The sequence below is a fragment of the Pseudophryne corroboree genome, chromosome 3 (genome assembly GCF_028390025.1).
Source record: "Pseudophryne corroboree isolate aPseCor3 chromosome 3, aPseCor3.hap2, whole genome shotgun sequence".
NCBI lineage: Eukaryota > Metazoa > Chordata > Amphibia > Anura > Myobatrachidae > Pseudophryne > Pseudophryne corroboree.
The window spans coordinates 67,967,909-68,039,997 of NC_086446.1; the positions used below are offsets into that span (position 1 = coordinate 67,967,909).

The 72,089-nt window shown below is 48.7% G+C and overlaps 1 protein-coding gene across 1 annotated transcript; it reads left to right on the forward strand.

The window, feature by feature from the left end:
• The first annotated feature begins 31,975 nt into the window (after positions 1-31,975).
• Positions 31,976-52,649, forward strand: LOC135054758 (zinc finger protein 17-like). The gene is made up of 5 exons (XM_063958064.1): positions 31,976-32,159; positions 33,805-33,960; positions 34,450-34,638; positions 34,718-34,844; positions 50,578-52,649. Exons 2-5 carry the CDS (start codon positions 33,889-33,891, stop codon positions 51,588-51,590), a joined length of 1,401 nt encoding a protein of 466 aa, XP_063814134.1. The 5' UTR covers positions 31,976-32,159; positions 33,805-33,888; the 3' UTR covers positions 51,591-52,649.
• The last annotated feature ends 19,440 nt before the right edge of the window (positions 52,650-72,089 follow it).

Here is a 72,089-nt window from a genome sequence, read left to right on the forward strand (position 1 = left end):
TGATGGACTAGTGGCTCCCCCTTGGGGTAATTGTGTCCAACCATATTGTTTACCTTCGTGAGTGAATATTAGAAACTTCTGGCTTTCCCATTCATCAGTAGATAATCTGATTTTCCCTCCTTTTGAATCTTGAGATTCAACACCTTTATTGATTAATGTTGGAAAAGGGTTGCTGCGTTGAGGGTAATACATCTTCTGATGGTTACTTGTCGCATTTTGGCAATGCTACTTCATACATGGTCAGCCTTGCCACTGACAGGTGTTTGGTTCTTGCTTGTTGAAGCTTCTCTGTACCTGCATGTGGACCCTGGATGATAAGTTCATGATTCAGCACTATGCCTGTGCTCTTGTCCTCTTCTAGGACTTCTGATTCATCACTGTGTCTGTGCTCTTATACTCTTCTAGGGCTGTTGCTGCTATCACTGCTCTGATGCCGGTAGGTGCTCTTTGATTACCGCTGTCAAGCTTGCTTAAGTTGTAGGCCACTGGTCTTCACCTCAGTCCATGATTTTGCATAAGGACTTCTATGTATGGCCTCCTTCTTTAATAGTCAGGTAGTTCTAGGGCTTGAGATGAGGCAACTGCTGTTTCCAACTGTTCAATAGCCTAATTCATCTGTTGCTGTATGTAGGATGCGGACCCTCCTCCCTTTCAGTGTTGTCATACAATGCTTGCATGTAGACTGGTGCTAGAGGTATCCGTGTTCTGTAGTATCCTACTAGGCCCAGGAATGATCATCTGACTTGCTTGACACTAGTTGGCATCTTAGCTTGCAGTCTGAATCTTTTCCTTTTCACTTTTGTTAGATGTCTGGTACCTTGAGTGTCCTAGGAAGATTAACTCTTGCTTGACTAGCTGCAATTTCTCCTTCTGAGGCTCTGCAGTCTTGGTCTTCCAGAAACTTCACTAAGGACACTGCCCCTTCTTGGTACTTCTTTTAGTGGTGGTGGCAATCAGCAGTTCATTCACATCCTGTATTTAGCTGTGTGTTTTGTGGATATATCACTTGGTGATATAGCCCCTCCACAGGGCTATTCCGGTCCAGTAGTATTGCTTCCTTTCTTCTACAACTGGTACTGCTGGAATGAGTCAATACTGAACTTCTGTTTTAACTTGCTTCTAAATGGCTTTTTGTTCTTTCCTTTGATAAGTTGCTGGAAAGTTAAACTTCTGCTGGTGTGTACTGTATTCTCCTTGGATAAGCTTTAGTACATTGTGCTTCAGCAAAGTCACTGGACATGTACTCCGAGGTCAAGAATTGGGCTGGTATTGGTGACTGCATTTCTCTCATCTCCTGTCCCTTTAAGAATTTCTGATATCATCAGTTCTTGTGGTATCTCCCTCTGCTGTCTTCTGCGTGTGCTGGCTCCAGTATTCATTAGGCACAGACGTATTTCTCCAGTGGGCAAGGTGACTGTAATCATACCTTCTGCTGTTTCTTCTGGAGACATTATGTTCACTGGGGAGTACCTGAAGAAGCTTGTACTTCATATTGGCAGAAGAAGCATCATTCATTTGCTTTCTGGAACTTTTTCTGTCTTGTTCCTTATTATTTGCTTTAAACCCCGGAGCTTCTGTTGCTTTAAATCATGGCATTATCTCTGTAATCTTGCCAGGTAGTACTGACCACTTGTCAGATGTCTTTCTTTGTCCTTCTTAAAGCAGACTTCCTTTAGTCTCCAAACTTTCATGCAACCTTCATATTGTTTCTCAACTTTTCTTTTTTCCAATCACCTCTCTTTATGATTCATTCATTATTCTTCATACTTTGTCCTTTCTTTACTTGCATATTCTTTCTCACTGCTGCTGGCATGTCATTTTCTTAGTCCAAGTCCACCCAGGCTGGTGTTTAACATAATGATGTTTATGCTGGGAGTTGTTGTTCCTCTTTGTCTTACTTTTCCTGTGAGAGATAGTCTTGTATAGCAGCTTGTATTTCAGGTTACATCTTTGCTTTCTTGCAAGGGTAGGGCTTAACCTCTCAATCCAATCGTTGCAATGGCTTGATCTGTAAGTAAACGTAGAGGAATCTGGTTGTGCATAAAAACAGCTCTTGAAACCCTTGGGTCTCCTGTGGGTAAAGTCACTTTTATCGAACTGCCAGTGGTGACTGAGTACACTGTTGCCGACACAGGAGTTGCACACCTTCATATTCTATCATCTTGTGTGTCGTATAGTGACTTTATCATAGTAAGTTCTGATGGACTCAGTCTTTTCCTGTTTCAAGTCTGGGGCTGCTGGTGCCCTGAGTGTCTGTGCATGACACCATCTCTTAAGTCTTGTCATGTACATCTTTCCACTTTCAAACGTTTTTTTATTTTTCTCTGTCGGAACGTCCGTTATGGCTGGGCAATCATCTACTGCATCTGCTTTTAACATGGTGCTTACTGTTTGGGCAGTTGCTGGTCCTAGTATAGCCTCACACAACTGGTGGTAGTCGACCCATGCCGGTGTCCATATGGTTTGAATTCTTTCCATATAGGCATAAACTGCTGTTGGGAAAATATGTCAGTTTATTCTGTACATTATGCACCTGGGCATGAAAAGCTGTAGAGGCTGTGTCTTGACCCCTTGCTTCTCCTCTTCACCTGATTTGCACCCTTTCGCCTATAGTTCCTGATTGTGGACAATTGTTTACTGGACTCAGCTTGATTGCAGGTGTCTACCACTCGTTTAAACATGAGGGAAGCATTAGGTGGCTAGTTTCTTTGGTTGGTCTTGTTGGGGTTTCTTGTGATAAAGTATCAGGACACTGGGGCATACTCTGTACACATAGCTCAGGTAAATCATTCGGATTTTCAACCACAGATCCTTCTAAGATAGGGCTGATTATTCGTCACTCTTTTCCTTTCTCGTATCTTTTTAATTTCACTGTTAGTGAGCTTGTAGGTAATTGCATTCTGTTCATACTAGGGGTACCTTGGTGTGCATACATGTCTGGGTATAGGGGTGGGGTATAGTGTGCAGGCACTGTTGCTGCAATTACAGGCAGTGAGTTTAACGCTGGTTGTGGTGCTATTGAGTACTCTGGTACAATGGGGAAATCATTTTCCTCATCTCTTCTTCTATTCTCTGCTCCTAATTCTTTTGCTACAGTGATCCAGATGGATGCTTGATCTCTACTATTATGCTTAATTATCCAAGGTCAAGTGTCCCCTCTGACGGGAAGCCTGCTCTTTTGAAATTCCTTTCAGAGATTTATTACCCTCCCTGTTATTAACAATATCCACGGGTTTGTCGGGCCCTGACATCTTTTCAGACCGCGCTCCCATGCCTGGGTGAACGTGCGCGGAACCCCTCCTGATGTGGTATTTTAATAACTCCTTTTGAGGGACTTAAAATCTCCTTTTAAAGAATCTCTATCTAGGTCAAGTGTCCCCTCTGACGGGAAGCCTGCTCTTTTGAAATTCCTTTCAGAGATTCATTACCCTCCCTGTTATTAACAATATCCACGGGTTTGAACCCATCCTGATGTGGTATTTTAATAACTCCTTATGAGGGAATTAAAATCTCCTGTTAAAGAATCTCTAAAAGAGCTTCTTCAATCCGTCTGTGGAAAAATGACTGGGGTTGTCCCATTTCTCTACTTTTGTTACAGGAGGCAAATTTTTCTAGGTCAAGTGTCCCCTCTGACGGGAAGCCTGCTCTTTTGAAATTCCTTTCAGAGATTCATTACCCTCCCTGTTATTAACAATATCCACGGGTTTGAACCCATCCTGATGTGGTATTTTAATAACTCCTTATGAGGGACTTAAAATCTCCTTTTAAAGAATCTCTATCTAGGTCAAGTGTCCCCTCTGACGGGAAGCCTGCTCTTTTGAAATTCCTTTCAGAGATTCATTACCCTCCCTGTTATTAACAATATCCACGGGTTTGAACCCATCCTGATGTGGTATTTTAATAACTCCTTATGAGGGAATTAAAATCTCCTGTTAAAGAATCTCTAAAAGAGCTTCTTCAATCCGTCTGTGGAAAAATGACTGGGGTTGTCCCATTTCTCTACTTTTGTTACAGGAGGCAAATTTTTCTAGGTCAAGTGTCCCCTCTGACGGGAAGCCTGCTCTTTTGAAATTCCTTTCAGAGATTCATTACCCTCCCTGTTATTAACAATATCCACGGGTTTGAACCCATCCTGATGTGGTATTTTAATAACTCCTTATGAGGGAATTAAAATCTCCTGTTAAAGAATCTCTAAAAGAGCTTCTTCAATCCGTCTGTGGACAAATGACTGGGGTTGTAGTGTTGCCCCTTCCTCCCTGTGTTGGTGGAGAATTTGTTAGTACTGCTCCCCAAGTGAGACCTGCATAATAGATTATTTCTTCTGGATCACTGAGATGCGTCCCTAATATTATTGTTAAGTTACTCCAAGGGTCTATCCCCCTGCCTATATGGACTCCTGCTTGTATCAGTATCCCTGTTGTAGTTTAATGCTTGTTTCTCTTCAGAAAGTAACAGCTAACACCGGGAATGCTTGGATGTGAGAAATACCTATCAGTGTGTGTAGGAGAATCTAGTTTCATTATTCAGCAGACAACCCGACTCCCCCCCACCTTTTCAAAAGCATATTGACAGAGTACATATAACAGTGCAAGGATACAAAAACAAAGATGACAGTAAATCCTATATCTGTTATCTGCGTGCATGGCAGCTGTTTGAGACTGCACGGCACATGGGTCTTAGACCTGGAATTATGTGGTTCCTAGGCCAATAGGTTATGATGTTAAATCAATCATTCTTAATGTAATGTTCCAACAATTCTCTTTTTAAAATGACACCCTTTTGTACAATAAAATTCATCATCATTTTCCACATAACCAAATGAGACTGCAGTGCTTGTAATTGCCAGCAATCTTGGTGCTACAGACCCTTTGTATTTTCTTAACACAACAATACAGGTACAAGATTTGCATATACCTCTTTGGTTATTTATCAATTCAAACTGGTTATCAGCATTAGAACATATCTTGGCCATGCGCCACCTTTATAAAACGGCTCTATTTTCTTAATAAACATGCATTAGTACATGCACAATTTAAAGTTTTCTGCATACTTGATTAATTCCCCCTGTGCACTTGTGACAAATTATTTGAAATTATTTACCCACAATTCAACAATATAACATAATTCAACAATATAACATAATTCAACAATATAACATACTTCAACAATATAACATACATCATGGTACCTTAAAAAAAATTTCTTCTGACTGACGCTGGGCTCTTTAAGATATTCTCTGACCTTCTCGACTGAACTTCCCCTTGATTTACACAAGAAGCGCTGAGTTCAAGTGAGCAGGTAGAAATCTACACAATAAATCTCACTTACCGGTTTTTTTTTTGTTATCAGCGGTTCCTGAAAGATCAGAGGATTTATTGCCAGTGGAGGAGATGCTGGAATATCCCGGACGATGCTCCCAAATGATAGGGTATGTTAACCTATTCAGGTCTGATTATAAACTCTCTTCAGTCATCAGTCAGAATGCTGTTCCCCTTAGCAACCGGTTGGAGATCAGTGAATGAATAGATGACACAGGATCATTGTGTAACCTAAGCAGTTCATAGTTGATCTGTCTTAGGGGCCATCATGGCTTTATTTTATAGCAAAAGAACAAATGATTCATGTGTGCCAATACATTTAGCCAATCAAAATACACCATGTATGTCTTGAAAACTGAAACACGTCATTTGTCAAATAAGATTACAATTTGCAATTAAAATATATTTATTGCTTTGCGATTATCAGCTTTCCCGGAACATCCTTTCTGGAGGTCAGGACAGGTCAAAATCCTCCCCGATGTTCAGAACTTTTGGCGATATGCTTGACTGGCCTTGGATACATCTGGCGTTATAACAATGAACAATTCATGCTTTGAAATACAATGTTGCTTATAATATATCTGTGAAGCTTTTAAGGAAACACGAACCTAAAGAAGTGAGGAGCAGTAAATATCTTAGTTAATGTGAAAAAGCTTGAATCAATATATATTTGCCATTCAAAAGGAAGCTCCTACACCATCAGGTTTGACGTCACAAACCCACCCAGCGTTCGCCCAGCCACGCCTGCGTTTTCCCTGGCACGCCTGCATTTTTCCAAACACTCCCAGAAAACGGTCAGTTGCCACCCAGAAATGCCCACTTCATGTCAATCACTCTGCGGCAACCAGTGCGACTGAAATGCATACCTCCCAACATGACCCTCTCCAGGAGGGACACAATGCTCTGCTTCTGGCCTTTTCTCTTATTGTATGATTGCCATCACCTGTGTTGAACAGGTAAATGGATAAGAAAGGTGTTTCAGCACAGGTGAGGGCAATTATACATTAAGAGAAAAGTCCAGGAACAGAGTATTCTGTCCCTCCTGGAGAGGGTCATGTTGGGAGGTATGGAAATGCATCGCTAGACCCTGTGCAAAACTGCATCGTTCGTTGTGCCCGTACGTCACGCGTGTGCATTGCGCCACATACGCATGCGCAGAACTGCCATTTTTTAGCCTGATCACTGTGCTGCGAACAAATGCAGCTAGCGATCAACTCGGAATGACCACCTTAAGCCTGAAACCCTGGTTTTGTACGTGAATGCGCAGCGACTTGCTGGCGCCATTCCCTTTCCTCTGAGCCCACTCCTCCTTTCCAAACCCTCCCCCAACAGCTTGATCCCGCACATCCATCGCAAATCTTCCCGACCACTTCCACGTCACAGTTCCGACCAGAACCACTTGCTCCCATACTAAAACCGGCAGCTTGTCTTCCTCTCATAAGGGTGTCCCACATTTGGGGTTCGCACATTAGGAAGATGGGACAGCCTTACACAATTGTTATATATACATATTTTTGGAATTGTGACTGAGCGGAGCGCACCCTACCCATCTTCTAAATGAAAAAATGCACCATACCATTTTAGGGAGTGACACACTGATTCCTATAAAAAGTCAGCTCTTTGCTAATTGCAGCCTGTACTGGCAGTCCCAGAGGGAGAAAACACCTCCCAATGGGAAAACACCTTCCAGTGGGAAGTCACTGCCAGTCACAGTGTAACCAGTGTAGAGATGGCCATCGGTGTGTTCGCCATCAATGGCGAAACTGTGAGTGAACATCAATGGTCGCTAACTATGCTATGGGAGACCATTTATGGTTTCACTCATCGATGGCCATCCCTGTTAGGTCTGTGAATGACCCAGGGGCCAATCACAGACCAGGGGTGGGGCTTCACGGGTGCTGGGGACGGACCTATGCTCCGTATCCCTGCATATTTAAAAAATAAAAAACTATTAGTTTAGGCAAAGCCATCGATGGAGAGAAACCATCTGGTTCTCTCCCATCGATGGCAAAACTATTTGACATCGCCTGTAAACAATTGATGATTAGGAATCATCGATGGTCGATGGTCATCCCTAAGCCAGTGCAGTCTCACAGAATGCACATACCTCCCAACATGACCCTCTCCAGGAGGGACAGAATGCTCTGCTTCTGGACTTCCTTCTTACTGAATGATTGCCATCGCCTGTAGTGAAACACCTTTCTTATCCATTACCTGTTCAATACAGGTGCCAGCAATTATAAATTAAGAGAAAAATCCAGAAGCAGAGCATTGTGTCCCTCCTGGAGAGGGTCATGTTGGGAGGTATGAATGCATCTGACTCGCATGAGCTGAGGTGGCGGATTTTACTTGGGGGGGCTGCAGTCCATAGGTAAAACCCTCCACTGGTTCTCACTATGGTGCATATTTATTAAACAATTCTGCCCTTAAAATATAGTGTAACTCATACTTGCCTACCTGACCCTCTCCATGAGGGAGAAAATTCTCTGTTCCTGGTAATGTATGATTGCCATCACCTGTGGTGAAACACCTTTCTTATCAATTACCTAGCTCACCACAGGTGATGGCAATCATACATTACCAGGAAAGTCCAGGTACAGAGAACCTGTGCCCCTATTCCAGGTGCTACAAGGGCAGCGTTTCCACAGCAGCTGTTAATACGTAGAGGTTAGTTACGCCTGAAACAAAATACATAATGAAACAGCGCTCAACAGAATAATCTAATAATATAAGAGATGGCATGGTTAATATATTAAAACACTTTCATATGGCAAATATCCCATGTATATCACAGAAATAGTAAAGTGACAATAAGCTTGCAATTAGCATTAAAATCACATGTTTAAAAAGTAAATGAAGTAATATGTAACAGTTTATGCCCCTGTTCCAATAATACAGAATACATTTCAATATACCTGTTCCTAGTATAGTCCCTGAGGGGTGATAGGCAGTCTATTGATAAGCACAAAATCAACAGCAGTGAATAGTTACCGCAGCTGATGGTAGGGTCACAATGGACAAGGTTGCATTCTGGCGGCCGGGATCCCGACGTCGGTATGCTGACTGCCAGGAGCCCGGCTGCCAGTCAACCATACCCAATGCATTTGAATGATTACTTCTACCTGGTGTAGGATTGTGACCCTACCATCAGCTGCGGTAACTATTCAATGCTGCTGATTTTGTGCTCATCAATAGACTGCCTATCACCCCTCAGGGACTATACTAGGAACAGGTATACTGACATGTATTCTGTATTACTGGAACAGGGGCATAAACTGTTACATATTACTTCATGTACTTTTTAAACATGTGATTTTAGCTCAGATTGCAAGCTGATTGTCGCTTTACTATTTCTGTAATATACATGGGATATTTGCAATATTAAAGTGTTTTAATATATTAACCATACCAACTTTTATATTATTATATGTTATTCCAGTGCCGGATTAAGAGGGGACCCAGGGGGTAAGTACCCCGGGCCCACCAGGTCTAAGCTGCTGTCCACTGACAATTCTACTGTCTACAGGCTCCACCGCCAGCAGCAGCACTCCCAGCAGCAGCGGCAGCTTCTGGGAGAGCTGTTCCCGTGTCGGAGCCTGGAGAGAAAATAAGAATTTACTTACCGATAATTCTATTTCTCGTAGTCCGTAGTGGATGCTGGGGACTCCGTAAGGACCATGGGGAATAGCGGCTCCGCAGGAGACTGGGCACATCTAAAGAAAGCTTTAGGGGGGCGTGGCCTGGATGTCCTGGAGAGTGGATGTGAATTCCACAGCTCCTGCTTTCCCGACCCTCATATTGGTCCCCATCCTCTACCGACCACCGCCAGACTGCCCCAGCTCCCTCACGGGGACCCTCTGTACCCACCTGCACCTGCTGTGGGGGACCCGCGGAGTCGGGGAGGGCTTTTAAGCACTCCTGCGGATTGCGGCCTTCCCCCCGGCCTAAAGCCTGGGGCTCGAGTTTGGAGCTGGGCCGGATCGACGAGCCGGGACGGACGTCTCGCAGAAGCTCGTCGCCTCTCTCCCTTCTCCCCCGTGCCCTCCATCAACCCTGAAGTGGATCCGGAGGGCGATCTGACCAGCTGAGGCCTCCTGCGTCCCTGCACGGAAGACGGCGCTAGCTCCGGCGGAGGCGCCCGGAGCTCGGACTGCGGACCCGCTGGCCGGAGGGAGCTGGGATCGAGGTCGGGCGACGGGGTAAGTCGAGAGTATAACTCCCCCTGCGCCCCTTGCCCTGCGACCCGATCCCTGGTGCTGCGGCGAGCTGCGGCCTACTCTGTGAGCCGGAGCCGGGGCCTCAAGTTTGACGCCGGGCCGCCCGCGAGCCTCAGACCCGACCTACCCACGTTGGGATCCCCCACAGGCACCGGAAAGGCCCTTCCCTCCTGCTCTCCACACAACATGCCACCCCCAAGCTAGCTCTGCCATTGCTGGTTGCTGGGGACTCTCCAGAGAAGCACTGCAGCTACCCTCCGTCCCCTCTCAGCTACCATCCCCATAGGGGTCAGACGTGCTGCTGGCCTCCGGCCCTGCAAAAGACCCGGCCTACCTCTGCATTGGGGCTCATCACAGCTATTCCGGATCTGGCCGGTGGACTCCCCTTCCGCTACTGGCTGCAGACCTCCCTCCCCGCTGAGTGGTGCTGCCCCGGTCACTGGCTGGTCCGTGCCCGGAGCGCGCCTCCGCGATTCCTGCTCGGTGGAGACCCTACGTGAGTCCCCCTCTCAACCCCGGATATCTACCCTCCGGGCCCTCCACGGGTCACCCCCATGGACCGGACACGGATAACTACAATATAATGCACCCGTAATGCTCTCGGCCTGCCTTCCCCGGTCCTGAGTCTCACCGCTGGAGCGCCGCCCCCAGCATCTCCCCTGCTGTCTATCCCCCCCTCCCTACTCCCACGATGACCAGAGGTAATAAAAAATCCCAGGGGTCCGATCTTACACCATTCCTAACCAAAAAAAACACCCCGGCCATGAACAAGTCTGATACTCCCGGGCCCTCCCAGGCCCCTCCCGAATCGGAAGCCGAGGAAGACGATCTTACGCCCCTTACCCGCAGAGACTTCCTCTCCCTCCTTAGGGAGATGCGGGATATCAAATCCTCAGTCCAAGCTCTACACTCCCTCAAATCAGATATCGCTGACATCGGCTCCAGAACTGACCAACTCGAAAGAAGGGTCGAGGAGGTGGTAACGTTCCAGCAAACGGTTGAAACCGATCTTCACCAAATCCGCCAAGATGTCGCCCACCTTAAGGAGGAGCATGAAGATCAAGACAACAGAGCAAGGAGAAATAATTTGCGGATCCGGGGTATCCCCGAGGAGGTCGAGCCTACTCACCTTGAGCTCTACCTCAAACGCCTCTTTGCACACCTATCGCCTGACACCCCTGAGGAACATCTCCTCCTGGACCGGGCCCACAGGGCCCTGCGGCCCCGCTCCCAGGACTCCTCCCAGCCCAGAGATGTCATCCTCCGACTACATTACTTCACGGCAAAGGAAGCCGTCATGAGGGAGGCCCGACGATTAGGATCTGTGACTTTCCAAAACACCCCGCTTCAAATTTTTCAGGACTTATCCCCGCTCACTCTAGCTAAACGTAGGGACTTTAAACCCATTACCTCCCTACTCTCCCGCCACAACGTGAAGTACCGCTGGGGTTTCCCTTTCCGGATCCTCGTATGGCACCAAGGGAAACTTCTCACAGCCAAAGATCAATCAGAGGCCCAAATGCTCCTCTCCAGGCTGGGCATCTCCACCCCTGACCAAGATGCTCACCCGCCGCGCTTCCCGCCACGGTCACAACGGGACACACCCCAATCTCCTCGCTCAGAATGGATCACGGTCCCATCTTCCGCGACCTCCCAAGCTCCACCTCCAGTTACCTGAGAACTTTTATCCCTCTACACAACCGCTTTTCACACAAAAATGGGGCGACCACCCCTGGTCGCACTCTCCCAATAGAAATGTTACGTTATTTCAGGTTCTCCGTAACCTGATCTCTTGTTTCCTCAGTTGTTGTTTTACAAATGCTTTATTGTTGCCCCCTGTTGAAACGTTTCAATGTTGCGAATCTTAATGCCTAACTGCCTAAAATTACAAATGTCTCTGTCCTGAAGTGATTCCATCCTATCCTCTGAGTTAAGTCCTTCCATCCTCCCCCCCCCCCCCCCCCCTCTCCTCTTCTTAGCCCCTTGGGGCTGGCGCTCCAGCTGTCTTCTCTTCCTGTCCTCTCTCTAGCTTTCTCCCTCAGGCTCCCCCCGGGGGAGGCTTGCCTACGATTATTTCCCGAGCGGCTCGTGATCCACGAACTGGGCCCCATGCCGCGCCCCCAAAGGGCCACGCGCCCTACCGCTGACCTAGGTGCTCACCCGACGCCTAGTACTCCCTCCCATTGTCAGCTCTACCGGTCCTGGCCCCCAATGCCAGATGACCAACTACCTTCCCACCCCTTCCGGTCTCCTCTCCCCCCCCTCCCTCCGTGGACCACACTCTTTCCCACCTCATATACCTCCAATCTATCTCCCCCTCCCCTTCCTACATCTCTAAACATTTCCGCTCTTTTTAATCTGCCTACTTCGCTGTTGTTTCCCCATGGGTCTCCGGGTACTTTCTCATAATGTGAAGGGTCTGAATAGCCCTCAAAAGAGAGGTAAACTGTTTGCCTCCCTTAAACACCACAGAGGCGACCTGATCTTCCTACAGGAAACTCACTTTCTACACGACTCCCATCCTACCCTCCATTGCAAACCATTCCCTGTCTCCTTTCACGCCTGCGATCACTCAGCCAAAAAACGTGGAGTAGCGATCCTATTTGCCCGTCACCTCACCTTTGAACTCCTAGACTCCCATACCGACAAAGACGGTCGATTCCTTGTCCTGGTGGGGAAACTTAATAATAAACTATGCACCCTGGTCAACGTCTACGCCCCCAACCAACGACAGGAACGATTCTTCACAAGACTGGATACTCTCCTCACGCGAGTCCGACGGGGCGACCTCATACTTGCAGGGGACTTTAACTCCGTCCTCAACCCACAGCTAGATCGTTCTACCGCCTCCGCTGCCCCGTCCCCGTCGGACTCTCTCCGCTCTAGATCCCTCCTCCGTCTCATGCGCTCTCAACTCCTCTATGACTCTTGGAGGATAAAAGATCCCTCTGCCCGCGATTACACCTTCTACTCCGCCCCACATAACTCCTACTCCCGAATTGATATGATCCTGCTCAGCCATGATCTGGCCTTGAATCTCCGGGATGCCCATATTCACCCACTAATTTGGTCCGACCACGCCCCCATATCCTGCGACCTGACAGGCTTGGTTTCTCGTCCTCGCTCTATGACATGGCGTCTCAACGATTCCCTCCTACACAACCCTGAGATAAACTCTCACCTCCAAAACATGATCTCTGATTACTTCGCCTTAAATGACCATCCCGATACCTCTAGGTCCACCCTCTGGCTGGCACACAAGGCTGTCCTTCGGGGGCACCTCATTAGCCTTGCCTCAAAAGCCAAAAAGCAAACCCTCTCCCAATACAATAGACTCTCCATTAAACTCCACGCACTCGAGACCCTACACAAGGCGTCTTCCGACCCGACGGTCTTGTCCGAACTTCGCACCATTAAGGCGGAACTTGATCTCCTTCTCACTACACGGGTGGCCAAGCGTCTTAAGTGGCTTCGCCAGACCTTTTATGAGAAGGGCGACAAGGCGGACAAGATTCTGGCGGCACGACTCCGCTCTACGAGAGCCACAACCAACATTGTCACTATCAGGAACTCTCTCAACCAACTTGTTCAAGACCCCATAGCCATTAGAGCCGCTTTTCAATCCTACTATACTGATTTATACAACCTCCCGCCCCCCCCACCGGGTGCTCCCTCCCAACCCCACGCTGACCTCATTTCCCACTTTCTCTCTGCTTCCAAACTACCCAGACTGCCCCAGGACGCATTGGACTCCCTCAACAGGGAGATCACGGTGGAGGAGATCGCCCAGACTATCCTCATGCAAAAAACTGTCAAATCCCCGGGCCCGGACGGATTTACGGCTCTATACTACAAAAAATTCTCTGCCCTTCTCTCCCCACACCTGCACTCTCTCTTCAATGGGGTTGTCCGGGGCGACCTCTTTCCCCCTGAGATGCTAGAGGCCAGAATCGTGGTGATTCCCAAAGAAGGCAAAGATCCCCTTAACTGCGCCAGCTACCGCCCCATATCCCTCCTGAACCTAGACCTTAAAATTTTTGCCAAGATCCTGGCCACCCGTCTTAACCCATACCTCCCTTCCCTAGTTCACTACGATCAAGTAGGATTTATCCCGGGCCGCCAGGCAAGGGATAACACCAGGCGTGCTATTGACCTCATACATATCTCGAATTCCAGGAGAGCCCCCACTATCATACTCTCCTTAGACGCCGAAAAAGCATTCGACCGAATCTCCTGGGATTTCTTGAGACCCGCCCTAGAGGCCTATGGCCTATCTGGCGGCTTTCTCACAAGCATCCTAGCATTATACTCCACCCCCACTGCCACCGTCCTTATCAATGGTATCCCATCCGCCCCACTTAGTATTGCCAACGGCACACGTCAGGGCTGCCCTCTCTCCCCTCTAATATTTGCCCTCATTATAGAGCCACTTGCTTCTCAAATTAGAGCACATCCGGACATACACGGTATACAGGTGGGCCCCACAAATCCCAAAATTTCTCTCTTTGCAGACGACATCCTACTCTCCCTGTCCCAGCCCCTCATCTCACTCCCAAATCTATTTTCGCTTCTACAAGCCTACAGTCTTATATCAGGATATAAAATCAACTATTCCAAATCTGAGGCCATGATGCTTCATACCCCCCAGCGTGAGGCCGAGTCCCTCCGTACCAACTTCAATTTTAAATGGCAACCCACGAAGATCAAATACTTAGGGATATACCTAACCCCTCGATACGACTGCCTCTTCCGAGTAAACTTCCCACCCCTTCTTACCAAAACACTAGCTGACTTGACCTCTTGGAACAGTCTTTTCATCTCGTGGCTGGGCAGGATCATAGCGGTTAAAATGACCATTCTCCCCAAATGGCTCTACCTTTTCCAGACCCTTCCCGTGGCAGTCCCGACCACCTTCCTCCGCACTATCCAACGAGCCCTCACACGCTTTATTTGGAACCACAGACCTCCCCGCATAGCCGCCAATACTCTGAAAAGACCAACCTCCGCGGGTGGCAGAGGCCTGCCCGACGTCAAACTATACTACCTTGCTTCCCACCTATCCCACATTGTCACCTCATACGCTCCTCCAGGATCGGTGTCCTGGCTGGACATCGAAGCAGCCTTCATGGGCATGCCAGACCTGTCCCCCCTATGGGGCCTCTCCCCCACCTCTCGATCTTCAGCCTCTAAGCATCTCCCTACCATCAAATTCAATCTCAAAACATGGGATGCTCTCTCTCTGAATTGGGGTCTCACTACCACACCCTCACCCTTGACCCCCATCTGGCAAAACCCCAAGTTTCCCTCCGGACTCTCAGTTACGAGATCCCGAATGTGGATAACACTGGGCCTTAAATTTCCAACGGACTTTGCCGATCGAGGCCAATGGTTGTCCCTGCCCGACCTCCAGCGGAAAACTCCCTCACAACCACTTAACCCCTTCCAATACCTACAAATACGCCACTTTCTGGCCTCCTTCCCCTCTACCGCCTTACTCCGCGCCCTTACTCCCTTTGAATCCCTATGCGTCAACTCCCATTCCTCCAAAGGTATAATCTCCCAACTCTACTCTCTCCTACTAGACTCCTCCCTCCCTTCTTCCCGGCCCCATGAACTCGCATGGGAACAAGACCTCGGGCCTCCTCCAGAAACAGAGGACTGGGAGGACATGAGGCTGGGGATCGCTAAAAGCTCCATTGCCACTGCCTTTAAGGAAACGGCCTACAAAATCTACTACCGCTGGTACTACACCCCCGACCGACTTAACAAAATTTTCCCGTCCTCCTCCCCGTCCTGTTGGAGAAACTGCGGAGCTAGAGGCACTATGCTCCACATATGGTGGACCTGCCCAGTAATTGTGCCCTTCTGGGACTTGGTCTACTCCCTCCTTAACTCACTTATAGACCCTCCTGTCCGGAAAGACCCCTGGACCTCCCTGCTATGTTATCCCCCCCCCACTCCTCAATAAATTCTCCCAAAAGCTAACCTCACATATTTTAGCAGCAGCAAAATCATTGATTGCCCTCAACTGGAAGAACCCCTCCCCACCTTCCCTACTCTCCCTTAAAGCTAAAATTTGGCACATCGCCTCAATGGAAAAGATCACATACTATCTCCACGACCGGGGCCACGTCTTCGAGCAGGTTTGGGCTCCTTGGCTCGCCGCCGAACGCAGAAACTAGTCTCCCCTCCTTTAGAACATCCCCCTCCCCCCCAGGGACCCATGGGCCCCTACCGCTCCCTCCCTCCGACAATTCTCTCTAACCCACCCCCCACCCCCCGCTCTAACTTCCCTTCCTCCCTGCTGCTCTCTCCGTCCACACCCCCTTTCTGAATTCCCTCCCCCCTCTTAATCTGACTTTACTTGTTCTCATGGTATACATCATGTATAGATACAAATGTGGTCCTCCCCCCTCCCCTCCCAAACCCCATGTTTGAACTTGATTGTCTCTCCCTCACTGATTAATCTTGTTATATGCTTGAAAAATGTGGTCTACCCCGGACACTGGCTATGTTGGCCGCCTGTCCCATGTATTTTCAGTATGCTTTCTGTATCTACCTGACCACGCATAAATAAAGTATTTCAAAAGAAAAAAAGAAAGCTTTAGGACTATGTGGTGTGCACTGGCTCCTCCCCCTATGACCCTCCTCCAAGCCTCAGTTAGGATACTGTGCCCGGACGAGCGTACACAATAAGGAAGGATTTTGAATCCCGGGTAAGACTCATACCAGCCACACCAATCACACCGTACAACTTGTGATCTGAACCCAGTTAACAGCATGATAACAGAGGAGCCTCTAGAAAAGATGGCTCACTACAGCAATAACCCGATTTTTTGGTAACAATAACTATGTACCAGTATTGCAGACAATCCGCACTTGGGATGGGCGCCCAGCATCCACTACGGACTACGAGAAATAGAATTATCGGTATGTAAATTCTTATTTTCTCTAACGTCCTAAGTGGATGCTGGGGACTCCGTAAGGACCATGGGGATTATACCAAAGCTCCCAAACGGGCGGGAGAGTGCGGATGACTCTGCAGCACCAAATGAGAGAACTCCAGGTCCTCCTCAGCCAGGGTATCAATTTTGTAGAATTTTACAAACGTATTTGCTCCTGACCAAGTAGCTGCTCGGCAAAGTTGTAAAGCCGAGACCCCTCGGGCAGCCGCCCAAGATGAGCCCACCTTCCTTGTGGAGTGGGCATTTACAGATTTTTGGCTGTGGCAGGCCTGCCACCGAAAGTGCAAGCTGAATTGTACTACAAATCCAACGAGCAATAGTCTGCTTAGAAGCAGGAGCACCCAGCTTGTTGGGTGCATACAGGATAAACAGCGAGTCAGTTTTCCTGACTCCAGCCGTCTTGGAAACATATATTTTCAGGGCCCTGACAACGTCTAGCAACTTGGAGTCCTCCAAGTCCCTAGTAGCCGCAGGCATCACAATAGGTTGGTTCAGGTGAAACGCTGAAACCACCTTAGGGAGAAACTGAGGACGAGTCCTCAATTCCGCCCTGTCCGAATGGAAAATCAGATAAGGGCTTTTTTAGGATAAAGCCGCCAATTCTGAAACGCGCCTGGCCCAGGCCAGGGCCAACAGCATGACCACATTCCATGTGAGATATTTTAACTCCACAGATTTAAGTGGTTCAAACCCATGTGACTTTTGGAACCCAAAAACTACATTGAGATCCCAAAGTGCCACTGGAGGCACAAAAGGAGGCTGTATATGCAGTACCCCTTTTACAAACGTCTGAACTTCAGGAACTGAAGCTAGTTCTTTTTGGAAGAAAATTGACAGGGCCGAAATTTGAACCTTAATGGATCCCAATTTCAGGCCCATAGACACTCCTGTTTGCAGGAAATGTAGGAAACGACCCAGTTGAATTTCCTCCGTCGGGCCTTACTGGCCTCGCACCACGCAACATATTTTCGCCAAATGCGGTGATAATGTTTTGCGGTTACATCCTTCCTGGCTTTGATCAGGATAGGGATGACTTCATCCGGAATGCCTTTTCAGGATCCGGCGTTCAACCGCCATGCCGTCAAACGCAGCCGCGGTAAGTCTTGGAACAGACAGGGTCCTTGCTGGAGCAGGTCCCTTCTTAGAGGTAGAGGCCACGGATCCTCCGTGAGCATCTCTTGAAGTTCCGGTTACCAAATCCTTCTTGGCCAATCCGGAGCCACGAATATAGTGCTTACTCCTCTCCACGGTGTTACCAGAACGTCTACAGCTATTGCCTGAGGGTCCCTTGACCTGGCGCAATACCTGTCGAGTTTTTTCCAACGGTTTATAATCATGTGGAAGACTTCTGGGTGAAGTCCCCACTCTCCCGGGTGGAGGTCGTGCTGAGGAAGTCTGCTTCCCAGTTGTCCACTCCCGGAATGAATACTGCTGACAGTGCTATCACATGATTTTCCGCCCAGCGAAGAATCCTTGCAGCTTCTGCCATTGCCCTCCTGCTTCTTGTGCCACCCTGTCTGTTTACGTGGGTGACTGCCGTGATGTTGTCCGACTGGATCAACACCGGCTGACCTTGAAGCAGAGGTCTTGCTAAGCTTAGAGCATTGTAAATGGCCCTTAGCTTCAGGATATTTATGTGAAGTGATGTCTCCAGACTTGACCATAAGCCCTGGATATTCCTTCCCTGTGTGACTGCTCCCCAGCCTCGCAGGCTGGCATCCCTGGTCACCAGGACCCAGTCCTGAATGCCGAATCTGCGGCCCTCTAGAAGATGAGCACTCTGCAACCACCACAGGAGGGACACCCTTGTCCTTGGTGACAGGGTTATCCGCTGATGCATCTGAAGATGCGACCCGGACCATTTGTCCAGCAGGTCCCACTGGAAAGTTCTTGCGTGGAATCTGCCGAATGGGATTGCTTCGTAGGAAGCCACCATTTTACCCAGAACCCTTGTGCATTGATGCACTGAGACTTGTCTCGGTTTTAGGAGGTTCCTGACTAGCTCGGATAACTCCCTGGCTTTCTCCTCCGGGAGAAAAACCTTTTTCTGGACTGTGTCCAGGATCATCCCTAGGAACAGAAGACAAGTCGTCGGAACCAGCTGCGATTTTGGAATATTGAGAATCCAATCGTGCTGCCGCAACACTACCTGAAATAGTGCTACACCGACCTCCAACTGTTCCCTGGATCTTACCCTTATCAGGGAATCGTCCAAGTAAAGGATAACTAAAATTCCCTTCCTTCGAAGGAATATCATCATTTCGGCCATTACCTTGGTAAAGACCCGGGGTGCCGTGGACCATCCATACGGCAGCGTCTGAACTGATAGTGACAGTTCTGTACCATAAACCTGAGGTACCCTTGATGAGAAGGGAAAATTTTGACATGAAGGTAAGCATCCTTGATGTCCCGAGACATCATGTAGTCCCCTTCTTCCAGGTTCGCAATCACTGCTCTGAGTGACTCAATCTTGAATTTGAACCTCTGTATGTAAGTGTTCAAAGATTTTAGATTTAGAATCGGTCTCACCGAGCCGTCCGGCTTTGGTACCACAACAGTGTGGAATAATACCCCTTTCCCTGTTGCAGGAGGGGTACCTTGTTATCACCTGCTGGGAATACAGCTTGTGAATGGCTTCCAAAACAGTCTCCCTGTCAGAAGGAGACATTGGTAAAGCCGACTTTAGGAAACGGCGAGGGGGAGACGTCTCGAATTCTAATTTGTACCCCTGAGATATCACCTGAAGGATCCAGGGGTCTACTTGCGAGTGAGCCCACTGCGCGCTGAAATTCATTGAGACGGGCCCCCCACCGTGCCTGATTCTGCTTGTAAAGCCCCAGCGTCATACTGAGGGCTTGGCAGAGGCGGGAGAGGGTTTCTGTTCCTGGGAACTGGCTGATTTCTGCAGCCTTTTTCCTCTCCCTCTGTCACGGGGCAGAAATGAGGAATCTTTTGCCCGCTTGTCCACGAAAAGACTGCGCCTGATAATACGGCGTCTTCTCATGTTGAGAGGCGACCTGGGGTACAAACGTGGATTTCCCAGCTGTTGCCGTGGCCACCAGGTCTGAAAGACCGACCCCAAATAACTCCTCCCTTTAATAAGGCAATACTTCCAAATGCCGTTTGGAATACGCATCACCTGACCACTGACGTGTCCATAACCCTCTACTGGTAGAAATGGACAACGCACTTAGACTTGATGCCAGTCGGCAAATATTCCGCTGTGTATCACGCATATATAGAAATGCATCTTTTAAATGCTCTATAGGCAATAATATACTGTCCCTATCTAGGGTATCAATATTTTCAGTCAGGGAATCCGACCACGCCAACCCAGCACTGCACATCCAGGCTGAGGCGATTGCTGGTCGCAGTATAACACCAGTATGTGTGTAAATACATTTTAGGATACCCTCCTGCTTTCTATCAGCAGGATCCTTAAGGGCGGCCATCTCAGGAGAGGGTAGAGCCCTTACAAGCGTGTGAGCGCTTTATCCCCCCTAGGGGGTGTTTCCCAACGCACCCTAACCTCTGGCGGGAAAGGATATAATGCCAATAACATTTCAGAAATTATCAGTTGTTATCGGGGGAAAACCACGCATCATCACACACCTCATTTAATTTCTCAGATTCAGGAAAACTACAGGTAGTTTTTCCTCACCGAACATAATACCCCTTTTTGGTGGTACTCGTATTATCAGAAATGTGTAATAACATTTTTCATTGCCTCAATCATGTAACGTGTGGCCCTACTGGAAGTCACATTTGTCTCTTCACCGTCGACACTGGAGTCAGTATCCGTGTCGGCGTCTATAACTGCCATCTGAGGTAACGGGCGCTTTAGAGCCCCTGACGGCCTATGAGACGTCTGGACAGGCACAAGCTGAGTAGCCGGCTGTCTCATGTCAACCACTGTCTTTTATACAGAGCTGACACTGTCATGTAATTCCTTCCAACAGTTCATCCACTCAGGTGTCGACCCCCTAGGGGGTGACATCACTATTACAGGCAATCTGCTCCGTCTCCACATCATTTTTCTCCTCATACATGTCGACACAAATGTACCGACATACAGCACACACACAGGGAATGCTCTGATAGAGGACAGGACCCCACTAGCCCTTTGGGGAGACAGAGGGAGAGTTTGCCAGCACACACCAGAGCGCTATATATATACAGGGATAACCTTATATAAGTGTTTTTCCCCTTATAGCTGCTGTATCTTTAATACTGCGCATAATTAGTGCCCCCTCTCTCTTTTATAACCCTTTCTGTAGTGTAGTGACTGCAGGGGAAAGACAGGGAGCTTCCCTCCAACGGAGCTGTGAGGGAAAATGGCACCAGTGTGCTGAGGAGATAGGCTCCGCCCCTTTTTTTGCGGACTTTTCTCCTGCTTTTTTATGGATTCTGGCAGGGGTTAAAATTCATCCATATAGCCCTGGGGGCTATATGTGATGTATTTTCGCCAGCCAAGGTGTTTTTATTGCTGCTCAGGGCGCCCCCCCCTAGCGCCCTGCACCCTCAGTGACCGAAGTGTGAAGTGTGCTGAGGAGCAATGGCACACAGCTGCAGTGCTGTGCGCTACCTTGTTGAAGACAGGACGTCTTCTGCCGCCGATTTTCCGGACCTCTTCTGCCTTCTGGCTCTGTAAGGGGGCCGGCGGCGCGGCTCTGGGACCCATCCAGGCTGGGCCTGTGATCGTCCCTCTGGAGCTAATGTCCAGTAGCCTAAGAAGCCCAATCCACTCTGCACGCAGGTGAGTTCGCTTCTTCTCCCCTTAGTCCCTCGATGCAGTGAGCCTGTTGCCAGCAGGTCTCACTGAAAATAAAAAACCTAAACTAAAACTTTCACTAAGAAGCTCAGGAGAGCCCCTAGTGTGCACCCTTCTCGTTCGGGCACAGAGATCTAACTGAGGCTTGGAGGAGGGTCATAGGGGGAGGAGCCAGTGCACACCACATAGTCCTAAAGCTTTCTTTAGATGTGCCCAGTCTCCTGCGGAGCCGCTATTCCCCATGGTCCTTACGGAGTCCCCAGCATCCACTTAGGACGTTAGAGAAATAGAATAATCCCCTACGGCTACACCCTTGATGTTTCTACTGGAGGGCGGGTGACACGTGGAAACGCCCGGGATGCCCACTGCCAGCAGCAGCAATAGTCCCTTACAAGGCTGCGTGCCGTGGCCAGTGTCTAAGCCCCTGTCCCAGTACACAGGATTCATTAGAGTGGAGGAGGCGAGGATTGACAGAAGTGCGCCCGCCTCCTCACTGCCCTGCGATCTGTCTCTGTCCCAAACTCCCATGGCAGCATCAGCTCCAGCTCGTGGTGTTAGGTGAGGGACTCTGAGGAGCAACAGCAGGTTAGATTAGAGTGGACTGATGGGGGAGAGTGCTGGGCACAGGCTGTACTGCACACACCCAGCTCAGACACTAACAAGTGCTTTGTTTAGTGTTTGGGACACTGGCTGCAATGTGCCAATGTGGCTGTGTGCATATGTGAACGTGGCTGTGTGCATTTGCGTGTGTGTGCATATGTGAATGTGGATGTGTGCATTTGCGTGTGTGTGCATATGTGAATGTGGCTGTGTGTGGCTACGTTCTTTGCAGTTGGACCACACCTCTTTGTTGGTGTACTACATTTTCCAGCTATCTAAGGGGGGTTACTGTTCGCACTGGGTATGTCTTGTAACAGCCCTGCCCTTGAGTCTGTGCCCACAGGCTTGATCGTCTCCCCTCCGTCTGCAGCGTTAGTGTCGAGTAGACGCGCTGCACAAAAGACAACTGGGGGTGGAGACATCCTCCAAGAAGACACTGAGGAGCAGGACTCTGAAGGGGAATCATTAAACATATTTTATGAGGTGGGGGTGAGAGAAGGTTATTAAATCCTGACATCAGGGAAGCGGGCCCCCCTGTTTTCAGTGCCCCAGGACCCCTGAAGGCTTAATCCAGTTATTCTATTGTGTGCTCTTTCATCATTTTTGGTAGGGGAGAGAGATAGAGACTGACATATGGAGAGAGAGAGGCATGGAGAGACAGACACCAGGAGAGACAGAAACAGGGAGAGACAGACATAGAGAGAGAGAGAGAGAGAGACACAGACATGAAGAGAGTGATATGGGGAGGGAGACTGGTATGGGAAGGGACTCAGAGAGAGGGACACAGAGAGAGAGAGAGAGAGAGAGAGAGAGAGAGAGACAGCTACACACATGGGGGGAGATGTACTAAGCCTGAAAAGTGATAAATATCACTGTGATAAAGTACCAGCCAATCGGCTCCTAACTGCCATGTCACAGGCTGTGTTTGAAAAATGACAGTTAGGAGCCGATTGGCTGGTACTTTATCACAGTGATATTTATCACTTTTCAAGCTTAGTACATCTGGCCCATGGAGAGAGAAAAACAGGCATGAGGAGAGAAGACAGGGACTACTTACCCGATCAGCCGGCCAGCCAGCCCCCTCCAGCATGCCAGTCACGGACCGGTAGATGCTAGAATCAAGTGGGCTAAGGCACCTTTTCTGTAAGGGGGAGGAGTTATGACACAAGGGGGAGGAGCTAGGCCAGCGGGATAGTTCCTCTACTATCCACGCCACCAACTATTACCTTTAGTAATTAGGTGGTGAGCGAAGCGGAGCGGAGCGAGCCACCGTGCCCGAAGCGTGGCGAGCGAAGCGAGCCCGCGAGGGTACTTTTTGGGTACCCTGTTCGCCCGTAGCTCCTCCCCCTGGTGACGTAGCTCCTCCCCTCAATACGTCACAAGGTCCCTTCAGCCCCTCCGATATAGAACCAACCGTCACGGACCTGCTGCAGAGTCACTTCCTCACCCGACCTCTGAACTCTCAAAGGCCCATGGGAAGTTGGGAACTGCCTGAGAGGAGCTGGCCGGGTGAAGTGACTCTGCAGCTCCCCCTACAGTTCAGTCAGCCCAGCCTCCACATACGTATAATGAGGCTGTGCTGCAGCTGCGTGCACATTACAGTGAGTGAGTGAGCCTGCCCTGCTGCCTTCAAGTCCTCCGTCTCCGGTAAACTTCGGAGGGGTGGGAGGGGGGGTCACAATCGGCAGCCCTTGGTGTAAGCTCAGGTGGGGGGTGGACATTGTCTGCGGCAGTCAGCCCGGGAAGGGGGGTGGATTGGTATTCTGACAGTACAATCCACCCCTGCTGCCACTGCCCAATCATTCAGTGACAGGGGCGTGCTCTCATATCTGAAAGCACGCCCCTTGTCAAAGCGGCACTCCTAGAGGTGCCGCCAGAGCCGGCCCTAACCAATATGATGCCCTAGGCAAGATTTCGGCTGGTGCCCCCTAGCACCACCGCTGGTTCCGCCTCTAACCTTGCACTTCTTTCCCAGCACCATCACCCCTCATCCATAGCAGTCCTTATTTTGGTGTTTGTACCCCCCTATATTTTAAATAGGAACAGTTCGCACATTTGGCGCACAGCCCAAAAAGGAGTGTGTTTTTGCTGGCAAGGGGCATGGCCACACAATAGAAACCCCAATTCCAATTACGCCACACAGTACTGCACTTTGGCCCTCATTCCGAGTTGATCGGTCGCAAGGCGAATTTAGCAGAGTTACACACGCTAAGCCGCCGCCTACTGGGAGTGAATCTTAGCTTCTTAAAATTGCGACCGATGTATTCGCAATATTGCGATTACTAACTACTTAGCAGTTTCAGAGTAGCTCCAGACTTACTCTGCCTGTGCGATCAGTTCAGTGCTTGTCGTTCCTGGTTGACGTCACAAACACACCCAGCGTTCGCCCAGGCACTCCCACCGTTTCTCCAGCCACTCCTGCGTTTTTTCCGGAAACGGTAGCGTTTTCAGCCACACGCCCCTGAAACGCCGTGTTTCCGCCCAGTAACACCCATTTCCTGTCAATCACATTACGTTCGCCGGAGCGAAGAAAAAGCCGTGAGTAAAAATACTTTCTTCATAGTAAAGTTACTTGGCGCAGTCGCAGTGCGAACATTGCGCATGCGTACTAAGCGGATTTTCACTGCGATGCGATGAAAAATACCGAGCGAACAACTCGGAATGAGGGCCTTTATTCACATTTGATCGTGCGATAGTGTCCATAATTCATATTACATCCCACAGTAGAATCACTTTACCTTATAAACGTTACTCCTCACAGTAGAGCCCCTTATTCACATTACATCACACTGAATTGCTCCTTATTCACATTTCACCACACCCTATTGCTCTTTATTCACATTAGACGACACAGTAGTGCCCTTTCTATATGCAACGCCACATAGTAGAGCACTTTAAACACATAATGCCACACAGTAATGCCCCTAACACATGAGACACATTATTAATGTCCTTATAAACATACAGTAATGCGCCTTACACATTATGACAACCTTTATTAATGCCCTTTTACACATAATGTCCCTTACACATACGCTGCACATTATTAATGCCCTTATACACATAATGACACATAGTGCCCCCTACACATTTGCTGCACGTTATTAGTGCCCCTATACACATACAGTAGTACCCTGGTACACATATGCCACACATTATTAATGCCCTTATACACATAATGACACACATAGTGCCCCTTACACATATGTTGCACATTATTAATGCATTTGTACATGACACACATAATGCTCCTTACACATATTCCGGACACTACTGCACAACCAACCCACTCACATGTACACAGCACTCACACTGCCACTAACACTGTGACCTCTGCCTCTGCTTGGACACAGATGTGTCCTCATAAATCTTGCCTCAATGTGAACGTCGGGCACATTTTTTTAATGAAAATGCATCTTATTTGCATTGCTATGTGGCTAGGATGCACAAGCAGCTTCTGTTGATTAAAATGATATGCAGCATGCCTATATACTGTGTGAGACTGTGGCTGTATCTGCATATGAAATGCCACACACAGAATATAGGCATGCCACATATCATTTTACTCAGCAGAATCTGCTGATGCCCCTAGGCATATCAAATGCCCTAGGCAATTGCCTAGTTTGCCTATACCTATGGCCGGCTCTGGGTGCCGCTTGCAGGGGTTTTTGTAATGGGCTTTTACTGCCCGATGCCTGGCCCCGCCCCCCGCTTCCGGCCCTCTCACATAGCCAGCGGGAGGCACCGAAAGCGGTGCCTCTGATTCATAAGTAAAACTGTTTTTTTTACATAAAAAGATGATTAAAATAATATAAAGGGTAAGCACATACTTATGACACATCATATGTGTCATAAGTATCTTCTTTCTATTTTCTCTAACGTCCTAGTGGATGCTGGGAACTCCGTAAGGACCATGGGGAATAGCGGGCTCCGAAGGAGGCTGGGCACTCTAGAAAGATCTTAGACTACCTGGTGTGCACTGGCTCCTCCCACTATGACCCTCCTCCAAGCCTCAGTTAGATTTCGTGCCCGGCCGAGGTTGGATGCACACTAGGGGCTCTCCTGAGCTCTTAGAAAGTTATAGTCTTAGAATTTGTTCTTTTCAGTGAGACCTGCTGGCAACAGGCTCACTGCAGCGAGGGACTAAGGGGAGAAGAAGCGAACTCGCCTGCTTGCAGCCGGATTGGGCTTCTTAGGCTACTGGACACCATTAGCTCCAGAGGGATCGACCGCAGGCCCAGCCTTGATGTTCGGTCCCGGAGCCGCGCCGCCGTCCCCCTTACAGAGCCAGAAGCAAGAAGATGGTCCGGAAAATCGGCGGTATGAAGACTCAGTCTTCACCAAGGTAGCGCACAGCACTGCAGCTGTGCGCCATTGCTCCTCTCACACACTTCATACTCCGGTCACTGAGGGTGCAGGGCGCTGGGGGGGGGCGCCCTGAGGCAGCAATAAAAACACCTTGGCTGGCAAAAATACCTCAATATATAGCCCCAGGGGCTATATATGAGGTAAATACCCCTGCCAGAAGTCCATAAAAAACGGGAGAATAGGCCGCGAAAAAGGGGCGGAGCCTATCTCCTCAGCACACTGGCGCCATTTTCCCTCACAGCTCCGTTGGAGGGAAGCTCCCTGGCTCTCCCCTGCAGTCTACAAGGGTTAAAAAAAGAGAGAGGGGGCACTAAATTTAGGCGCAGTATACATTATATATATAGATATAAAGCTATAGGGGACATAACTCAGTTAGTCCCTGCAGTATATAGCGCTCTGGTGTGTGCTGGCATACTCTCACTCTGTCCCCCCAAAGGGCTTTTGTGGGTCCTGTCCTCGTTTAGAGCATTCCCTGTGTGTCTGCGGTGTGTCGGTACGGCTGTGTCGACATGTTGAATGAGGAGGCTTATATGGTGACGGAACAGAGGCCGATATATGTGATGTCGCCCCCTGTGGGGCCGACACCAGAGTGGATAGAGAGGTAAAAGGTATTAACCGACAGTGTCAACTCCCTACATAAAAGGGTGGATGACGTAACAGCTGTGGGACAGCCGGCTTCGCAGCCCGCGCCTGCCCAGACGTCTCAAAGGCCATCAGGGGCTCAAAAACGCCCGCTCTCTCAGATGGCAGACACAGATGTCGACACAGAGTCTGACTCCAGTGTCGACAAGGTGGAGACATATACACAATCCAATCCGTGACTTGATCCCGGCAATAAAAAATGTGTTATACATTTCTGACTTTAACCTCTATAAATGGGTTTTAGGTTTGGGGAGAAAAAACAGGCAGTGTTTTGTTCCCCCATCAGATGAATAATTGAAGTGTGTGAAAAGCGTGGGTTCCCCCGTTAAGAAACTGGTAATTTATAAAAAGTTACTGATGGCGTACCCTTTCCCGCCAGGAGGATAAGTTACGCTGGGAGATATCCCCTAGGGTGGATAAGGCGCTCACACGTTTGTCAAAAAAGGTGGCACTGCCGTCTTAGGATACGGCCACTTTAATAGGTACCTGTTGATAAAAAAAAAAAAAAAAAAACAGGAGGCTATCCTGAAGTCTGTATTTACACACTCAGGTACTAGACTGAGACCTGCAGATAGTGCTGCTGCAGCGTGGTTGGTGACCCTGTCAAACAGGGATAATAGTTGGCAAACATAAAAACATATTAAAGACGTTGTCTTATATATGGGGGATGCACAGAGGGATATTTTGCCGGCTGGCATCCAAAATAAATGTAATGTCCATTCTGTCAGGAGGGTATTAGAGACCTGTCACTGGACAGGTGATGCTGACTTAAAAAGCGCATAGAGAGCCTTATAAGAGTGAGGAATTATTTGGGGATGGTCTTTGGGACCTCGTATCCACAGCAACTGCTGGGAAGAAATAATTTTACCTCAGGTTTCCTCACAGAAAAAGGTACAGTCCTTTCGGCTTCAGAAAAGCAAGCGGGTCAAATGGCGCTTCCTTTCTGTACAGAGACAAGGGTAGAGGGAAAAAGCTGCACCAGTCAGCCTGTTCCCAGAATCAAGATTCTTCCCCCGCCTCCTGTGAGTACACACCATGACGCGGGTGCTCCACAGGTGTAGCCAGGTACGGTGGGGGGCCGCCTCAAAAATTTCAGCAATTAGTGGGCTCGCTCACAGGTGGATCCCTGTTTCTTCCAAGTAGTATTTCAGGGGTACAAGCTGGAATTAGAGATGTCTCCCCCCAGCCGTTTCCTAAAATATGCCTTGCTGACAACTCCCTCAAGCAGGGAGGCTGTGCTAGAGGCAATTAATAAGCGGTATTCCCAGCAGGTAATACTCAAGGTGCCCCTACTTCAACAAGGACGGGGTTACTATTCCACACGGGTTGGGGTACCGAAACCGCATGGTTCGGTGTGACCCATTTTATATTTAAAATCCTTGAACATAAAAAAATTCAAGTTCAAGATGGAATCGCTCAGGGCGGTTATTGCAAGCCTGGACGAGGGGGATTACATGGTATCCCGGGACATCAAGGATGCTTACCTGCATGTCCCCATTTACCATCCTCGCCAGGAATACCTCAGATTTGTGGTACAGGATTACCATTACCAAGTCCAGACACTGCCGTTTGGACTGTACATGGCACCGAGGGTGTTTTATCAAGGTAATGGCCGAAATGATGATACTCCTTCAAAAAAAGGGAGTTGTAATTATCCCGTAATTGGACAATCTCGTTATGAGGGCGAGGTCCAAGGAGCAGTTGGTAGTCGGGGTAGCACTATTTTGGAAAGTGCTACAACAGCATAGGTGGATTCTAAACAGTCCAAAGTCACAGCTGGTTCCTATGACACGTCTACTGTTCCTGGGGATGGTTCTGGACATAAACCAGAAATAGTGTTTCTCCCGGAGGAGAAAGCCAAGGAGTTGTCATCTCTAGTCAGAGACCTCCTGAAACCAAAATAGGTAGCGGTGCATCATTGCACGCGAGTCCTGGGAAAAATGGTAGCTTCTTACGAAGCAATCCCATTAGGCAGGTTCCATACAAGAACTTTTCAGAGGGACCTGTTGGACAAGTGGTCCGGATCGCATCTTCCGATGCATAGGCTGATAACCCTGTCTCCAAGGACCAGGGTATCTCTACTGTGGTGGCTGCAGAGTGCCCATATTCAAGAGGGCCGCAGGTTCGGCATACAGGACTAGGTCCTAGTGACCATGGATTCCAGCCTTTGAGGCTGGGGGGCAGTCGCATAGGGAAGAAACTTCCAGGGACTTTGGTAAAGTCAGGTTATTTCCCTACACATAAATATTCTGGATCTGAGGGCCATTTACAATGCCCTGAGGCCAGCAAGGCCTCTGCTTCAAAACCAGCCGGTACTGATCCAATCAGACAACATCACGGCAGTCGCCCATGTAATCAATAGGGCGGCACAAAAAGCAGGATGGCGATGGCAGAAGCCACAAGGATTCTCCGATAGGCGGAAAATCATGTGTTAGCACTGTCAGCAGTGTTCATTCCCGGAGTGGACAACTGGGAAGCAGATCTTCTCAACAGACACGACCTCCACCCGGGAGAATGGGGACTTCCTCCAGAAGTCTTCCAATAGGATTGTACACCATTGGGAAAGGCCACAGGTGGACATGATGGCGTCCCGCCTTAACAAAAAGCTATAAAAGATATTGCTCCAGGTCAAGGGACCCTCAGGCGATAGCTATGGACGCTCTGGTAACACCGTGGGTGTACCAGTCGGTTTAGGTGTTCTCCCCTCTGCCTCTCATACCAAAGGTACTGAGAATAATAAGAAGGCGAGGAGTAAGAACGATACTCGTGGATGGCCAAGAAGAGCTTGGTACCCAGAACTTCAAGAATTTATATCAGAGGACCAATGGCCTCTGCCACTCAGTCAGGACCTGCGGCAGCAGGGGCCCTGTCTGTTCCAAGACTTACCGCGGCTGCGTTTGACGGCATGGCGGTTGAACGCCGGATCCTGAAGGAAAAGGGTATTCCGGAGGAAGTAATTCCTACGCTTACTAAAGCCAGGAAAGAGGTTACAGCAACTCATTATCACCGCATATGGCGAAAATATGTTGCATGGTGTGAGGCCGAAAGGGCCCCAACAGAGGAATTTCAACTAGGTCGATTTCTGCATTTCCTGCAAGCAGGAGTGACTATGGGCCTTAAATTGGGTTCCATTAAGGTACAGATCTCGGCTCTGTCGATTTTCTTTCAAAAAAGAACTAGCTTCAGTACCTGAAGTTCAGACATTTATAAAAGGAGTGCTGCATAGTCAGCCCCCGTTTGTGCCTCCTGTGGCACCTTGGGATCTCAACGTGGTGTTGAGTTTTCTTAAAATCACTTTGGTTTGAACCACTAAAAACCGTGGATCTGAAATATCTCACATGGAAGGTGGTTATGTTATTGGCCTTGGCTTCTGCCAGGCGAGTATCAGAATTGGCGGCTTTGTCTTGTAAAAGCCCTTATTTGATTTTCCATATGGATAGGGCAGAATTGAGGACTCGTCCCCAGTTTCTCCCTAAGGTGGTGTCAGCGTTTCACCTGAACCAGCCTATTGTGGTGCCTGCGGCTACTAAGGATTTGGAGGACTCCAAGTTGCTAGACGTTGTCAGGGCCCTGAAAATATATGTTTCCAGGACGGCTGGAGTCAGAAAATCTGACTCGCTGTTTATCCTATATGCACCCAACAAGCTGGGTGCTCCTGCTTCTAAGCAGACTATTGCTCGTTGGATTTGTAGTACAATTCAGCTTGCACATACTGTGGCAGGCCTGCCACAGCCAAAATCTGTCAATGCCCATTCCACAAGGAAGGTGGGCTCATCTTGGGCGGCTGCCCGAGGGGTCTCGGCTTTACAACTTTGCCGAGCAGCTACTTGGTCAGGGGCAAACACGTTTGCAAAATTCTACAAATTTGATACCCTGGCTGAGGAGGACCTGGAGTTCTCTCATTCGGTGCTGCAGAGTCATCCGCACTCTCCCGCCCGTTTGGGAGCTTTGGTATAATCCCCATGGTCCTTACGGAGTTCCCAGCATCCACTAGGACGTTAGAGAAAATAAGAATTTACTCACCGGTAATTCTATTTCTCGTAGTCCGTAGTGGATGCTGGGCGCCCATCCCAAGTGCGGTTTATCTGCATTACTTGTACATAGTTATTGTTAACTAAATCGGGTTATTGTTGAGCCATCTGTTGAGAGGCTCTATTGTTTCATACTGTTAACTGTGTTTCATATCACGAGTTGTACGGTGTGATTGGTGTGGCTGGTATGAGTCTTACCCGGGATTCAAAATCCTTCCTTATTGTGTACGCTCGTCCGGGCACGGTACCTAACTGAGGCTTGGAGGAGGGTCATAGTGGGAGGAGCCAGTGCACACCAGGTAGTCTAAGATCTTTCTAGAGTGCCCAGCCTCCTTCGGAGCCCGCTATTCCCCATGGTCCTTACGGAGTTCCCAGCATCCACTACGGACTACGAGAAATAGAATTACCGGTGAGTAAATTCTTATTATTTTAATCATTTATGACAGGGGAGGCACTGCCTCCCCTGACTGCACGTCCCTGGTTGGGAGGTATCCTGGTGGCAATAGGTTTTGTGTGACTACAAGTCTCATAAAGACCTTCCATTCTCATAAGGGTAAATTTACTAAGGTATGAGGTTTTTAGAACTGGTTATGTTGCCCATAGCAACCAATCAGATTCTATGTATTATCTTCTAGAAGCAGCTAGATCAACGTTAAGCAGAATCTGATTGGTTGTTATGGCCAACATCACTTGTAAATTTACCCCATAATGCTCTGCTCAATCCTAGCTGCTCTGGCACTATAAGTTCCAGCATGGCCTTCTAAGCCTTGGCTGGCCATGTTTGTATGCTGCGACTTATAGTTCCACAGAAGAAGCAGAGGCCATGGTGACACTCCCCCCAACCACAAGTTAGGTCATGTGACACTGAGCGACTGTAATGAGAACCCTGCCGGTGACAGAGCGATGAAGGGGGGGAGGCCTGGAACGGTTGATTCTATGGTTGATTCTATATCGGAGTTGGAGAAGGGACCTTCTGACGTCACTAGGGGAGGAGGCACGTCACCAGGGGGCGGAGCTACGTGCGAACAGGGTAACGCAAAGTCAGGAAGTGGTAGGGGTCTCCGCCATGCATGTGACGCCCATTGCTTATACATCCCTATGCGGGAGACGGGAAGATGGCGGCCGCCACGGAGTGAGGACAGGTGTAAGGAGGAGGTTGCTGGAAGTTGTGATGAGCATTATGATTCCGGGGGATGGTTTCCGCTCGTTGTGTCTGCCCGGTGATTAGAGGAGAGGAGCAGCTGCAGGTCAGTGTGTGCTGCCGGGACCCTGTGTGTGCTATAACCTGGCCAGCAGAGTAACCGGAGCTTCTAGATAGGGAGAGGCCTGTACTCTGCTGACATAGGGTCTCTGCTGCTGTCATAGGTTCCTCACAATCCTGCCCCCTGTGTGCTGACATGGGGCATCCCCAGCCCCCCCTCCTTGCACATGTGATCTCCCAACCTGCTGACATGGGGTCTCTGGTTCCCCCTCCTGCTGACACAGCACCTCACCTGCCCCTCATACTGAGATGGTACCTCCCCAATAATCCAACCCCCCCTCTGTTGACATATTTCCCACCTGATTGTCTCCACCTGCCTCTGCTGACCTGTATCCCCCCCCCCCCCTACTTGTCCCCCAACCCCCTCTGTTGACATGTACCTTTCTCCCCCCCCCCCTCTGCTGACCTGCCTCCCCCCTGCTTGTCCCCCACCCTAGACTGACCTGTATCCCCCCCCGCTTGTCCCCCCCTTTGCTGACATGTTTCCCACCTGAATGCCCCCCACCCCCCTCTGCTGACCTGTATTCACCTCTGATTGGCCCCCCACCCCATTTGCTGATGTTTCCCACCTGATTATCCCCCTTCTAATTGTCGCCCCTCCCTCCCTCCCTCCCTCCCAGTCTGCTGACGTATCCACCACGCACCGGAACCCCTGACTTGGGGTATCCCCCAGGCTACCACCCCTCTCTGCTGTCTCCCCAGTATAATACCCTGCCTTTGCTGATATCACGTCTCCTCAGAACCCCATTCCCCTCAGCTAACATGGTGACGCCCTGTCAACCCAGAACCCTCTGCAGATACATTACCCTAGTCCTCAAGACCTAAAGTTAACTGCTGACTCTGAGACTCTTCAGCACCCTCCTCCTCTGCTGACATGACATAGGAACGCTCAACCTCTCCATCCACCTGCAGACTTGGGAGGATCATGGCTCTTCCTCCCATACTGTTGACCTCTCCTCCCCCAACCCTCTGCTGACATGGAGTCCCCACAGCCCAGGGCACCAAGCATAAAACATGGTTTCTGTATAAAATACATGCTGGTCTCTTCACCATAAGAGAATTTAAAAAATAAAGTGTTTGGGTGCACCCTCATTACTGGAAACATTGAGTGCAAACATGGTTCATGGAAGTAGAAGCACAAATATTGGGGCTGCTCAAGTGCCCACAGAGATGGCTCCTACACTCTTGGCACCAGTCATCCAGGGAGCTACAGAGGGATCCGGTGCGGATCAGTCACCCACTGTTTATAGGCTGATTACCGTCTGCTTTGGGAAGATGGAGGTGAATGAGTACAGGCAGAATAGTAGAATTGTTTTTTATATATTTATAAAGCACCAACATATACGACTATACTGTAAGAATGATTAAGACAGAAGGGTGGTGAGGTGCGTCTGCCCAAGCTTGCACTGTATGAATGCTCCTGTTGTATAATTCTTCTGGATGCCCATGTGTGTCCAATTTTGAAGTAGGCAGGCTAGAAATAGCGAATCAGGGCATTACAATCGGGTTACTGATGGGAGGCTTCTCTCGCACACAGTGTGGTGTTACGCACACCTCTATATGGAACAGCGTTTATTCGTCCAAATTGTATTGCATTTTGTATTTAATTCATGTATTTTCTATTACTGCAGGTGGGAGAAAAAAAAGTATAGTAGACTTCAGATACCTGAAGGGAAACATAATTTAAGGGTGGTCCCACTACTAACTTACTGAGGATGGACAAAGGTCAAATTCCTGAGAGGATATTAAACCTCACCCTGGAGATCCTCTACCTGCTGACTGGAGAGGTGAGGGGGTCTGGGAGTGTCACAGTGACATCACTCTTATCTCTGTTACTAACACAGGGACCTGACTGGAGAGGTGAGGGGGTCTGGGAGTGCCACAGTGATATCACTCTTATCTCTATTACTAACACAGGGACCTGACTGGGGAGGTGAGGGAGTCTGGGAGCATCACTCTTATCTCTATTACTAACACAGGGACCTGACTGGGGAGGTGAGGGAGTCTGGGAGCATCACAGTGGAATCACTCTTATCTCTATTACTAACACAGGGACCTGACTGGAGAGGTGAGGGGGTCTGGGAGTGTCACAGTGACATCACTCTTATCTCTATTACTAACACAGGGACCTGACTGGGGAGGTGAGGGGTTTTGGGAATATCAACGTAGGTGCATTCCAGTGAGTGGATGTACTTGCGTCCGGGATGGAACACGTTTTTATGGAGGGTGTCTCTCTCCTTGCACAATTTTTATTTACTAGTGTTTTCAATACATAGGATTATATTGTTGTGAAGAAGTCTGGTGACAGTGTCACACCAAGCAGTTGTCCTCGTGTGCCAGGAGGACTGAGCAGGACCCAGAGCCCCATCGCGGTGCCTTCACCTCACTCACTGATACATGGGAGGCACAATGACCAGAAGATCCTGGAACTCACCAACAAGATCATTCAGCTGCTGACTGGAGAGGTGACTGCTGGGAATGGGACATTATACAGTAACACCAGGGGAGGTGTCTGGGTGATGACTGTATCATTGTATGTTTCAGGTTCCCCAGGGAAATGAAGATGTCAGTCTAAATTTTTCCATGGAGGAGTGGGAGCGACTAGGAAGAGACACAGTTAATAATATGGATGACTTGATGGTGGAGAATCACCAGACTCTGAGATCACTGGGTAAGACAGGATGTAATTATAGTCCAGTTCGTGGATTTATTTGATTCCGGCAGCGGTGCGAGCACAAAGAGACCCCTTGTAGGCTTGCTGCGCTTGCCACGCTGTGGGCTCGGTTGCTCGCTGCGCTCGCCAAAGGTTCTATCCTCACTCTCTGGGTGTCATGGACACCCACGAGTGCGATTAGCCCCTGTACGCTGGGATTCCACTTGTCGGCATTGTCAGCTGTCAGGATTCCGGCGTCGGTATCCTGACCGCTGGAATCCCGACACCCAGCAAATTGATTGCACCCCTCACATATGTCCGCAAACTGTTCAATAAGGAGTCAGTATACTTTACTCTTTCACATGCTTGGATATCCATTAGTGAATGCAAGCAGGAAGGATTTCCCATTCATTTCAGTGAGATCTCTGATTACTGGAAGCCACATTGAAATTAAATCAGAAAGCTTCGTTATTAAAACAATGTCATTAACTATCATTAAGGGTCACAAGTTGGCGTACATTTGAGTCATATGTCAACATATACGCCTAGAATCATAAATTCACTGTATACGCTAGGAGTCTGTGTCCAATGTGAATCACAAGTTCAGCTCACACCCTAAAGAGTGACGGGTCACCCAGACTTAGTGCTTGGTCTTGGTCTCTGCTATGTGTGTAATAGTCTTTTCTTCAGTAATACAAGAACTGTGTGACTGCTGCATGGATTTTCCATTAGGATATATGCCCTGTGTTTAAAAGTGACATATAAAATATCATAAGAATATCGAGTATGCTTAAAATATTGATTGCAACACTAAATGTGTTAGATCAGCGGTAGTCAACCTGTGGCACTCCAGCTGTTGTGATGCTACACATCCCAGCATGCCCTGCAACTGTTTTGCTGTTATGGTAAACTACAACTGGAGCAGAGCATGCTGGGATGTTTAGTTTCACAGCAGCTGCAGTGCCATAGGTTGCCTAGCCCTGTGTTAATATATGAAATGCAGGAAGTGGGCAGGAGAGAGGGGGTGTTTTTGTTCTCAGTGGCTTCCATCTGCCTCCATTCCCCTCCTTACATCATTACTCAGTGCTGCTGGGGAGACCATGCTCTTACCACTATATAACTATCAGTCTGTGGCTTCCATCTGCCTCCATTCCCCTCCTTACATCATTACTCAGTGCTGCTGGGGAGACCATGCTCCTACCACTATATAACTATCAGTCTTGGCCTCCATTCCTCTCCTTACATCATTACTCAGTGCTGCTGGGGAGACCATGCTCCTTCCACTATATAACTATCAGTCTGTGGCTTCCATCTGCCTCCATTCCTCTCCTTATATCATTACTCAGTGCTGCTGGGGAGACCATGCTCCTTCCACTATATAACTATCAGCCTGTGGCTTCCATCTGCCTCCATTCCTCTCCTTACATCATTACTCAGTGCTGCTGGGGAGACCATGCTCCTTCCACTATATAACTATCAGTCTGTGGCCTCCATTCCTCTCCTTACATCATTACTCAGTGCTGCTGGGGAGACCATGCTCCTTCCACTATATAACTATCAGTCTGTGGCTTCCATCTGCCTCAATTCCTCTCCTTACATCATTACTCAGTGCTGCTGGGGAGACCATGCTCCTTCCATTATATAACTATCAGTCTGTGGCTTCCATCTGCCTCCATTCCTCTCCTTATATCATTACTCAGTGCTGCTGGGGAGACCATGCTCCTTCCACTATATAACTATCAGTCTGTGGCTTCCATCTGCCTCCATTCCTCTCCTTATATCATTACTCAGTGCTGCTGGGGAGACTATGCTCCTTCCACTATATAACTATCAGCCTGTGGCTTCCATCTGCCCCCATTCCTCTCCTTACATCATTACTCAGTGCTGCTGGGGAGACCATGCTCCTTCCACTATATAACTATCAGTCTGTGGCCTCCATTCCTCTTCTTACATCATTACTCAGTGCTGCTGGGGAGACCATGCTCCTTCCACTATATAACTATCAGTCTGTGGCTTCCATCTGCCTCAATTCCTCTCCTTACATCATTACTCAGTGCTGCTGGGGAGACCATGCTCCTTCCACTATATAACTATCAGTCTGTGGCTTCCATCTGCCTCAATTCCTCTCCTTACATCATTACTCAGTGCTGCTGGGGAGACCATGCTCCTTCCACTATATAACTATCAGTCTGTGGCTTCCATCTGCCTCCATTCCCCTCCTTACATCATTACTCAGTGCTGCTGGGGAGACCATGCTCCTTCCACTATATAACTATCAGTCTGTGGCTTCCATCTGCCTCAATTCCTCTCCTTACATCATTACTCAGTGCTGCTGGGGAGACCATGCTCCTTCCACTATATAACTATCAGTCTGTGGCTTCCATCTGCCTCCATTCCTCTCCTTACATCATTACTCAGTGCTGCTGGGGAGACCATGCTCCTTCCACTATATAACTATCAGTCTCTGGCTTCCATCTGCCTTAATTCCTCTCCTTACATCATTACTCTGTGCTGTTCGGGGACCCTGCTACTTCCACTTTTTACCTCTCAGCATGTGGCTTCCTGCTACCTCCACTCCCCTCCTCACATCATTACTCTGCTGCTGGGCGGCCTTGCTGCTTCCACTATATAACTCCCAGTCTGTGGCTTTCTGCTGCTTCCGTTGCTCCTTCCACTGTATAACTCTTAGTCTGTGGCTCCCTGCTGTCTTCATTCCTGTTCTTACATCATGATATTGCCACTGTCACTTGCAGCCCTGTCCACACTAACAGGTCACTGCCTCCCAACACGCTCATTAGCTGAAATACTTTGTGGTGCTGTGAGCATTCGGACAGGTCCTGAGATGCCGGTACGGCAGATTATATCTCTGGGGCAGTCAGAGTAACGTTTGTGGTAGGATGCTGCCTCAGAGATATAGGATTTTACCTCCTGCCAGTCGGTGTGGGGACAAAGTGATGCTGGTTACACCCAGTAGTGCATCTTGCCACGGGCAAGCAGGACTTTTGCCCGGGGCGCCGCCTTCCGGAGGGTGCCGGAGCCATCTGGAGTGCGCCGCACCATGGCAAGATCTGCCACTGTGCCCCCCGCAGTGCCCCCTGCAGGTCCCCCGCTGCGAAGGGAACCAGACGCTACGCGTCTAGTTTCCCTTCGTGGAGAGGACCTTTGCTGTGCGGTGCACGATGACGTCATCGCGCACCGCACAGCATTGTGGCACAGACGCTAGGGGTCATAATTGACCTCTAGTGTCTGTGCTGTGCTATGGGAGAGACGTCATGACTGACGTCTCTCCCATAGATCCGAGGAGAGAAGAGCGGCGCCGGCGGAGGTCTGCAGCGGTCTGGAATCAGGAGCGTGGATCATAAGTATACATTTTTCTTTTTATTTCTTTCAGCGGCGCTTCAAGGGGGAAAAATGGGGGCGTAACTGACCACTCCCCCATGTGAAGCCACGCCCCTATATTATTGCCCGTGGTGCAACAAGGGCAAGAACCGGCCCTGGTTACACCGAGAGGAAATATTACGCAGCGAGCCAGTAGGTGTGAGGGGCACTTCTCAGAAATGTACGCTGCGTTATGTGCTGGTGGAACGTTGTAAATGTGCTTGCAGATCTGGGGCCACTGTTCTTCTACCTGTATTCCACAGCGGGGCACTTTGGCCATAGTGTGTCCTCCTGTGTGTATATATTGTTTGAGCTACTCTATAGCCCAGAGGTTCTCAAACTCTGTCCTCGGGGGCACACACAGTGCATGTTTTGCAGGTCTCCTCACAGAATCGCAAGTGAAATAATTAGCTCCACCTGTGGACCTTTTAAAATGTGTCAGTGAGTAATTAATACACCTGTGCACCTGCTGGGTTATCTGCAAAACATGCACTGTGTGTGCCCCCGAGGACCGAGTTTGAGAACCTCTGCTATAGCCCATGTATAGAGGGCCAGGACAATGAATTGCATAAATGCAATAGACACACAGGGGGGTCGATTCAATTACACCCTAAGTGTCTCCAGAACTGCTTTGCTTATTCTGGGTGTGACCCTTGTAGGCACCAGTAAATACAAGGAGGGGGTGGTCATCCCTGGTCTGTTATTCACTGAACAGTGAGCCACTCATAAATGGGGGTGTGGCTTCATAGGTCACATTGAGGGGCGGAGCCAGGCTCAGTATTTCCGGCGCTAGGGAGAAAGAAAGCAAACATTTGTGCCATTGATGGTGGAGAGCGATTGGATCTCCACCATCAATGCCAAGACCACCATCCATTGCTGTTTTCTCTGACGTCCTAGTGGATGCTGGGAACTCCGTAAGGACCATGGGGAATAGACGGGCTCCGCAGGAGACTGGGCACTCTAAAAGAAAGATTAGGTACTATCTGGTGTGCACTGGCTCCTCCCTCTATGCCCCTCCTCCAGACCTCAGTTAGATTTCTGTGCCCGGCCGAGCTGGATGCACACTAGGGGCTCTCCTGAGCTCCTAGAAAGAAAGTATATGTTAGGTTTTTTATTTTACAGTGAGACCTGCTGGCAACAGGCTCACTGCAACGAGGGACTAAGGGGAGAAGAAGCGAACCTACCTGCTTGCAGCTAGCTTGGGCTTCTTAGGCTACTGGACACCATTAGCTCCAGAGGGATCGACCGCAGGACCCGTCCTTGGTGTTCGTTCCCGGAGCCGCGCCGCCGTCCCCCTTACAGAGCCTGAAGCATGAAGATGGTCCGGAAAATCGGCGGCAGAAGACTTCAGTCTTCACCAAGGTAGCGCACAGCACTGCAGCTGTGCGCCATTGCTCCTCATACACACTTCACACTCCGGTCACTGAGGGTGCAGGGCGCTGGGGGGGGGGCGCCCTGAGCAGCAATAAAAACACCTTGGCTGGCAAAATAATCACAATATATAGCCCCAGAGGCTATATATGTGATAATTACCCCTGCCAGAATCCATAAAAAAGCGGGAGAAAAGTCAGCCGAAAAAGGGGCGGAGCTATCTCCCTCGGCACACTGGCGCCATTTTCTCTTCACAGTGTAGCTGGAAGACAGCTCCCCAGGCTCTCCCCTGTAGTTTTCAGGCTCAAAGGGTTAAAAAGAGAGGGGGGGCACTAAATTTAGGCGCAATATTGTTTATACAAGCAGCTATTGGGGAAAATTCACTCAGTGATAGTGTTTATCCCTACATTATATAGCGCTCTGGTGTGTGCTGGCATACTCTCTCTCTGTCTCCCCAAAGGGCTGTGTGGGGTCCTGTCCTCAGTCAGAGCATTCCCTGTGCGTGTGCGGTGTGTCGGTACGGCTGTGCCGACATGTTTGATGAGGAGGCTTATGTGGAGGCGGAGCAGATGCCGATAAATGGGATGTCGCCCCCTGTGGGCCGACACCAGAGTGGATGGATAGGTGGAAGGTATTAACGACAGTGTCAACTCCTTACATAAAAGGCTGGATGACGTAACAGCTATGGGACAGCCGGCTTCTCAGCCCGCGCCTGCCCAGGCGTCTCAAAGGCCATCAGGGGCTCAAAAACGCCCGCTCCCTCAGATGGCAGACACAGATGTCGACACGGAGTCTGACTCCAGTGTCGACGAGGTTGAGACATATACACAATCCACTAGGAACATCCGTTACATGATCCCGGCAATAAAAAATGTGTTACACATTTCTGACATTAACCCAAGTACCACTAAAAAAGGGTTTTATGTTTGGGGAGAAAAAGCAGGCAGTGTTTTGTTCCCCCATCCCATAAGTGAATGAAGTGTGAAAAAGCGTGGGTTCCCCCGATAAGAAACTGATAATTTCTAAAAAGTTACTGATGGCGTACCTTTTCCCGCCAGAGGATAAATTACGCTGGGAGGTATCCCCTAGGGTGGATAAGGCGCTCACACGTTTGTCAAAAAAGGTGGCACTGCCGTCTGAGGATACGGCCACTTTGAAGGTACCTGCTGATAAAAAGCAGGAGGCTATCCTGAAGTCTGTATTTACACACTCAGGTACTAGACTGAGACCTGCAGATAGTGCTGCTGCAGCGTCGTCGGTAACCCTGTCAAACAGGGATACTATTTTGCGAACATAAGACGTCGTCTTATATATGAGGGATGCACAGAGGGATATTTTGCCGGCTGGCATCCAGAATTAATGCAATGTCCATTCTGTCAGGAGGGTATTAGAGACCCGACACTGGACAGGTGATGCTGACTTTAAAAGGCACATAGAGCCTTATAAGGGTGAGGAATTGTTTGGGGATGGTCTCTGGGACCTCGTTTCCACAGCAACAGCTGGGAAGAAAACATTTTACCTCAGGTTTCCTCACAGCCTAAGAAAGCACTGTATTATCAGGTACAGTCCTTTCGGCTTCAGAAAAGCAAGCGGGTCAAAGGCGCTTCCTTTCTGCACAGAGACGAGGGAAGAGGGAAAAAGCTGCACCAGTCAGCCAGTTCCCAGAATCAAAATTCTTCCCCCGCTTTCTCTGAGTCCACCGCATGACGCGGGGGCTCCACAGGCGTAGCCAGGTACGGTGGGGGGCCGCCTCAAAAATTTCAGCGATCAGTGGGCTCGCTCACAGGTGGATCCCTGGATCCTTCAAGTAGTATCTCAGGGGTACAGGCTGGAATTCGAGGCGTCTCCCCCCCGTTGTTCCTCAAATCTGCCTTGCCGACAACTCCCTCAGGCAGGGAGGCTGTGCTAGAGGCAATTCACAAGCTGTATTCCCAGCAGGTGATAGTCAAGGTGCCCCTACTTCAACAAGGACGGGGTTACTATTCCACACTGTTTGTGGTACCGAAACCGGACGGTTCGGTGAGACCCATAAAAAAATTCAAGTTCAAGATGGAATCGCTCAGGGCGGTTATTGCAAGCCTGGAGGAGGGGGATTACATGGTATCCCTGGACATCAAGGATGCTTACCTACATGTCCCCATTTACATCCTCACCAGGAGTACCTCAGATTTGTGGTACAGGATTGCCATTACCAATTCCAAACACTGCCGTTTGGACTGTCCACGGCACCGAGGGTCTTTACCAAGGTAATGGCAGAAATGAAGATACTCCTTCGAAAAAAGGGAGTTTTCTCTAACGTCCTAGTGGATGCTGGGGACTCCGTCAGGACCATGGGGATTAGCGGGCTCCGCAGGAGACAGGGCACATCTAAAAAGCTTTTTAGGTCACATGGTGTGTACTGGCTCCTCCCCCTATGACCCTCCTCCAAGCCTCAGTTAGGTTTTTGTGCCCGTCCGAGAAGGGTGCAAACTGGATGGCTCTCTTAAGGAGCTATTTAGTAAAGTTTTTTTTTAGGTTTCTAATCAGTGATTCCTGCTGGCGACAGGATCACTGCAACGAGGGACCTAGGGGAGAGACTTGCAACTCACCTGCGTGCAGGAGGATTGAAGTCTTAGGCTACTGGACACTGAGCTCCAGAGGGAGTCGGAACACAGGTCAGCCTGGGGTTCGTCCCGGAGCCGCGCCGCCGATCCCCCTTACAGACGCTGAAGAAAGACGGCGGAACGGAGGTCCGGAAACAGGCGGCAGAAGACTTCACAGTCTTCAGAGAGGTAGCGCACAGCACTGCAGCTGTGCGCCATTGTTGTCACACGGCTCACTGACACGGTCACGGAGGGTGCAGGGCGCTGCTGGGGGCGCCCTGGGCAGCAATATAAATACCTATTTGGCAAATAAATACATCACATATAGCCATTAAGGCTATATGTATGTATTTTAACCCAGGCCAGTTATTAAAAAACCGGGAGGTAAAGCCCGCCGAAAAGGGGGCGGAGCTTATTCTCCTCAGCACACGGCGCCATTTTCCTGATCAGCTCCGCTGGTGAGGAAGGCTCCCACTCTCCCCTGCACTGCACTACAGAAACAGGGTTAAAAGAGAAGGGGGGCATAAATTGGCGATATAATGATATATTAAGAGCGCATATATAGAAACAACACCTTCTAGGGTTGTTATATACATTATAGCGCTTTTGGTGTGTGCTGGCAAACTCTCCCTCTGTCTCCCCAAAGGGCTAGTGGGTCCTGTCCTCTATCAGAGCATTCCCTGTGTGTGTGCTGTATGTCGGTACGTGTGTGTCGACATGTATGAGGAAAATGTTGGTGAGGAGGCGGAGCAAATTGCCTGTAATGTTGATGTCACTCTCTAGGGAGTCGACACCGGAATGGATGGTCTACTTATGGAATTACGTGATAATGTCAGCACGCTGCAAGACGGTTGACGACATGAGATGGCCGGCGGACAAATTAGTACCGGTCCAGGCGTCTCAGACACCGTCAGGGGCTTGTAAAAACGCCCATTTACCTCAGTCGGTCGACAGACACAGACATGGACACTGACCCCAGTGTCGACGGTGAAGAAACATACGTAATTTTCCTTTAGGGCCACGAGTTACATGTTAAGGGCAATGAAGGAGCTGTTACATATTTCTGATACTACAAGTACCACAAATAAGGGTATTTTGTAGGGTGTGAATAAACTACTTGTAGTTTTGCCTGAATCAGATAAATTAAATGAAGTGTGTGATGATACGTGGGGTTCCTCCGATAGAAAGTTATGGGCGGTATACCCTTTCCCGCCAGAAGTAAGGGCGAGTTGGGAAACACACCTTAGGGTGGATAAGGCGCTCACACGCTTATAAAAACATGGCGTTACCGTCTCTAGATACGGCCGCCCTCAAGAAGCCAGCTGATAGGAAGCTGAAAAATATCATGACAGTATATACACACATACTGGTGTTATACTACGACCAGCAATCGCCTCAGCCTGGATGTGCAGCGCTGAGGGGGCTTGGTCGGATTTCCTGACTGAAAATTTTGATACCCTTGACAGGGACAAGATTTTATTGACTATAGAGCATTTTAAGGATGCATTTCTATATATGCGTGATGCGCAGAGGGATATTTGCATTCTGGCATCAAGAGTAAATGTGATGTACATATCTGCCAGACGAAGACACGACAGTGGTCAGGTGAGGCAGATTCCAGACGGCATGTGGAAGTATTGCCGTATAAAGGGGTGGTCCATCGGACCTGGTGGCCATGGCAACAGCTGAAAAATCCACCTTTTGTTACCCCGAATCACATATCGGCAAAAAAGGACACAGTCTTTTCAGTCTCAGTCCTTTCGTCCCCATACGGGCAGGCGGGCAAAGGCCAGTCATATCTGCCCAGGGGTAGAGGAAAGGGAAGAAGACTGCAGCAAGCAGCCCATTCCCAGGAACAGAAGCCCCTCACAGCTTCTGCCAAGTCCGCAGCATAACGCTGGGGCCGTACAAGCGGACTCAGGTGCGGTAGGGGGTCATCTCAAGAGTTTCAGTACGCAGGGGGCTCACTCGCAAGGGAACTCCGGGATCCTACATGTAGTATCCCAGGTGTACATTGGAAATTCGAGACATCTCCCCCTCACACAATTCACAGGCTGTATTCCCAGCAGGTGATAATCAAAGTACCCCTCTTACAACATGGAAGGGGGTAGTATTCCACACTATATTGTGGTACTGAAGCCAACCGGCTCGGTGAGATCTGAAATATTTGAACACTTACATACAAGCGTTCAAATCAAGATGGAGTCACTCAGAGCAGTGATAGCGAACCAGGAAGAAGGGGACGATATGGTGTCACTGGATATCAGGGACGCTTACCTACAGGTCCAAATTTGCCCTTCTCACCAAGGGTACTTCAGGTTCCTGGTACAGAACTGTCACTATCAGTTCAGACGCTGCCGTTTGGGTTGTCCAAGGCGCCCCGGGTCTTTACCAAGGTAATGGCCGGAATGATGATTTTTCTTAAAAGGAAACATGGACGCTTTCCTGATAAGGGCAAGGTCCAGAGAACAGTTGGAGGTCGGAGTAGCACTATCTTAAGTAGTTCTACGACAGCACGAGTGGATTCTAAATATTCCAAAATCGCAGCTTTTTCCGATGACACGTCTACTGTTCATAGGGATGATTCTGGACACAGTCCAGAAAAACGTGTTTCTCCCAGTGGAGAAAGCCAGGGAGTTATCCGAGCTAATCGGGATCCTCCTAAAACCAGGAAAAGTGTCAGTGCATCATTGCACAAGAGTCCTGGTAAAAATGGTGGCTTATTACGAAGCAATTCCATTCGGCAGATTTCCCGCAAGAACTCTTCGGTGGGATCTGCTGGACAAATGGTCCGGATCGCATCCTCAGATGCATCAGCGGATAACCCTATATCCAAGGACAAGGGTGTCTCTCCTGTGGTGATTACAGAGTGCTCATCTTCTAGAGGGCCGCAGATTTGGCATTCAGGATTGGATGCCGGTGACCACGGAGGCCAGCCTGAGAGGCTGGAGAACAGTCACACAGGGAAAAAATTTCCAGGGAAGTGTGATTAAGTCTGGAGAATTCTCTCTGCATAAATAAGCTTAGAGCAAATTTATAAGGCTCTAAACTTAGCAAGACCTCTGCTTCAAGGTCAGCCGGTATTGATCCAGTGGGATAACATCACGGCAGTCGCCCACGTAAACAGAAAGGGCGGCACAAGAAGCAGGAGGGCAGTGACAAAACTGCAAGGATTTTTCGCTAGGCGGAAAATCATGTGATAGCACTGTCAGCAGTGTTCTTTCCGGGAGTGGACGACTGGGAAGCAAACTTCCTCAGCAGGCATGACCTCCACCCGGGAGAGTGGAAACTTCATAGGGAAGTTTTTCAGCATGATTATGGACCGTTGGCAAAGACCAAAGGTGGACATGATAGCGTCCCGCCCGAAAAACGGGACAGGTATTCCGCCAGGTCATGAGACCTTCAGGCGATAGCTGTGGATGTTCTGGTAACACCGTGGGTGTACCAGTCAGTGTATGGGTTCCCTCCTCTGTTTCTCATAACCAAGGTATTGAGAATTATAAGACATAGAGGAGTATGAACTATACTAGTGGCTCCGGATGGGCCAAGAGGGACTTGGTACCCGGAGCTTCAAGAGATGCTCACAGAGGACTAAGGGCCTGGGGAGCTAAGAAGGGACTTGCTTCAGCAAGTACCATGTCTTTTCCAAGAATTACCGCGGCTGCGTTTGACGGCATGGCGGTTGAATACCGGATTCTGAAGGGAAAAAGGCATTCCATAAGAGGTCATACCTACCTTGGTCAAAGCCAGGAAGGAGGTGACCGCACAACGTCATCACCACATGTGGTGAAAATATGTTGCGTGGGTAAGGCCAGGAAGGCTCCACGAAGGAAATTCAACTAGGTCGATTCTGCACTTCCTGAAAACAGGAGTGTTTTGAGCCTCAAATTGGGGTTCATTAAGATCTAAATTTCGGCCCTGTAGATTTTCTTCCAGAAAAAATTGACTTCAGTTCCTTAAGTCCAGATTGTAAAGGGTGTATTCCATATACAGTTCTTTTGTGCCTCTAGGGGCACCGTGAGATCTCAACATAGTGTTGGGATTCCTTAAAATCATATTGGTTTGAACCGCTCAAATCTGTGGATTTGAAATATCTCACATGGAAAGTGACCATGCTGTTGACCAATATCTCACATGGAAAGTGACCATGTTGTTAGTCCTGGCCTCGGCCAGGCGATTGTCAAAAAGAATGGGCGGCTTTGTTTTACAAAAGCCCATATTAAAATTTTCCATTTGAACAGGGCAGAACTGGGACTCGTCTCCAGTTTCTTCCTAAAGGGGTGTCAGCGTTGTCACCTGAAACAACCTATTGTGGTGCCTGCGGCTACTGGGGACTTGGAGGACTCCAAGTTACTAGACGTTGTCAGGGCCCTAAAAATATATATATATATATATATATATATATATATAGTTAGGACGGCTGGAGTCAGAAAGTCTGACTTGCTGTTTATATTGTATGCACCCAACAAGCTGGGTGCTCCTGCTTCTAAGCAGTCTATTGCACGCTAGATTTGTAGTACAATTCAGCTTGCACATTCTGTGGCAGGCCTGCCACAGCCGAAATATGTAGATGCCCATTCCACAAGGAAGGTGGCCTCATCCTGGGCGGCTGCCCGAGGAGTCTCGGCATTATAACTTTGCCGAGCAGCTACGTGGTCAGGGGAGAACACGTTTGTAAAATTTTACAAATTTGATACTCTGGCTAAAGAGGACCTGGAGTTCTCTCATTCGGTGCTGCAGAGTCATCCGCACTCTCCCGCCCGTTTGGGAGCTTTGGTATAATCCCCATGGTCCTGACGGAGTCCCCAGCATCCACTAGGACGTTAGAGAAAATAAGAATTTACTTACCGATAATTCTATTTCTCGTAGTCCGTAGTGGATGCTGGGCGCCCATCCCAAGTGCGGATTGTCTGCAATGCTTGTACATAGTTATTGTTACAAAAATCGGGTTATTACTATTGTTGTGAGCCATCTTTTCAGAGGCTACTTCGTTTTGTTATCATACTGTTAACTGGGTTCAGATCACAAGTTGTACGGTGTGGCTGGTATGAGTCTTACCCGGGATTCAAGATCCTTCCTTATTGTGTACGCTCGTCCGGGCACAGTACCTAACTGAGGCTTGGAGGAGGGTCATAGGGGGAGGAGCCAGTACACACCATGTGACCTAAAAAGCTTTTTAGATGTGCCCTGTCTCCTGCGGAGCCCGCTAATCCCCATGGTCCTGACGGAGTCCCCAGCATCCACTACGGACTACGAGAAATAGAATTATCGGTAAGTAAATTCTTATTTTTAATTATCCCGTACTTGGACGATCTCCTTATAAAGGCGAGGTCCATGGAGCAGTTGTTGGTCGGAGTAGCACTATCTCGGGAAGTGCTATAACAGCACGGATGGATTCTATACATTCCAAAGTCACAGCTGGTTCCTACCACACGCCTGCTGTTCCTGGGGATGGTTCTGGACACAGAACAGAAAAAAGTGTTTCTCCCGCAGGAGAAAGCCAAGGAGCTGTCATCTCTAGTCAGAGACCTCCTGAAACCAAAACAGGTATCGGTGCATCACTGCACACGAGTCCTGGGGAAAATGGTAGCTTCTTACGAAGAAAAATTCCATTCGGCAGGTTCCATGCAAGAACCTTTCAGTGGGACCTCTTGGACAAGTGGTCGGAATCGCATCTTCAGATGCATCGGCTGATAACCCTGTCTCCAAGGACCAGGGTATCTCTACTGTGGTGGCTGCAGAGTGCTCATCTTCAAGAGGGACGCAGATTCGGCATACAGGACTGGGTCCTGGTAACCACGGATGCCAGCCTTCGAGGCTGGGGGGCAGTCACACAGGGAAGAAATTTCCAAGGACTTTGGTCAAGTCAGGAGTCGTCCCTACACATAAATATTCTGGAACTGAGGGCCATTTACAATGCCCTAAGTCTGGCAAGGCCTCGGCTTCAAAACCAGCCGGTACTGATCCAATCAGACAACATCACGGCAGTCGCCCATGTAAACCGACAGGGCGGCACAAGAAGCAGGATGGCGATGGCAGAAGCCACAAGGATTCTCCGATGGGCGGAAAATCACGTCTTAGCACTGTCAGCAGTGTTCATTCCGGGAGTGGACAACTGGGAAGCAGACTTCCTCAGCAGACACGACCGACACCCGGGAGAGTGGGGACTTCATCCAGAAGTCTTCCAACTGTTGGTAAACCGTTGGGAAAGGCCACAGGTGGACATGATGGCGTTCCGCCTAAACAAAAAACTAGATATTGCGCCAGGTCAAGGGACCCTCAGGCAATAGCTGTGGACGCTCTAGTGACACCGTGGGTGTACCAGTCTGTTTTATGTATTCCGTCCTCTGCCTCTCATACCAAAGGTACTGAGAATAATAAGAAAACGAGGAGTAAGAACGATACTCGTGGTTCCGGATGGGCCAAGAAGAGCTTGGTACCCAGAACTTCAAGAAATAATATCAGAGGACCCATGGCCTCTACCGCTCAGACAGGATCTGCTACAGCAGGGGCCCTGTCTGTTCCAAGACTTACCGCGGCTGCGTTGGACGGCATGGCGGTTGAATTCCGGATCCTAAAGCAAAAGGGCATTCCGGAGGAAGTCATTCCTACGCTGATAAATGCCAGGAAAGAAGTAACCGCAAACCATTATCACCGTATTGGCGAAAATATGTTGCGTGGTGTGAGGCCAGGAAGGCCCCAACAGAGGAATTTCAGCTGGGTCGTTTTCTGCACTTCCTACAGTCAGGAGTGACTATGGGCCTAAATTTGGGTTCTATTAAGGTCGAGATTTCGGCTCTGTCGATTTTCTTCCAGAAAGAACTGACTTCACTGCCTGGAGTTCAGACATTTGTAAAGGGAGTGCTACATATTCAGCCCCTTTTTTGTGCCTTCTGTGGCACCTTGGGATCTCAACGTGGTGTTAATTTTCTTAAAATCACATTGGTTTGAGCCACTTAAAACTGTGGATTTGAAATATCTCACGTGGAAAGTGGTCATGTTATTGGCCTTGGCTTCGGCCAGGCGTGTGTCAGAATTAGCGGCTTTGTCATGTAAAAGCCCTTATCTGATTTTCCATATGGATAGGGCAGAATTGAGGACTCGTCCCCAGTTTCTAAGGTGGTATCAGCTTTTCACTTGAACCAACCTATTGTAGTGCCTGCGGCTACTAGGGACTTGGAAGATTCCAAGTTACTGGACGTAGTCAGGGCCTTAAAAATTTATATTTCCAGGACGGCTGGAGTCAGGAAAACTGACTTGTTTTTTTATCCTGTAGGCACCCAACAAAATAGGTGCTCCTGCTTCTAAGCAGACTATTGCTCGCTGAATTTGTAGCACAATTCAGCTGGAGCATTCTGCGGCTGGATTGCCGCATCTTAAATCAGTAACAGCCCATTCCACGAGGAAAGTGGGCTCCTCTTGGGCGGCTGCCCGAGGGGTCTCGGCTTTACAACTTTGCCGAGCTGCAACTTGGTCAGGGGCAAACACGTTTGCTAAATTCTACAAATTTGATACCCTGGCTGAGGAGGACCTTGAGTTCTCTCATTCGGTGCTGCAGAGTCATCCGCACTCTCCCGCCCGTTTGGGTGCTTTGGTATAATCCCCATGGTCCTTACGGAGTTCCCAGCATCCACTAGGACGTCAGAGAAAGTAAGATTTTACTCACCGGTAAATCTATTTCTCGTAGTCCGTAGTGGATGCTGGGCGCCCATCCCAAGTGCGGATTGTCTGCAATACTTGTATATAGTTATTGCCTAACTAAAGGGTTATTGTTGAGCCATCTGTTGAGAGGCTCAGTTATATTTCATACTGTTAACTGGGTTTAGATCACAAGTTGTACGGTGTGATTGGTGTGGCTGGTATGAGTCTTACCCGGGATTCAAAATCCTTCCTTATTGTGTCAGCTCTTCCGGGCACAGTATCCTAACTGAGGTCTGGAGGAGGGGCATAGAGGGAGGAGCCAGTGCACACCAGATAGTACCTAATCTTTCTTTTGGAGTGCCCAGTCTCCTGCGGAGCCCGTCTATTCCCCATGGTCCTTACGGAGTTCCCAGCATCCACTACGGACTACGAGAAATAGATTTACCGGTGAGTAAAATCTTATTTTTAGCCGTCGATGGCCGTCCATACCTAGTAGTAAAATTGTATAACATAGGAAGGTTTGGGCAGGTTATTATTATTATTATTATTATTATTAGTTGAGAACAGTTGGTTTATCAGCAGAAGGAAAACTAAAACAAGGTGTATGTATGTATGTATGTATATGTGTGTGTGTATGTATGTATATATATATATATATATATATCTCTATCGTTATAGAGGTTTAGTTTGGCCACTAGCTGTTTCTATACTAGAAGATTGTAGCGTCTTTGTTCCTGCTATTTATTATGAACTTGTAACTCATTATTGTCTCTCATCAGATTTGAAGCCGCCCCTCAATGCGGGAGTTTGCGAAACTAAAAGCATCGTTGACCTCCATCATGGTGGACAGTGTACAACAATCTGCAAGACTAGAAAGAGGAAGGGGCAGCCGGTGAGATATGTGGCGGAGAATTCGGGCTGCGGTGAAGGTGGAGGAAACCTCGCAGACTCTGACGCGTGTACGGAGCACGCGCAGACGGAATGCAGCTCCGCTTACATTAAGAAGGAAGACGGCGCCAAGATCTACACCCGCTCGGAGCACACCCAGACCGACTTCACATCGGTCCGCGCTAAAGGAGAAGCAGAAGGAGAAGGCGCCAAAGGTCCACGGGCAGACTTCATGCGTATTGACTACGACTCGATATTTGTCAGCAATTCGGTCTCCGTGCCTCAAGAGACCACCCGGAAGTTGTATGACTGCACTCTGTGCGGTAAAACCTTCACCAGCAAGTCAGGGATCGTCAAGCACCGGCGAATGCACTCCGGCAGGGTAGTGACTTGCGCCGACTGCGGCAAGGAGTTCACCTGCAACTCGGAGCTGGTGGCTCACCAGAGGACGCACACCGGGGAGAAACCGTTTCCCTGCTCTTCCTGCGGGAAGTGTTTTTCAACCAACACCAATCTGGTGGCGCACCAGAGAATTCATACCGGGGAAAAACCCTACTCCTGCACGGAGTGCGGGAAATGTTTTACCAGCAGCTCGGACCTTGTCAAACACCAAATCATTCACACCGGGGAGAAACCTTTTTGCTGTTCGGACTGCGGGAAAGGTTTTACCAGCAAATCAAATCTGGTTAAGCACCATAGGATCCACACCGGGGAAAAACCCTTCCTGTGCTCCGAATGCGGCAAGGGTTTCGCTATCAAGTCAAACCTCATCAAACACCAGGTAGTTCACACCGGGGAGAAGCCGTATCCCTGTCCCGAGTGCGGTAAATGTTTTTCAAATCAGTCAAACGTCTCAAAACACCAGAGGATTCACTACGGGGCAAAGAGGTTACTTGTGGATTAAAGAAGGGTGCTGCACAATCTCCTTTTCTGTGTTTGTGGTCGGTCTTCAGGGTTGGTCGTCACTTCTTGAAGTTCTTTCTCCGTTTTAAACGACCTTTGTGGAAATGCAAATACCCCCCCCCCCCCCCCCCCAATGATGAAATGTCACAATATTGTAGCTTATCCTGGACTGATGTTGTACAATATCCACATTTACTGTTATTTCCTATTAAACACCAGAGATGTGCTCTATAGGAATCCTCTGGAGGCTTTCTATCCTGTGTAGAGAACTATAGGTCATGCTCTCTGTTATATAATGTCATTGATCTGATTGCGGGTATGTCACATAACATTTGGATGAATACAAATCGTGTTGAAGTTTATATACTTTCCTTCCTGAAACGCTAAGCATTGCATCCGATGGAGACCAGGGAAGTGGTACTGTGCAATTAGTAATAAAATACATGACTTGAATCTATCAGAGGCAAATACTGAAAATCGTAGACTTTCCTGCATAATGAACCTTGCAGAACCTACCTAAGTTTAGGTACAAATGACGTCCTCCAGGTCTGTCTTTGCCCAGACTGTATCTCTGCAGACATTCGTGACCATTACAGTGTAAAATCATGTGACGTTCTGATGCTGCTGTCACCACCGTCGTCCCTTCACTGGAATTAAGTGTTGCTACCCCGAGAAATTGGCATCGCACTCTACTTTCCGGCTGTTAGCGTACCATTTCCCGTAACCTAACTTTTACAATGACGCTGGTGATCTTGCCGCACACCTGTGCATTTGATCGCCAATGATGTTGGAACACTATCACCTTTCACCTAGTAACTGGACAATAGAAGGGTATCCCTCTGCTGACCTGGCTGTAAATTATTTGGGGTATAAAACAGGCTGCTAGTGGATTATAAATCTGGTGTGTTCGTCCCATCTCCCGGTCTCTCTCTTATCTGAAGCTACTGTAGCGACCCCTCTGATATGTGTACATTTCCAGTATTGCTGAACTCTATACAGAATGCCAATTCAGCCACCTTAAGCGTGCAACGTTCAACAATAAATAATGCATGGATTATTATTTATTCACGTAATTTCACATACTCCTATTCTGTACACAGGTTTTTAATATGTAGGTTACATTTGGGTACAGATCTGGTAAGGAGACTTGTAGCTTTATATCACGATGACCCCTCCTGTCTGCTTACTCGTGGTCAGCCATTCACCGGCATTTCTGTACTTAGGCATATGGACGTATGGCTTCATTTCCATACAACTTGGCATCTAGGCACTTGTTTCTAAATATACTGCTGCTTTAAGAATTGATAATTAACGGACACCCTAGCGGAATGTTCACTGTGAGCTTACAGGGCCACTGAAGTCACCAATGGTTGAGCCCTGCCCTCCTCTCTTCTTGTATGACTGGCCAGCTAGGGAGGAATTGTGACAGCGTAGGGGCAGCACGCTTTGTGTAGTGGTTAGCATTACAGGCTCTCAGCACCGAGGTCATGAGTTTAATTCACAGTCAGGGCATACATATATGGAATTTGTATGTTCTCTTCATTTTTTTTCCATGGGTTTCCTGCGGGTATTCTGGCTTCGTCCCACACTCCAAAAACATACTGATAGGTTAATTGGCTGGTGACAAATTAACCCGAGTGTGTCTGTGTGTCCATGTGGTAGGGAATATAGATTGGAAGCTCCACTGGGGCAGGAAGTGATGTGAATGACATAGGTAGAGCGCTGCGGAATATGTGTGCGCTCCATTAATAACTTAATATAATAAGCACAGCTGCCATTTTGGATAAGGTTGGCGGCTGTATGGGCAATGACAGTGGCACTGAGATATTGAAGCCTCTAGGTAATTTTTTGTTGCCCTCTTACGTCTATCCTGTTACAGCGCTGCCTTCTGCCTCATATTTCTGTTACGTGGTCAAAGACTGAGCAAATGAGCCAATAAAGTGCTTGTGTACCAGCGACGTTTTTATGTTTTAGCATGGCGTAATGTGACTTCTGTTTTGGAGATCCAGCATAAAGACTTAGGACCATGATGCCTCCTATTAATTAAAATATTATGGGGGGTATTCAATTAGTGCCGTTTTTTTGACCAGTCGAAAAAAACCAGCACTTTACGCCTGTTTTTAGGTCGAATTTACTTTCGACTTATTCAGTGCCCGTGCTGTTTTTTTTGACATGTCGAAAAATCCAGCACTGGCGAAAACCACGTGTATAGGCGAATTCACCACTGATGCACGTGTTTTGGCGAATTTGCAGGTGTTTTCGCCTGTTTCTAGCGCAATTTTCGCCCATACCAATTCGACAAAAACAAAAGTGTGCAATTGAATACCCTGTGTCGAATTAGTGCCGTTTTTTTGACAAGTTGAAAATAAGGCACTTAATTGAATACCTCCCTATGTGTAGGAACCTGGATAGCTATAGACACATAATTAATATTAGTGTTAATATCCATAAATACATTTCTCTTACGTCCTAGAGGATGCTGGGGACTCCGTAAGGACCATGGGGTAGAGACGGGCTCCGCAGGAGACATGGGCACCTAAAAAGAACTTTTCCTATGGGTGTGCACTGGCTCCTCCCTCTATGCCCCTCCTCCAGACCTCAGTTAGATTCTGTGCCCAGAGGAGAAAGGGTACACTGCAGAGAGCTCTCCTGAGTTTTCTGTAGAAAAAGACTTTTGTTAGGTTTTTTATTTTCAGGGAGTCCTGTTGGCAATAGGCTCCCTGCATCGTGGGACTGAGGGGAGAGAAGCAGACCTACTTAATTGATAGGCTCTGCTTCTTAGGCTATAGTATATAAAAAAGCGCTATCTGGTCATTTAGTTTTTCCAGTGTTATTTGAGCGCTGGGTGTGTGCTGGCATACTCCTCTCTCTGTCTCTCCAAAGGGCCTGGTTGGGGATTTGTCCCCTTATAGGTATATCCCTGTGTGTGGGGGGTGTCGGTACGTGCGTGTCGACATGTCTGAGGCGGAAGGCTTCTCCAAGGAGGAGGTGGAGCAAATGAGTGGTGTGTCCCCGTCGGTTGTGCCGACTCAGGAATGGATGGACATGTGGCATATGTTGAATGCACGTGTGGCTTCTTTACATAAGAGGCTTGATAAGGCTGAATCAGGGGAGGCATCAGGGGGTCAATCCTCGGATTGGACCGACTCACAGGGCCCGTCGGGGTCTCAAAAACGTCCCTTGGCACAAATTGTGGACACTACTACCGACACGGACTCTGATTCCAGTGTCGACTATGATGAAGTAAAATTGTACCCTAAGGTGACAAAAAGCATTCAGTGTATGATTGTGCCAATAAGGGATGTGTTGCATATTGCTGATGAACCCTCTGTTCCAGACACGAGGGTACACATGTTTAAGGGAAAGAAACAGATAATACATTTTCCCACATCTCATGAACTAAATGAGTTCTTTGAAAAGGCTTGGGAGACTCTGGAAAAGAGACCGCAGATCCCCAAAAGAATTTATATGGCATACCCCTACCCTAAACAGGACAGGGTGCGTTGGGAATCACCTCCCACTGTGGACAAGGCCTTAACACGCCTGTCCAAGAAAGTGGCGCTACCGTCTCCAGACACAGCGACCCTCAAGGATCCTGCGGATTGCAGGCAGGAGACTACTTTAAAGTCTATTTATTCGCATACTGGAGCTGTGCTAAGACCGACAATTGCGTCGGCATGGGTATGTAGCGCAATTTCAGCATGGACAGATGATCTAACCGCTGAATTTGGTACCATGGATAGAGATACTGTATTGTTAATTCTAGCCCATATTAAAGATGCAGTCTTATTTATGAGAGATGCTCAAAGGGATATTGGATTGCTGGCTTCCAGAGCCAATGCCATGTCTATCTCAGCGAGACGATCCTTATGGACTCGCCAATGGACGGGTGATGCGGATTCAAAAAAGCATATGGAAGTCCTACCCTATAAGGGAGACGTATTGTTTGGGGATGGGCTGACGGACCTGGTTTCCACAGCTACCACAGGTAAATCAATTTTTTTACCATTTATTCCCCAACAGCAAAAGAAATTACCACCGTATCAGATGCAGTCCTTTCGGTCGCAAAAGTCCAGTAGAGGTCGGGGGTCTTCCTTCCTTGCTAGAGGGAAAAGAGCACCCGCTTCGGCCGGTGCCCAGGAACAAAAGTCCTCCCCGGCTACTACAAAATCCTCGGCATGACGCTGGGGCTCCCCTACGGGACTCCGCACCGGTGGGGGCATGTCTTCGACTTTTCAGCCAGGCCTGGGTCAGCTCAGACCTGAATCCTTGGGTGTTGGAAATAGTTTCCCAGGGTTACAAACTGGAATTCGAGGAGGTGCCCCCGCCGATTTTTCAAGTCGGCATTATCAGCTTCTACACCAGATCGGAATGTAGTGTTAGCTGCAATTCAAACGCTGTGTCTACAGCAAGTAATTATCAGGGTTCCCTTGAACCAGCAGGGAAGATGCTACTACTCAACCCTCTTTGTGGTCCCGAAACCGGACGGTTCGGTAAGACCTATTTTGAATCTAAAATCCCTAAACCTGTACATGAAAAGATTCAAATTTAAGATGGAATCGCTCAGGGCGATTATAGCTAGTATGGAGGAGGGGGAGTTTATGGTGTCAATGGACATAAAGGATGCGTACCTTCATGTCCCCATATATCCCTCCCATCAGGAGTACCTGAGATTCGCTGTACAGGATTGTCATTACCAATTTCAGACGTTGCCGTTTGGGCTTTCCACGGCCCCAAGGATTTTCACCAAGATAATGGCGGAAATGATGGTGGTCCTGCGCAAGCATGGAGTCGCAATTAACCCATACTTGGACGATCTCCTGATAAAGGCGAGATCAAGAGAGAAATTGCTGAGCAGTGTAACGCTCTCTCTCAGAGTGCTCCAGCAACACGGTTGAATTCTGAATCTACCGAAGTCACAGTTGATTCCGACAACTCGACTACCGTTCCTAGGTATGATACTGGATACGCAACAAATGAAGGTTTTTCTCCCGTTGGAAAAAGCCCAGGACATCCAGAACATGGTCAGAGACCTGCTAAAACCGAAAAGGGTGTCAGTTCATCAATGCACTCGAGTTCTGGGAAAAATGGTGGCGGCCTACGAGGCCATCCCCTTCGGCAGGTTCCATGCGAGGACGTTTCAATGGGACCTTCTGGACAAATGGTCCGGGTTGCATCTGCACTTACATCGGAAAATAGCTCTGTCCCCAGGGGCCAGGGTGTCTCTCCTATGGTGGCTGCAAAGTGCTCACCTGCTGGAGGGTCGCTGGTTCGGAATTCAGGACTGGATCCTGGTAACCACGGACGCGAGCCTCTGAGGGTGGGGAGCAGTCACCCAAGGAAGAAATTTTCAGGGACTGTGGTCAGACCAGGAGTCCTGTCTACACATCAATGTGTTGGAACTCAGGGCCATATACAACGGCCTTCGACAAGCGGAGAGTCTTCGAAACCTACCAGTTCTGATTGTCAGACAATGTCACAGAAGTGGCTCATGTGAACCGCCAAGGCGGGACAAGAAGCAGAGTCGCGATGGCGGAAGCCACAAGGATTCTTCGCTGGGCGGAAAATCACGTAAGTGCTCTGTCGGCTGTCTTCATTCCGGGAGTGGACAACTGGGAAGCAGACTTCCTCAGCAAACACGATCTCCATCCAGGAGAGTGCGGACTTCACCAAGAAGTCTTTGCAGACATAACACGTCTTTGGGGAATTCCTCAAATAGACATGATGGCGTCACGCCTCAACAAAAAGCTTCGGAGGTATTGTGCTAGGTCTCGGGACCCTCAGGCAGTAGCAGTAGACGAGTTGGGAGAGGTACATCTGCACACTTGTGAAGGTGTATCGAAATCTTGTATATAGAAAAACTTATAACATCCCCAATAATCGTGTGTCTAAATTAGACCTTTTTCCTCTCTGGGGTGCGACCCTAATGTAACCAGACTTTGGAACAACTCAAAAAAAGAGAACTAGAAGAAGGTTATTAAGTTGGGTGCACTGAAAAAAATTTTTTTGATGGGTTAATTAATGTATTAAAACTTAGCTTTTAATGCTACCTTTAATATAGAGAAGGTCCCTTTAAGTGGGACACATACAGCAAAATATAGAGGTTAAAATATGACACATACAAACAAATAAGTGATAAAGAAAGAAATGCTAGTGTGAAAGAGAATTTAAAAGGAGGCAACACCAAAATAACTCCTGCAGTTGTATAGTTTGTTAGTGTACCGTCTATACCGGATAATTCCTTGTATGATTTTTCTTAATATATGCCTCTGCTATATCTCAATCCACATGTAGGTATGAATGTCTGTACATCTTTTGTGTTCAATGTTTGTCATACTGCACACTAATTGCAGTAAGCATAGTTGATCCAAATGATAACTTCACTTGTATCTAATTCCACACAGAAAATAGAGAGAAAAAAAGAGTGTATCGCAATTGCGTTGTACACTAACAAAATATACAACTGCAGGAGTTATTTTGGTGTTGCCTCCTTTTAAATTCTCTTTCACACTAGCATTTCTTTCTTTATCACTTATTTGTTTGTATGTGTCATATTTTAACCTATATTTTGCTGTATGTGTCCCACTTAAAGGGACTTTCTCTATATTAAAGGTAGCATTAAAAGCTAAGTTTTAATACATTAATTAACCCATCAAAAACATTTTTTTCAGTGCACTCAACTTAATAACCTTCTTCTAGTTCTCTTTTTTTGAGTAGCAGTAGACGCCCTGGTAACGCCATGGGTGTTCCACTCTGTCTACTTGTTTCCTCCTCTTCCTCTCATCACAAAAGTGTTGAGGATCATAAGGCGAAGAAGAGTACAGACGATACTCGTTCCAGACTGGCCTCGAAGGGCCTGGTACTCAGATCTTCAAGAGATGCTCACAGGAGATCCCTGGCCTCTCCCTCTGAGGGAGGACCTGTTGCAACAGGGGCCCTGTATATTCCAAGACTTACCGCGGTTACGTTTGACGGCATGGTGGTTGAACGCCGAATCCTAGCGGAGAAGGGGATTCCGGAGGAGGTCATCCCTACTTTAATAAAGGCTAGGAAGGAGGTGACGGTGAAACATTATCACCGTATCTGGCGAAAGTATGCGTCTTGGTGTGAAACCAAGAACACGCCTACGGAAGATTTTCTTTTGGGGCGTTTTCTCCACTTCCTGCAGACAGGAGCGGATATGGGACTGAAATTAGGTTCTGTTAAGGTACAAATTTCGGCCCTTTTGATTTTCTTTCAGAAGGAATTAGCTTCTCTTCCAGAAGTCCAGACGTTTGTAAAGGGAGTGCTGCACATCCAGCCTCCTTATGTGGCACCGTGGTACCTGAACGTGGTGTTGCAGTTCCTAAAATCACACTGGTTTGAACCACTTAACAAGGTTGAGTTGAAATTTCTTACCTGGAAGGTGGTCATGTTGTTGGCCTTGGCATCGGCAAGGCGAGTGTCAGAATTGGCGGCCTTGTCTCACAAGAGCCCCTACTTGATTTTTCATGTGGATAGAGCGGAATTGAGGACACGCCCTCAATTTTTGCCTAAGGTGGTTTCTTCATTCCATCTGAACCAACCTATCGTGGTGCCTGTGGCTCCGAGTGACTTGGAGGATTCCAGGTCCCTGGACCTAGTCAGGGCTTTGAAGATTTATGTAGCCAGAACGGCTAGACTTAGGAAAACAGAAGCACTGTTTGTCCTGTATGCTCCTAATAAGATTGGCGCACCTGCTTTGAAGCAGACTATTGCTCGCTGGATCTGTAATACGATTCAGCAGGCTCATTCTACAGCTGGATTGCCGGTTCCAAATTCAGTTAAGGCCCATTCCACTAGGAAGGTGGGCTCTTGGGCGGCTGCCCGAGGCGTCTCGGCATTACAGCTTTTCCGTGCGGCGACTTGGTCGGGGTCAAACACCTTTGCTAAATTCTACAAGTTTGATACCCTGGCTGATGAGGACCTAGCTTTTGCTCAGTCGGTGCTGCAGAGTCATTCGCACTCTCCCGCCCGATTGGGAGCTTTGGTATAAACCCCATGGTCCTTACGGAGTCCCCAGCATCCTCTAGGACGTAAGAGAAAATAAGATTTTAAACCTACCGGTAAATCTATTTCTCCTAGTCTGTAGAGGATGCTGGGCGCCCGTCCCGGTGCGGAAACTCTGCAAGACTTGTATATAGTTATTGCTTACACAAGGGTTATGTTACAGTTGGAGTTGGTCTTGGACCGTCACTGTTGTTGTTCATACTGTTAGCTGGTTATGTATGTTCCAGGTTACATAGTATGATTGGTGTGGGCTGGTATGAATCTTGCCCTTGGATTTTTAAATCCTGCCTTGTATTGTCCATCTCCTCTGGGCACAGTTCTCTAACTGAGGTCTGGAGGAGGGGCATAGAGGGAGGAGCCAGTGCACACCCATAGGAAAAGTTCTTTTTAGGTGCCCATGTCTCCTGCGGAGCCCGTCTATACCCCATGGTCCTTACGGAGTCCCCAGCATCCTCTACGGACTAGGAGAAATAGATTTACCGGTAGGTTTAAAATCTTATTTTTATCACAGTGTGTTGTGTCTGTCTTCTGTTAGATCAAGACTGATCTTAAGAGCTCTGGTTCTGCGTGAGTCATTACAGGCCTGGTGCAGAGTTGCATGCACGTCCGTTTTGCGGACTGGTCTTGTGCATTTTTTGTGCTGTGCTTTTTGCCATAGCATATTGTGCGCATCTATTGACAATTTGGAGATATGTTTGCATCTCCACTTGCATCTGAATGGGCATGAGTGGTAATAAGGGAGTTGTCATATAGGCCAAGTATAGTGAGGAAGTGTTCCTGGAAATGCCGGCTATTCTCAGTTGTGCATATGCAGAGATCAGTCTGGTTGCAGATGGATTTCTTTACATCAGGCATGGGGCTGGGGCAAGTGCGCTCTGCGGGGTGGGGGGGGGATTCAATTGCTAGTGACTTGTTCATCTCGGCTGATTTCTCATGACACCTGCCGCACTTTTGAGCAAATTGGGATGTGAATTGGCCAGGCACAGGTGTTTAAATGCTGCGGTAATGGCCACTCGCCCCCCACCCCTTAGCCGCCGTTTCAATTCGCCCCTGTAGCTGATAACGGTTATGTAACCAAAGGTACAGGTAGGGGCTATTCGGTTGCATAGATGCATGCAACTCTAAACAGGAATATTTGCGAGCACAAAGGGGGAACGTAAAGTGAGTACACTTATGTGTGTCTTGCGTGCAGCTATGAATTGGCCCTAGAGAGTGAGGAACTAGTGGGCACTGATTTATGATTCACTGTACAGCATTCCTGAGACAGGCTGAGTGATGTGTACGGCAGTAGGTTCCAGACAGAAGAAAAGAACGTACGTCTGGCTACAGCTAGGAAAACTGGGAAGGGGCGGGTTAGTGTAAGGTGGGCACGGTAGGGGTGTTTCACGCCCCTAAAGAACTAAACCTCTTTCTACAACCCCTGTTTGTTGAGTTACAGGCAATAATAGTAAAAAGTAGATTACTGCATTTTTACATGGATAATTGTAGGTACTAGCAATCCCTGGCTACTATAATAACAAGCTTTTCTGAGCTCATGCTTATAGTACTACGTGTGCCCACAGCTGCCAGAGCATGCTGATACTTATAGTACTTTACCACTTGCCTGAAGTGCTTGCATCAGATGCGACCACACTAGGCTTGGCTTTCCCTGACAGGGTCCCACTAGATGCGATCAGTCAGAAAGCTCACTTTGTGGCTGCTGGAAGATAAACTTCTAGCACTTGCTACTTTCAGGGGGCCTCCCAGCCTTTCCTGAGCGCCTGCTGTTCTGCTTAACACTGCTGAACAGACAGCCCCCCACCCAGCAGCTGCAGAGAGGAGCAGCCGCTGGGGAAATGCAGATAAAACTTACCCCAGCCTTCCAGTGTATGCCTGGGGAGCAGCTGCCAAGGAAATGCAAAAGCCGCAATGTCCCGATTGTTGGCGGAGCGATATATCGGTCACCGGTTGTTTCAAAAATCTGTTTTCAAAATGTAATTTATTTTCTCTAACGTCCTAAGTGGATGCTGGGGACTCCGTCAGGACCATGGGGAATAGCGGCTCCGCAGGAGACAGGGCACAAAAAGTAAAAGCTTTTGGACCTAGGTGGTGTGCACTGGCTCCTCCCCCTATGACCCTCCTCCAAGCCTCAGTTAGATCTTTGTGCCCGGCCGAGAAGGGTGCAATCTAGGTGGCTCTCCTGAGCTGCTTAGAAGTAAAAGTATACTTAGGTTTTTTTTATTTTCAGTGAGTCCTGCTGGCAACAGGCTCACTGCAGCGTGGGACTAAGGGGAGAAGAAGCGAACTCACCTGCGTGCAGAGTGGATTGGGCTTCTTGGCTACTGGACATTAGCTCCAGAGGGACGATCACAGGCCCAGCCATGGATGGGTCCCGGAGCCGCGCCGCCGGCCCCCTTACAGATGCTGAAGCAAGAAGAGGTCCATAAATCGGCGGCAGAAGACTTTCCTGTCTTCATAAGGTAGCGCACAGCACTGCAGCTGTGCGCCATTGCTCTCAGCACACTTCACACTTCGGTCACTGAGGGTGCAGGGCGCTGGGGGGGGGGGGCGCCCTGGGAAGCAATGAATTTACCTTATTTGGCAAAAAATACATCACATATAGCTCCTGGGCTATATGGATGTATTTAACCCCTGCCAGTTTTCCAGAAAAAAGCGGGAGAAGAGCCCGCCGTGAAGGGGGCGGGGCCTATCTCCTCAGCACACAGCGCCATTTTTCCCACACAGCTCCGCTGGTAGGAAGGCTCCCAGAATCTCCCCTGCATCCTGCACTACAGAAACAGGGTAAAAAAGAGAGGGGGGCACTTATTTGGCAAAATAACAGATATAAGCAGCTATAAGGGATAGACACTTATTGTAAGGTTGTCCCTATACATATATAGCGCTCTGGTGTGTGCTGGCAAACTCTCCCTCTGTCTCCCCAAGGGGCTAAGTGGGGTCCTGTCCTCTATCAGAGCATTCCCTGTGTGTGTGCTGGGTGTCGGTACGTGTGTGTCGACATGTATGAGGAGGAAAATGATGTGGAGGCGGAGCAATTGCCTATAATGGTGATGTCACCCCCTAGGGAGTCGACACCTGAATGGATGGCCGTAATTAAGGAATTACGTGACAGTGTCGGCACGTTACAAAAAACTGTTGACGACATGAGACAGCCGGCAGCTCAGTTAGTGCCTGTCCAGGCGTCTCAAACACCGTCAGGGGCTATAAAACGCCCGTTACCTCAGTGGGTCGACACGGACCCAGACACTGACTCCAGTGTCGACGGTGAAGAAACAAACGTATTTTCCAGTAGGGCCACACGTTACATGATCACGGCAATGAAGGAGGTTTTGCACATCTCTGATACTGCAAGTACCACGAAAAGGGGTATTATGTGGGGTGTGAAAAAACTACCCGTAGTTTTTCCTGAATCAGAGGAATTGAATGAAGTGTGTGATGAAGCGTGGGTTACCCCCGACAAAAAACTGCTAATTTCTAAAAAATTATTGGCACTATATCCCTTCCCACCAGAGGTTAGGGCTCGTGGGAAACACCCCCTAGGGTAGATAAGGCGCTCACACGCTTATCAAAACAAGTGGCGTTACCGTCTCCAGAAACGGCCGCCCTTAAGGAGCCAGCAGATAGGAGGCTGGAAAATATCCTTAAAAGTATATACACACATACTGGTGTTATACTGCGACCAGCAATCGCCTCAGCCTGGATGTGCAGTGCTGGGGTGGCGTGGTCGGACTCCCTGACTGAGAATATTGATACCCTGGATAGGGACAGTATTTTATTGACTATTGAGCAATTAAAAGATGCATTTTTATATATGCGAGATGCACAGAGAGATATTTGCACTCTGGCATCAAGAGTAAGTGCGCTGTCCATTTCTGCCAGAAGAGGGTTATGGACGCGACAGTGGTCAGGTGATGCGGATTCAAAACGGCACATGGAGGTATTGCCGTATAAAGGGGAGGATTTATTTGGGGTCGGTCTATCAGACCTGGTAACCACGGCAACGGCTGGGAAATCCACATTTTTACCTCAAGTCACCTCTCAACAGAAAAAGACACCGTCTTTTCAGCATCAGTCCTTTCGTTCCCATAAAGGCAAGCGGACAAAAGGACAGTCATATCTGCCCCGGGGTAGAGGAAGGGGAAAAAGACTGCAGCAGACAGCTTCTTCCCAAGAACAGAAGCCCTCTTCCGCTTCTGCCAAGTCCTCAGCATGACGCTGGGTCCTTACAAGCAGACTCAGGTACGGTGAGAGGTCGTCTCAGAAATTTCAGCGCGCAGTGGGCTCACTCGCAAGTGAACCCCTGGATCCTGCAAGTAGTATCTCAGGGGTACAAATTGGAATTCGAGACGTCTGAAGTCTGCTTTACCAATAGCTCCCTCCGACAGGGAGGCGGTATTGGGAGCCATTCACAAGCTGCACTCCCAACAGGTGATAATAAAAGTAGCCCTCCTACAACAAGGGAAGGGATATTACTCCACACTGTTTGTGGTACCGAAACCAGACGGTTCGGTGAGACCGATTTTTAAATCTAAAATCTTTGAACACTTATATCAAAAGGTTCAAATTCAAGATGGAATCACTCAGAGCAGTGATAGCGAACCTGGAAGAAGGGGACTATATGGTGTCTCTGGACATCAAGGATGCCTATCTCCATGTCCCGATTTGCCCTTCTCACCAAGGGTATCTCAGGTTCGTAATACAGAACTGTCATTATCAGTTTCAGACGCTGCCGTTTGGATTGTCCACGGCACCCCGGGTCTTTACCAAGGTAATGGCCGAAATGATGATTCTTCTTCGAAGAAAAGGCGTATTAATTATCCCTTACTTGGACGATCTCCTAATAAGGGCAAGGTCCAGAGAACAGTTAGAAGTCGGAGTAGCACTATCTCAAGAAGTACTACAACAGCACGGGTGGATTTTAAATATTCCAAAATCGCAGCTGATTCCGACGACACGTCTGCTGTTCCTAGGGATGATTCTGGACACAGTCCAGAAAAAGGTGTTTCTCCCGGAGGAGAAAGCCAGGGAGTTATCCGAGCTAGTCAGGAACCTCCTAAAACCAGGAAAGGTGTCAGTGCATCAATGCACAAGGGTCCTGGGAAAAATGGTGGCTTCTTACGAAGCGATTCCATTCGGCAGATTCCACGCAAGAATTTTTCAGTGGGATCTGCTGGACAAATGGTCCGGATCGCATCTTCAGATGCATCAGAAAATAACCCTGTCTCCAAGGACAAGGGTATCTCTTCTGTGGTGGCTGCAAAGTGCTCATCTCCTAGAGGGCCGCAGATTCGGCATTCAGGACTGGATCCTGGTGACCACGGATGCCAGCCTGAGAGGCTGGGGAGCAGTCACACAAGGAAGAAACTTCCAGGGAGTGTGGTCAAGCCTGGAGACTTCACTTCACATAAATATACTGGAACTAAGGGCAATTTACAATGCTCTAAGCCTAGCAAAGCCTCTGCTTCAGGGTCAGCCGGTGTTGATCCAGTCGGACAACATCACAGCAGTCGCCCACATAAACAGGCAGGGCGGCACAAGAAGCAGGAGGGCAATGACAGAAGCTGCAAGGATTCTGCAATGGGCGGAAAATCATGTGATAGCACTGTCAGCAGTGTTCATTCCGGGAGTGGACAACTGGGAAGCAGACTTCCTCAGCAGACACGACCTACACCCGGGAGAGTGGGGACTTCATCCGGAAGTCTTCCTCATGATTGTGAACCGTTGGGAAAAACCAAAGGTGGACATGATGGCGTCACGCCTCAACAAAAAACTAGACAGGTATTGCACCAGGTCAAGAGACCCGCAGGCAATAGCTGTGGACGCTCTGGTAACACCTTGGGTGTTCCAGTCGGTGTATGTGTTCCCTCCTCTGCCTCTCTTACCCAAGGTACTGAGAATTATAAGACGGAGAGGAGTAAGAACTATACTAGTGGCTCCGGATTGGCCAAGAAGGACTTGGTACCCGGAACTTCAAGAGATGCTCACAGAGGACCAGTGGCCTCTGCCGCTAAGAAGGGACCTGCTTCAGCAGGGACCCTGTCTGTTCCAAGACTTACCGCGGCTGCGTTTGACGGCATGGCGGTTGAACGCCGGATTCTGAAGGAAAAAGGCATTCCAGATGAAGTTATTCCTACCCTGATTAAAGCTAGGAAGGATGTAACCGCACAGCATTATCACCGTATTTGGCGAAAATATGTTGCGTGGTGCGAGACCAAGAAGGCCCCGACAGAGGAATTTCAACTAGGTCGTTTCCTACATTTCCTGCAAACAGGACTGTCCATGGGCCTAAAGTTAGGGTCCATTAAGGTTCAAATTTCGGCCTTGTCGATTTTCTTTCAGAGAGAATTGGCTTCATTTCCTGAAGTTCAGACTTTTGTAAAAGGGGTACTGCATATACAGCCTCCCTTTGTGCCCCCAGTGGCACCTTGGGATCTCAATGTAGTTTTGGGATTCCTAAAATCACATTGGTTTGAGCCACTTGCCACGGTGGAATTAAAATATCTCACATGGAAAGTGGTAATGTTGTTGGCCCTGGCTTCTGCCAGGCGAGTATCTGAATTGGCGGCTTTATCCTATAAAAGCCCTTACCTGATATTTCATTCGGATAGGGCGGAATTGAGGACTCGTCCTCAATTTCTTCCTAAGGTGGTTTCAGCGTTTCACCTAAACCAACCTATTGTGGTGCCTGCGGCTACTAGGGACTTGGAGGACTCCAAGTTGCTGGACGTAGTCAGGGCCCTGAAAATATATGTTTCCAGGACGGCTGGAGTCAGGAAATCTGACTCGCTGTTTATCCTGTATGCACCCAACAAGCTGGGTGCTCCTGCTTCTAAGCAGACTATTGCGCGTTGGATTTGTAGTACAATTCAGCTTGCAGATTCTGTGGCAGGCCTGCCACAGCCAAAATCTGTAAAAGCCCATTCCACAAGGAAAGTGGGCTCATCTTGGGCGGCTGCCCGAGGGGTCTCGGCTTTACAACTTTGCCGAGCAGCTACTTGGTCAGGGGAAAACACGTTTGCTAAATTCTACAAATTTGATACCCTGGCTGAGGAGGACCTGGAGTTCTCTCATTCGGTGCTGCAGAGTCATCCGCACTCTCCCGCCCGTTTGGGAGCTTTGGTATAATCCCCATGGTCCTGACGGAGTCCCCAGCATCCACTTAGGACGTTAGAGAAAATAAGATTTTACTCACCGATAAATCTATTTCTCGTAGTCCGTAGTGGATGCTGGGCGCCCATCCCAAGTGCGGATTGTCTGCAATACTTGTACATAGTTATTGTTAACAAAATCGGGTTTTTGTTGTAGTGAGCCATCTTTTCAGAGGCTCCTCTGTTATCATACTGTTAACTGGGTTCAGATCACAAGTTGTACGGTGTGATTGGTGTGGCTGGTATGAGTCTTACCCGGGATTCAAAATCCTTCCTTATTGTGTACGCTCGTCCGGGCACAGTATCCTAACTGAGGCTTGGAGGAGGGTCATAGGGGGAGGAGCCAGTGCACACCACCTAGGTCCAAAAGCTTTTACTTTTTGTGCCCTGTCTCCTGTGGAGCCGCTATTCCCCATGGTCCTGACGGAGTCCCCAGCATCCACTACGGACTACGAGAAATAGATTTATCGGTGAGTAAAATCTTATTATTTCTTAATAAAATCCAGTTGGATAAGTTTTATATAGATGTTTTTGCAAAAAAAAAAAAAATGCAAGTGGAGTGGTTAAAGCTTGCCTAATTCCACCAGTGTGGGGTCATCCTCTTTTGTTCCACTCTGTGATTTATAGGTGAAAAAATAAATATGGAGTACATATTGTTTATCTAGTCAAGATACCAACAGCAGCATCTCGCCTGTCAGTATGCCGGGAGTGGGGCGAACGCTAGAAAACCCCTTTGTGGGCTCGCCACGCTGCTTAAAGTGCCAGCATGCTTTTGCAACTATGGATTCCCCCATACCCTAGCGCTGGTATCATCATGTTTGGGATAAAGCTGTGCTTGTTCTCCACCCAATTTTGCCATGACCAGCCTGGGCATCAGCAGTAGTTCTTGTTAGAAGATAATTTTTTTTAAATTTATGTAGAAAAATCCAACATTCAGCCAACAGCTATCGGCAACATGATATTGATGATGAAGATACAACTCTGGCATATCCTGCTCTAACACACCGCTTACATAGTGTACATGCTCACTCAATCTCAAGATGTCGCTCGTTTCCTCCTGCGGGGACCAGGTAAAGTGATGGCAGTCCCTCCTTCCCTGCCCATTAGTATCTTAAAACGTGCAGCATTCAGGAATGTCTGTGTTATTCCATCCACAGTGATATAATTACAGTAGTGCCCTTATGTATAGGTGGTCTCCAACGTCAGACATTTCCCTCAGGTTGTTGCTTGCTTGTGAGGGGTTTATTCACCTTGGGAAAACAATGGGGGTCATTCTGACCCGTTCGCATGCTGCGGTGCGAACGGGTTGGAAATGCGCATGCGCGGCACCCGCAATGCACACGCGCGTCGTTGCCCAGCGGCAGCTGTCGCCGGGCAACAACCAGAAGGAAGTGATCGCTAGCGCTATCGCAAGAAGATTGACAGCGGGGAGGCGTTCCAGGGCGGATACTCACCGTTTTCCAGGCGTGGAGATACGAACGCAGGCGTTTGGAGGGCGGATGTCTGACGTCAATTCCGGGACCTTCATCGCTGGATCCATCGCACAGGGTAAGTATGTCTAGGGCTAGTCTTGTTCTGCACAAAACATTTTTAGTATAGTATGGCTGCACAAGCGATCGCAGCTCTGCTATGCAGAAATACACTCCCCCATAGGCGGCGTCTAGTTGATCGCACGAGCAGCAAAAAGTTGCTACATGCTATAAACTCGGAATGACCCCCAATATTTTATGTACTTTTCCTCAGTTTTAGTTTCCTTTGTTTTAGTGTAGCAGAGCTGTTTACTGCTGATGCCCTTGTATATGGCAGATTCGCTACACTCGAACCCAGTGAAGCTGCGTCCAATGGCCTAGCCACTCCCAGTAACAAAGCCCAGCTCTGCTCATCCCCAAATGCCCACATCCTGTCATTCCGGAGATTCTGCACATGGGTTTTGTTCAAGCGCAGAAGCCCCACCACCACCATCGGATATGTATGGAAAGCCTTGGGATTAAGAACATCTCCAAATCAGGCCTTTAAACTGTTATGGGCTAGGGATGGTCGTCGGTAACTATCCATGGTTACCTACCCGACGATGATGGCTTTGGCAAAATTAAATGGGAACTGTTATATTTTGTATTACGCAGAGGATAGTACATGAGGCATGTTATTCTATATCACTTTAGATCATTACATGGGTGCTGAGCGTATTACACAGACTATTGCACAAGAGTTGATAGATTTCAGGTAGATTATTACACCGGATATGTCATTATATATTTCTCTTACGTCCTAGAGGATGCTGGGAACTCCGTAAGGACCATGGGGTATAGACGGTCTCCGCAGGAGACATGGGCACTCTAAAGACTTTAGATGGGTGTGCACTGGCTCCTCCCTCTATGCCCCTCCTCCAGACCTCAGTTAGATCCTGTACCCAGAGGAGACTGGATGCACTGCAGGGGAGCTCTACTGAGTTTCTCTGAAAAGACTTTTGTTAGGTTTTTTATTTTCAGGGAGCACTGCTGGCAACAGGCTCCCTGTATCGTGGGACTGAGGGCAGAGAAACAGACCTACTTAACTGATAGGCTCTGCTTCTTAGGTTACTGGACACCATTAGCTCCAGAGGTCTCATCCTCGCTGTTCGTCCCGGAGCAGCGCCGCCGTCCTCCTCACAGAGCCGGAAGATAGAAGCCGGGTGAGTATAAGAAGAAAGAAGACTTCAGATCTTCACTGAGGTACGGCGCAGTGGTAACGCTGCGCGCCATTGCTCCCACATTCACACACACTGACGGCACTGTAGGGGTGCAGGGCGCAGGGGGGGGCGCCCTGGGCAGCAAGAAAAAGCCTCAAGGGACACTGGCTGACATATTATATACTGCGGAGGCAGTATATTAAAAAAACCCTGCCAGTATAAAGAATTTTAGCGGGACCGAAGCCCGCCGTTGAGTGCGCGGAGCTTGATCATCCAGCACTACCCAGCGCCATTTTCTCCACAGCACGCTGCAGATAAGCTGCTCCCCGGACTCTCCCCTGCTGAGCAAGTACAGAGGGCAAAACCAGGGGGGGGGGGGGGGGACATTTAATTGGCGCAGTGAGTGTATTATTGGTATATAAAAGCGCTGTACAGACTGGGATTTTGTTCCAGTGTCCAGTGGCGCTGGGTGTGTACTGGCATATTCTCTCTCTGTCTCTCCAAAGGGCCTTATTGGGGGACTGTCTCCATATTTATATATCCCAGTGTGTGTGGGGGTGTCGGTACGTGTGTGTCGGCATGTCTGAAGCGGAAGGCTCGTCTAGGGAGGAGGTGGAGCAGATGATTGTGGTGTCTCCGTTGGCGCCGCCGACACCTGATTGGTTGGATATGTGGAATGTTTTAAATGCAAATGTGACTTTATTACATAAAAGATTGGATAAAGCAGAGTCCAGGGAAAAAGCAGGGAGTCAATCCATGGCTTTGACTGTGTCACAAGGCCCTTCGGGGTCTCAAAAACGTCCCCTTTCCCAGATAGCAGACACTGATACCGACACGGATTCTGACTCCAGTGTCGACTATGATGATGCACGGTTACACCCACGGGTGGCCAAGAGTATTCATTATATGATTATGGCTATAAAAGATGTTTTGCATATCATGGAGGACCCCTCTGTGCCTGACACGAGGGTCTGCATGTTTAAGGAAAAGAAACCTGAGGTAACGTTTCCCCCATCTCATGAGCTGAACGCCTTATTTGAAAAGGCTTGGGAAACTCCTGACAAGAAACTGCAGATTCCCAAGAGAATTATTATGGCGTATCCTTTCCCCTCACAGGACAGGTTACGGTGGGAATCCTCGCCCACGGTGGACAAGGCTTTGACGCGCTTGTCCAAAAAGGTGGCGCTACCGTCTCCAGACACGGCAGCCCTCAATGATCCTGCTGATCACAGACTGGAAACTACCTTGAAATCGATTTAGACACATACGGGTGCCTTGCTCAGACCGGCAGTAGCGTCGGCATGGGTGGGTAGCGCAATTGCAGCATGGGCAGATAACTTATCATCTGACATTGACACCCTAGATAAGGATAGCATTTTATTGACCTTGGGTCACATTAAAGATGCAGCGTTATATATGAGAGAGGCTGCGAGAGACATTGGGCTGTTGGGTTCAAGAGCCAATGCCATGGCAATTTCTGCTAGACGGTCCCTGTGGACCCGCCAATGGACGGGTGATGCCGATTCAAAGAGACATATGGAAACTTTACCTTACAAGGGTGAAGTTTTATTTGGGGAGGACCTCACGGACCTGGTTTCCACAGCTACCGCGGGTAAGTCTTTTTTGCCTTATGTTCCCCCACAGTAAAAGAAAACACCTCAATATCAGATGCAGTCCTTTTGGTCGCATAAGCCCAGAAGGGGTCGGGGCTCTTCCTTCCTCGCCAGAGGTAAGGGTAGAGGGAAAAGGACGCCTGCTACGGCTAGTTCCCAGGAACAAAAGTCCTCCCCGGCTTCTACAAAATCCACAGCATGACGCTGGGGCTCCACTGAGGGAGTCCGCGCCGGTGGGGGCATGTCTTCGACTCTTCAGCCAGGTGTGGGTTCAGTCGGATGTGGATCCTTGGGCGATCGAAATTGTATCCCAAGGCTACAAACTGGTATCCGAAGAAGTGCCTCCCCGCCGATTTTTCAAATCGTCTTTGCCAGCTTCTCCCCCAGAGAGGGAAATAGTTTCAGCTGCCATACAAAATCTGTGTCAACAACAAGTGATTATCAAGGTTCCCCTAATGCAACAGGGAAAAGGGTACTATTCAACCCTATTTGTGATCCCGAAGCCGGATGGCTCGGTCAGACCCATTCTGAATCTAAAATCTCTGAACCTGTATTTGAAAAGTTTCAAATTCAAGATGGAATCTCTCCGGGCAGTGATCTCCAGCCTGGAAGGGGGGGATTTTATGGTATCACTAGACATAAAGGATGCATACCTTCATGTCCCCATTTATCCCCCTCATCAGGCGTACCTGAGATTCGCTGTACAGGACTGTCATTACCAGTTTCAGACGTTGCTGTTTGGGCTTTCCATGGCCCCGAGGATTTTCACCAAGGTTATGGCGGAAATGATGGTGCTCCTGCGCAGGCAAGGAGTCACAATTATCCCATACTTGGACGATCTCCTGATAAAAGCGAGATCAAGAGATCAGTTGCTGGAAAGCGTGTCGCTCTCCCTGAGAGTGCTGCAGCAACACGGCTGGATCCTAAATCTACCAAAGTCGCAGTTGATTCCAATGACTCGGCTATTGTTTTTAGGCATGATTCTGGACACGGAAAAGAAGAGGGTTTTTCTCCCAACGGAAAAAGCCCAGGAACTCCAGAACATG

Bases quoted from the DNA above. Each gene is read 5' to 3' on its own strand.
- LOC135054758 (XM_063958064.1), top strand. From the start codon at position 33,889: ATGGACAAAGGTCAAATTCCTGAGAGGATATTAAACCTCACCCTGGAG. The intron at 34,639-34,717 runs GTGACTGCTGGG...TGTATGTTTCAG, and splicing joins TTCAGCTGCTGACTGGAGAG to GTTCCCCAGGGAAATGAAGA. The intron at 34,845-50,577 runs GTAAGACAGGAT...GTCTCTCATCAG, and splicing joins CCAGACTCTGAGATCACTGG to ATTTGAAGCCGCCCCTCAAT.